Source organism: Microtus oregoni, unplaced genomic scaffold (assembly GCF_018167655.1).
Source record: "Microtus oregoni isolate MIOR12 unplaced genomic scaffold, Mior012 000019F_ref0000042, whole genome shotgun sequence".
NCBI classification, from domain to species: domain Eukaryota; kingdom Metazoa; phylum Chordata; class Mammalia; order Rodentia; family Cricetidae; genus Microtus; species Microtus oregoni.
In genome coordinates, this window is record NW_024543078.1 from 19,008,539 (window position 1) to 19,069,486 (window position 60,948).

Here is a 60,948-nt window from a genome sequence, read left to right on the forward strand (position 1 = left end):
ACAGAAGGCAGGGTTTATATAGGGATTCTTGGGGCCAAAGTTTTCTAGGGTGGAGATTTCCAGGGTGAGGATTGGTGAGATTCCAAGTCCTGAGCTTGGGTTTTACTCTGTAGGGTGGGGCCAGGCCCGGTCTTTAGGCAGTTAGCATATTCTGTGAATGGAAGATGGGAGTAGGAGGTCCTCAGGGCTGGGCCTGGCTGCTCCCTGCCTTCAGGGGCTTACAGTGGGGAGCTGCCAATATGAGCATTGGGAACCAAAGTCAGCCCCCCCCACACACACACACACAAGAGCAGTGTGTGCTCTTAACCTCTGAGCCTCCTCTTCAGTCCCTAGAGGTGGTTTTTATTTTCAGTACCAACTGAGGAAAGAGGCATTAAGGAGCCCACATTTAAAAAGAAAAGAACTGGGTTTTGTAGGATGTATGACTTCTGCCTATTCATAAACTTGGCAGAGTTCTTTGTCTGTTCATTTGATGAGTGTAGAATGGAAGTCACTGGTATTGTCTCTTTGGAGGCCAGCTTCAGCTCCCAGTCCCACCATTCCGGTTCAGCACAATAATTTTGCAAGGGACAGAACATCATAATCTGATAGTTAAAAGAAAAGACACAGTCTGTAGTAGGTTCTCTCTGGCCAGGGCTTCAGGACAGGGTCATGTTACAGTGTTCATACTCTATACAATTTGACAACTTAAAGTGTCCAGTGAAATATTTTTTATTTGATTTTTTTAAAGCAGAGCATTATATAACCCAGACTGGCCTCATTATGTAGCCAAAGATGGCTTTGAGCTCCCCACTACCACCACCACCTTACCTTTCAAGAGCAGAGATTATAGACAGGCAGCAACATGTCCAGCACACATCAATAGTTTTTTAAGACCATTGGACATCTTTTATCTAAAATGGTTGAGATCAGATACTCTGGATTTGATAATGGGATATTTTGGGGCTGAGACTCAGCTCTAAACATAAAATTCGCCTGTGTTTCATTTACAGCTTACATGCATAGCCTGAAGGTGATTTCATCCAGCATTTTTACTATGCCGGTGTTCTGACTATGACCCAGCCCATGAAGTTGGGGGTGGGGTTTTCACTTGGGACAGCATATCAGCTGTATGTGGCTTGTCACCCTGTACCCATACACGACCCATATGGGTGATGCAAGACAATGATATTCTAAAGAGACACTGTGCTCCTCCCTTTGACCGTCGGACTATTGAAATGGACCCCAAGAAGTTGGAATTTCCCTAAGAGTCCCCAGCTGGGAGTGGAAAAGGCTGAAGTTGGTGCCAGGTAGATGGGGAACTCATCTCCTAAAGAGAGACTGCGTCCAGTTCTGGCATGTTGGCCCACTGTGCAGGAGAGGCCGCAGCCCAGACAATGACGGTGGGCAAGAGGATGACTTGACTAGGATGGCTTAGTTATGAACACCTCAGACCTCACATTAGGTCCCCAAACACGGACTGATGGGGGGAGGGGTTGGTCATCACTCTCTTTGGTTTTCTTCCCAACATGGTCACATTGCCGAAAATATTTTTGTTTTTCATGATTTATTTGTTTGTTTGGTCTATTGAAGACAAGTGACGGAGCCTTATTTATTTATTTATTTATTTAGTCTACTAAAGGTAAGTGACTGAGCCCTTTCTATCTATGTATCTATCTATGTATCTATCTATGTATTTATCTATCTATCTATCTATCTGTCTATTTATTTGGTCTATTGAAGACAAGTGACTGAGCCTTATTTATTTGTTTGTTTGTTTACTTGGTCTATTGAAGACAAGTGACTGAGCTTAGCTTCTAAGGGGCTCTGCCAGGACCCAGGCTGTGACTCTAGCAAGTCAACAATACCAGAAAGAGAACATCAACAGATGAATAAGGAGATTTCATCCAAACCTAGCTTGTTAGTCAATGGATCTACTGGGGATACTTACAGGAATATGGGTGATGCAAGACTATACAACTGGGAAGTTCCACCCCCAACATGGCTGACTCATAAGCAAATACACACTGGAGAATCCCACCCCATGCTCCATCCACCATCTATTGTACCCTAGTGCTTCCTACTATCCACCAAGACCATGTGCAGCTGAGGCAGGAGGCGGTGATTGAAATCTCATGTAAGGATCTTATATCTGTCCTCCCAGGAGGAATGCTAACAGACACATTGCTGCTGCCGTATATTAGCTATTAGTCATAGTATTCTCTTGTTTTGTTGCCATGACTGTAGGCCAGGGTCTTCTGTAGAACTCTATTGCAATTCTGCTTCATGATAGTGATGGCCATGTCACACATGAAGGAAATAGTTATACCACAGCAGCATTCAAAAGATTGATTTTGGACCATTTTGGATTTTAGACATTTGGATTTGGTGTGCTCAATCTGTTCATTTAGTTTTGCAACCTTCTTCACAATCAATTTGAGAGTACTCTCAGCACCCTAAAAAGGAATGCCATACTTATATTCACCAGCAATCGATTCCTATGTGCCCCAAGCCTAAACAACTACCCACCTACTTTTTGTCTTAATTAATTTGCTACTCCAAACATATGAACATATGAGCATCTTCCATGTCATTTATATGCCTTAGCGGTCTTAATTTTCTTTCCTTAACTCCCACTACATTTATTTGTTGTGAGGGGTGCACTGCATGGGGTACACATATGACACACTGTGGTGTGGAGATCAGAGGACAATTGTGGGTGTCAGCGGGCTTTCCACGTGGATCCCAAGGAGAGAACTCATGTAGACAGGGTTGGAGTCAGATCCCAAGGAGAGAACTCATGTAGACAGGGTTGGAGTCAGATCCCAAGGAGAGAACTCATGTAGACAGGGTTGGAGTCAGATCCCAAGGACAGAGCTCAGATAGTCAGGTTTGGTGTCAGGTGCCTTTAACCACCAGGCTATCTCAGAAGGCTCTTAATTTTCCTTAATGTTCTTTCAATACTTTAAAACAAGAAAATTAATCCAGGAGTTTAAGCCCTATAATTCTTTGGCTTCTCTACATCTTACCCATCTTGAAACTTAGGTCACAGATACGGTCCTACTGGTAGTTTCTTTTGACTATTCTAAAACCATTAAGCTGGTACCCAGTTCACAGGGGTCCTAAACTTCCCAGTCTGTGGCTTTGGATGCTGAGTTATGACATGTCAAGGATACCTGAAGTATCTGACATACTTTGGCTGGTAATATGAAACAGGAAGACGAAGTGACAGAAAGAACTACAGAGCCCCCTTGAGAAATATGGTGGACTGTTCAAACATCAATTCTACCATTTTTCTAGAACAAAGACTTTCCTTTGGAGATACCTGGCCCCATCATTTAATTATTTGCTTTCATTATTAAAACAGGGACTCTGACTGGAAACTATCAGTTTGCCTTGCTAGTTATAGCAATTAGTTATAATGACTTCTAAAGATGCTACACAACAAGCTACTCTAAGGCTCATTGGCTTAAAACAACAAAAGCCATCATGTAATATCTTATGCCTTTAATGGGTCAGGAGTTCAGGAAGAGCTCAAGGGATCATTTTGGCTGAGGGTCTGTATTAATTGCTGCTCTTATCGGGAAGAGGACTTATTTTGGCCCACAATCTAAGAGTCTATAGTCCATCATGGCAGCGAAGGTGCAGTGGTGGAACAGCTGGGGTCTCTTACTTGCTACTTCCTCAAGGTATCAGGAGCAGAAAGTGGGGGAGAGCAAGACCAAGCTATAATTCTCAAGCTCTGCCTCCCCACCTCTTCCACACAGTCCCTGGCACACAAAGGCTCCAGGACTTCCTAAAGCAGCACCAGCCGTGGGCCAGAGTCCAAGCACATGAGCTTTGTGGTGAATGTTTTAGATCCATTCATCGTAGGGTTTGCCTTGCGGTCAGACATGGCGGCGCATGGAAGAGAAGTACCGGAAAAGTGGTCGCTACATGCATCTCCCCTTCTCCACACGTGAATCTTTCCCCATGGTCTTTCTACATGGGTTAGCTGTGCCTCCTCACAGCAAGGCTGAGATAGAATAGTGAAACTTCTCACACAGGCTCAAGGCTCCAATGAAGGTTCCAGATGAGGCAGAAAAGAGAGCAGGGAAATTATGGTAACGTGGGAAGGAAAAGGAGGCCCTCATCCAGGAGTCTGGTTGATGCCTCTCGCCAGCTAAGAAGCAAGACCTGCAGCACAAGTTGACATAGAGATACTATTCCTTTATATACAGATTGTCTATGTTACAATAGTAACGAACTAGGCTTAAGGCATGGATGTAGGTGACCTTGGGTCAGGCCTCATTCCCCTCACAGACATTTTTTGAGAATCTTAGCCAAGGCTTTGCTAACAGTGAAGCTACTCACTGCCCTGCCTCCCTGTGTTCTAGGCTGTCTCCTCTCAACTGCACTCCTGTCAAGTCTCACCCAGGAACCACCCTGTGATCTCCTGCAAGATAATAGTTTGCAAATATGCATCCAACTTTCTGCGTACTGAAGCAGCAAGAGCCATGTCTGCGTTCTTAAACAGTCGAGCCTTTGGGGCAGTGGCTGTGAAGGCCGGGATCTCTTAACTCCAGTGGGAAGCAGTCACGACCAGGCATGGTACATCCAGCGTATTGGCCGATTTAGAAAAAGTGAATGTAGAAATTTCTGAGGGTGGGCTTCTGTAACCTTAAAATTTTCCCTTTTTACTTCTGTTTAAAGCTATATCAAGTCATTCTAGAATAGTGCTATTTAACATATGAACTATATTGCTATACATAAAATATAGTTTTTAAATATTTAATAAAGATAATAGTTTCAAACAGGGTTACATTGTTGTGAACTGCTTAGAGATGCCCATACCACACTCTTGGTGCCTCACCTTCTTCTAGAGTGCCTTCTTTCTCTTATCCCTGATGCATAAAATTTGTATTAAAAATATCTTTTAAGCTAATCATGGTGGCACTTGCCTTTAAGCCCAGCACCTAGAAGCAGAAGCAGGTGAGTTCAGGGCCATCTAGATTCACATAGTGAGTCCCTGGCTGGCCAGTGCTACAGAGTGAGACCTGTAAATAAATTAAAATGTCTTTTCATAAATTCCAACTCTGCTTCATAATTAGATTCTCCTCAAATTATTTTCTGTGTCAAACCCAAGAATCTGACTTTACCTCAGTTGAAATCCCCAGAGATTAAAGGAACTCCTCAGGCTGGTGCAGGTGACAGTGTGTGTCCCCCATCCCTACTGCCACTGACACCAACAGACTGGGGATGGATGGCCTAGCCTGAACAGTCCATATAATAGCTTCCACCATACTCCAACTGGTCGACCAGTCAACGTTGGTCCAGCTTCAAAGAAAGAAGCCACAAGATTCTCATCATCATGGGAGAATGGTCAAGGGAGTTTTAGAAATATTTTAAAATTGCCTCTACCGCTACCTCTGCTGACTACATTGGTTGACTTGTGTAATAATTACTCCAGTAAAAGACAATCTTTCTCCTCTGTACTTCCTTATTTTCCCCCACTCCCATGATCCCCTTTAAATGTTTGAAAATTTAAGATTTCAGCTTTGGGTATTTTGTTTGGTTCTTATGTGCTCTAGAAACAATTCTTACACTAGGCCTCAATGTTTCCTGCTGTTCTGTGCCACTCCGCCTACTTCCTGTTTGGTCGACTTTTATTTCCCGTACTCTGTCAAAAGGCTTGGTCAAAGTTGTAAACTGCCATTATGACGTAGAAACTATGTTCTATATTCAAACCTGCCAGCAGTCTTGGGCAAGAACAGGAATATAGCAACCGCTCAATGTAATATAGGAAGTGAAAGTTTAAATTCTGTCCCTATCGTTGGCATTGTTTGGTTTGGCTTCGCTTTGTCTTATTTTGTTGACACTGGCTCTCATTCTGCAGCTGAGACTAGCCTGAAATATCGTGTATCCCAGGCTGGCCTTGAATTTACAGTGATTCTCCTGCTGAAATTATAAGTGTTAGATACCACTTGGTTTATCTTAAGATAGACAGAATTTGTCATGTGTAATGGATGGGACATGCCTACAATCCCAGTCCTTGGGATATGGTGACATGAGGATCAGGAGTTTAGGCCAGCCTCAGCTACAAAACAAGTATAAACCAGCTTGTGCTGAGAAAATGGGATCGTAATATTGTACACCTTTAATCCCAGCACTCAGGAGGCAAGAGTAGATAGGTCTCCAAGTTTGATGATAGCCTCATGTACAGAGGGAGTTCCAGAATAATCAGGGATACACAGGGAAACCGTCTCTGGAAAAACTAAAATGAATAAGTTTAAAGAAATGTATGTTTTAGAGACGACCATGTCCTGGGAGTTCAGGTCTTAGTAAATTACATGCTCTATGTTATTAGCTAGACCACTGAAGATCCAGCCCAAAGGTTGTTATCGGACCTCCACACACACATGCCATGACACATATATGCATGAGAAATAATAAATTAAATTTAAATGTAAAATCTTTCCTATTCCTCCCAGATTTTTTTCTGATCTGAAGTCTCAAGCCCATTGGTCTTATTTTTAACTAGTGGTCTTAAGATGGCTTCTACAGTTTGTCATATCAGACACAGTAAAGTGTCATTTTCTTATGAGGGAAAAAAAACCCAGCCTCTTAGTTTATGCTGTTATAAAAATATATGAGAAAAGGAAACCAAAGAAGAACAAGAAATTGTTTTCTCCCAGAGCTGGACACTGACCTCTACGGAGGACTGTGTGGCTGCATCACAACATGGCAGAATGCAGAACAGCAAGAGCCTGAGAGAACCTGCCCCTTAGCCTCAAGCTCTTCCCCAAGGGTTCCAGCCCCAACCAGGAGAGCTTTATCTATGGCCATGATTACCTTTAAAGTACTCAAACTGCATTATTTTCATTGCTGGAACAAAATGCCTGAAAAAAGCCACTTAAGGAATGAAGGACCAACTCTGGGCCATCATAGCAGCAAGGATATCAAGTCAGCTGATTACAGCATCTGTAGTCAGGAAGCAGAGTGAGACAAAGGTTGTTGCTCTGCTTGCTTTGGCTTTGTGGTTTTATCCAGTCTGGAATCCTGGCTTGTAGAATTCTACTCAGGGTCCATCCTCTCATTTCAATGAACCCAGTCTAGTACAGAAACTCCCTCACAGTCATGCCCTTTGCTCTGTCTCTTAGGTGACCCTAGATCCAGTCAAGTCTTAGTATTGTCACATTGGAGATTAGGTTGCCAGCACATGAACTTGGGAGACACATTTAAACCATGAAAAAGACCCTATTCCAAAGTTCCATATCAAATGTCTTCTCTTGGTGCTGGGCCAGATAGGACATCTACACCTCATCCCTTCTCCAAAGGCTCAGAGATTATCATGAAGGAGGGGACAGAATGCTGTATGACCACAGGTCAAGAGGACTGGAGCGAAACAGTGTCTTCTGAACATGGCCGGTCTCTATACTCATAAACTCACAGAGGCTGTGGTTGCCTGTAAGACCTGGGCAAAATCAGTTCAGCTAACAATCTACTTTGGGGGAGGGAGTTCATAAGTCTCCTACCCCTCACTGAGGAGCTACTGAGAGCTGAGAGCTTCTGGGGGTAGAAGAACCTATTTTCTCTAAAGGAGTGGCCCCTCATAATTTGAACATGTTCCATGTTCCAGAAGATGGCTTCACGGTCATGAGCATGTGGCCAGCATATAGTGGATTTGGTGGTATGTGTATATACATATATATGAACACACATATATACATATGTACACATATACACACACTTACGCACATATATGTGTACATGCATATTTTATGATACATATATCATATATGCATATATAATATGTGCATTATATATGTATATACACGCATATATATAATTTTTAAGGTCCTGAAGTTGAGTGGGGTGGGAATGCATCTGGGAGGACTGAATGGTGAATATGATAGAAACATGGTCTGCATGTACAAAATTCTCAGTGAATGAATAAAACTATTACATTTTATGTCTCTTCATGTTAAGACACCAGAAAGTAGAAAGATCTCCCATGCTCTTTGGTAGATAGAATTAACATAGTAAATATAGCAATCTTACCAAAAGCAATTTACAGATTCAATGCAATGCCCATCAAAATTCCAGCATTACAGACCTCAAAAGAACAGTATTCAACTTCCTATGGAAAAGCAACAAACCCAGGATAGTCAAAACAATCCTGTACAATAAAGGAACTTCTGGAGGAATCACATCCCTGACTTCAAACTCTACTACAGAGCTACAGTACTGCCTGGTATTGGCATAAAAACAGACAGGAGGAGCAATGGAACTGAATCAAAGACCCAGATATTAATCCACACACCTTCAAACCCCTGATTTTTGACAAAGAAACAAAAAAATATCAAATGGAAAAAAGGAAACATATTTAACAAATGATGCTGGCATAACTGGATATCAACAGGTAGAAGAATTAAAATAGACCCATATCAATCACCATGCACAAAACTCAAGGCCAAATGGGTCAAAGACCTCAACATAAAGCCAGCCACACTGAACCTTATAGAAAAGAAAGTGGGAAGTACACTTGAACGCATTGGCACAGGAGACCACTTCCTAAATATAACCCCAGTAGCACAGACACTGAGAGAAACAATTAATAAATGGGAACTCCTGAAACTGAAAAGCTTCTGTAAAGCAAAGGACACGGTCAACAAGACAAAACAACAGCCTACAGAATGGGAAAGATCTTCACTAACCCCACATCAGACCTCTGTCTGATCTCCAAAATATACAAAGAACTCAATAAACTGGTCATCAAAAGAACAAATAATCCAATAAAAAAAATGAAGTACAGACCTAAACAGAGAACTCGCAACAGAGGAATCTAAAATGGCTGAAAGACACTTAAGGAAATGTTCAACATCCTTAGTCATCAAAGAAATGCAAATCAAAACAACTCTGAAATTCCATCTTACACCTGTAAGAATGGCTAAGAGCAAAAACACTGATGACAACTTATGCTGGAGAGATTGTGGGGAAAAGGGAACACTTCTGCATTGCTGGTGGGAATGCAAGCTGGTACAGCCCCTTTGGATGTCAGTGTGGCGATTTCTCAGGAAATTAGAAAACAACCTTCCTCAAAACTCAGTAATACCACTTTTGGGTATATATCCGAAGGACGCTCAATTGTGCCACAACATCATGTGCTCAACTATGTTGATAGCAGCTTTGTCATAGCCAGAACCTGGAAACAACCTAAATGCCCCTCCACCGAAGAATGGATAAGGAAAATGTGGTACATTTACACAATGGAGTTCTACACAGCACAAAAAATAACATCTTGAATTTTGCAGGAAAACGGACAGAGCTAGAAAACATTATTTTGAGTGAGGTAACCCAGACACAGAAAGACAATTATCACATGTACTCACTCATAAGTGGTTTTTAAACATAAAGCAAAGAAAGCCAGCCCACAAATCACAATCCCAGAGAACTTAGACAACAATGAGGACCCTAAGAGAGACTTACATAGATCTAATCTACATGGGAAGTAGAAAAAGACAAGATCTCCTGAGTAAATTGGGAGCATGGGAACCTTGGGAGAGAGTTGAAGGGGGGAGGGGAGAAGCAGGGAGGGGAGCTCAATAAAAATCAATTAAAAAATAGGCAAAAAGTCTCTTCATGTTACATTCATTAGAATGTACTTTTTTGTTCAGTTCTAAACCATTCAACCTGTGGATCAACTGCGGTTAGCATATGGTAACCGCAGTGGGATGAATTACCCAAACAAAATCCAGGTTCTGTTAGAAAAGAGGCAGAGAAGAATGGAAAGATACACAAGAGTCTTCTTACATCTGCACTTATTTCAACAAAGAGACAACAAAGGGCTTCTCCTCTCCCAGAATCCGTGCATCACCAAATAGCCCCACAGTCGATAACATTTCTCAAAGAAGCCCAGAAGTTCTCTTTACCCTGTCTCCCCAAACAACAGTCTCTTCTCTCCTCTACTGTTACAACTCCCTTTCTTCTAGTTGCCTCCAGTCCTAAACTCTCCCAGTCCATCCTCACCATGGCTGAAGAGGTGATAGCAGAGGGTTTTCACTAGAGTCAGGTCCTGAGGAAATGGAGTTAGACGCCATGAAGACTGCCCAATTTCTCCAGCATGACTGAACTGTGTGGAGAATTCCGTGGCTACGGAAGTGTCCAAGAGCTCTGGCATTAAGAGGCATTCAAGAGACAGATGGGAAAGCAAGTGTACTAGAGGAAATGCTACAGGAAATGGAATGGTGTGTGTTGAAGGTGGCAGGCAGCAAAGCGGTCTGGAGCTACAGTGGAGGAACACACGTAAGCCACAGCCTCTAGAAACTCTGTCTGTGATGAAGTTAGAAAGACCGAGCACAAACAGTGCTGTTTGAGCCCTACATGACAACATAAACTGTTTGACAGAAGGGAAGAAACTATGTGCTAAATAAAAAAGGAAAGAAGATGCCAAGCTCCACTGTCTTGTGTCCATCCCAGCACTAAGCATCTTTGTTGGGATGATACATCCATAATCCCAGGAGAAAGTAAGACACTTAAGGCTGGGACATGATTTTTCTACATGCTTAACACCTTTGCTATATAGTAGGTACTTAATCATGAATTGACTTAACAAACATTTATTGTTTGACTTTCACTAATATATTCATAATCCCATGGCTACTTACAGAATTAATGTGACTAAGATAAAATGTATTCATTTCATCCAATAAATCTAGAGATATAAAAGTACACTTTTATCAACCACACTATTATTTCCAACAAAAGTGTACTTAGGCACAGTGGTACCCAGGAGTATTCCCAAGACTTGGGAGGACAGGGAGGAGGAGGCAGGACTGAGATTTTGAGGCCAGACTAAAAAACAATGAGACATTAGCTCAAATAAATAAATATGTTGACTATAAAAATGAAAATACTATCTGAAATATGAAAAAATAAATTTTGTTAGATGAAAGTTATACTTGACTTTAATTTTAGTTACATTAGATATCTAAATACAAGTCTTTCATTTTTAGCCAATAATTTAGAAAGCCTAATCTCCAGCTCATGATTTTCCATTCTTCCAATCTTCTCAGTCTGGTCACTCAAAATCTTTGATCTGAGAGGACATTTCAGTCTCAGAATATTTTCCGTTTCCTAGAAGAGCTACTCGGCACCCTACTTCCTTTTTAGAGCTCAGTATAAAAATCTCTGTAGCACAACATAGTAAAACATAAAATACCAAGTGGAAAAATATGTACACACAATGATTTCATGGTTATGGTTCTATATAATACGCAAGCAAAAGTTATGTTAGAATATATTTTAGATTATTACCCTTGAAAATAATCACACAGGAGTGGGAACATGGTTGACTCATTTCCTCTGCTTTCCTCTGCTTTAATGTTTGGCTGGGATCTTGTATCTCAGTTGTATCTGTGGGCCTGAGTGGAAACAGGACATTTTACACTGCCCAAATGATTGTAAGATAACAAAAAGAAAATACACTGTTGTATCCTCTTCTTTTGTTTTTTATTTTTTATTTTATATGTATGATTGCTTTGTCTGAATGTATGTATGTATGTATGTGCACCACTTGTGTGCCTGGTACCCAGGGAGGCCAGAAGAGGATGTCAGATCATCTCCCTAAGGAATCTGACCCAGATTCTTTGGAAAAGCAGCCAGTGCTCTTGACTGCTGAACCATCTCTCCAGGACCACTGCCACCAACACCACCATCCGCTCTTTTCTTTTTGAGACAGGGTCTTGTTACATAGCCTTGGCTTACCTGGATCTCCCCACATAGATCAGACTGGCTTGAATTTAGAATGATACACCTGCCTCTGCCTCAGTCATGCTGAAGCCACCAAACCGGGTTGTCTGTCCCCTCTCTTAAGAGTTAAGCCAGCAGCATTGTTTGTCATAGCCAGCACCCGGAAACAACCTAAATGTCCCTCCACCGAAGAATGGATCAGGAAAATGTGGTACATTTACACAATGGAGTTCTACACAGCAGAAAAAAATAACGACATCTTGAATTTTGCAGGAAAATGGATGGAGCTATTTTGAGTGAGGTAACCCAGACACAGAAAGACAATTATCACATGTACTCACTCATAAGTGGTTTTTAAACATAAAGCAAAGAAAGCCAGCCCACAAACCACAATCCCAGAGAACTTAGACAACAATGAGGACCCTAAGAGAGACTTACATAGATCTAATCTACATGGGAAGTAGAAAAACACAAGATCTCCTGAGTAAACTGGGAGCATGGGGACCTTGGGAGAGAGTTGAAGAGGAGGGGAGAGACAGGGAAGGGAGAAGAGAAAAATGTAGAGCTCAATAAAAATCAATAATAAAAAAAGAGAGTTACTCCAAATGGCACTACCAGTCAGTCGTCTGGGCAGGCAAATGCTCCTGTTTGGGACACTGAGATGGCTGAGTGGGTAAAACCAGTGAGCTGAGATCTACCCTGTGAGAGGAGAGACCAAACTCCCGAAAGTTGTCTTTTGACATCCTCATGCAGGCTCTAGCATGTGTACGCCCCTCACTCCCCTAAAAAACAAATTAAGAGGCCTGAAAAATGTCTTAACAGTTAAGAGTGCTTCCTGTTCTTCAGAGAACTCAGGTTGGGTGCCCAGCACCCACCCAACCACCAGCAACTCCAGTTCTAGGGGACCTAATACCCTCTTCTGGGCTCTGAAGTCACTGGCATGCATGTGGTGCACACATACACGATGAGTAAAGAAATCTTTAGAACAAATGGGACATCCCTGAAACATGTTAAGAGATAGAAGAAATAACTCTCCCTTTAATGAGACACCCATGTATATTCCCAGAAACCCCCTTGCTTGAGGTTTCCAAACCCTCAGCTTTCTGAGATCTCAGAAATTAGAACCTTTCTTTTTCCTGTAACCTGGAGGTTCCATAAAAAGGAAAAGCCATGCTTGGGTTAAAGATTTTACCATGCGAATACTGAATTTAGTAACAATGTCCAGTTAGAATGTTACAAAAGAGAGCCAAAATATCTTGGGATAATTTTAGTCTTCTTTAAAGACACATTAATTTATTTTCCACACTTGTGTCCAACTCAACATCCTTGCGACTTTAAATCTTTAAATACATCTTTAGTGGGCTCCTACCAATCCAAAAGCTAAGAGCTTCATCAGATGGACCCTGAGACTTACAGCTTCCATTCTGCAACCAACAGAGTAGATACAGATAAGCACCTAAGGCATGCGATGTGTCTGCACTGGTCAAGAGCTGGACGGAACGGAGCCAGGTGCTCAGGCTGGTGGCACATTCCACACCACAAGTTCAAGGTCAGCTTGGGCCACAGTGCACTCAAGGCTGGTTACACAGCAAGACTGTGCAGGGAGCGGGTAGAGGGAGAGAGACCAAATGATCTAGGGTTGTTTCCTACCTTCAAATTCAGTTCTCTCCTACTGGCAAGTATCAGAGACATCATTTGAATTTATTACTGCCAGTTCTGAAAAATCTAAGCAAATGACTGGATCTCGTGTTTCAGAAACTTCAGATGTTATTCCTACTACAGAAATCAAGTTAACACCCTGTACCATACTCATAAGCCGTGCTACATACACAAAACTGACTTCATCCTCTAGGACTTACCTAATATAAACATGCAGACTGAAAAGAGGGAAGTTTCTGGATGGTCTATGACTGTCTTCAGGAGTTCTCATGTACCCAAATTTCATTTCTCTGGGACTTCACTAACCTAAGGTTTCAGTTCCTTTAACACAGTTGAGTGGGGCAGCTTCCTCAGAGTTGGGTCTTACCTTGGGGACTGTCCCTTCCCTACAGTCTATGTTACACTGGTTGTAGATGCCCTCCTTGTTGGACAGGAGAGATTACAGACAAAACAGAGGGCAGATTTGGGGTGATGCCACCCTCTGAATTATAATTCTTTAAAGTGATCATACATATTTCCATTTTCCTGCTGCACCCAGAGTATTTGAGATTAGAATCCTTGGACTTCTGTTCAGTTCCTTCTCCCTAAATCTCCACATCCACTTGGTCACCAAGGTGAATAACTTCTCTTTAGAACCTTTCTTGACTATTTTCCTTCCATTTGATTTTGATTTCATCTCCTGGCTGTTCCGGGCTCACTTTGTTGCGCTGCACTGACTTCTGAGCTGGAGCTTTTCCTGCGGCCTCAGACAATGTCTCCATCCCACGCCTCCCTGGCTTAAGAACTTGTCACAGGTCTCGCTATACCCACCTTGAATGGTGGGTCTCAGTGCCATATAACTGAAGGTACGGGTCACAGACATTTGGCAACACTTAGAAAGCTTTTGAACATGCAACTACCTAAAATTAATCATGAAGACTCTGGTATGTTTCTGGAGGTTACCAGCACTGGATCATACGATCTCACTGCAGCCTTGTGCCTGGGATACACATGTGCAAGCTTCACTAACTCGGGTTGTTGTGACAACCATGTCACGCCAATGTCTGCAGCCTGAAACCACTTGCCTCAGATTTGAGATCATTGTATTTTATAAATTGTAGTATTTTAACTGTATGAATGAGATTTACATACAGAAACACATACTTTTAATATTTTCCTAATATCATCCCTCATCATCTAAGTGTCAAGTTAGTATATAGTTGGATTGTATCGTGCTGGGATGTTTGATTTTAAGAATGACTATTTAGCTAGACATGGTGGTATACACCTGTAATTACATTCTCTCTGAAAGGTGGAGGCAGGAAGGTCAGGAGTTGAAGGTTGCTTTCTGGTAAAGGTGGAGTGAGGAAGATGGAGAGTTAAAAGGTGGCTTTCTGGTACTTCACAAGTTTGGGGCCAGCCTGGACTACATGAAATTCTGCTTAAAGCACTTTTTATTTTTAATTTTGAGTTGCTAACTTGAGTTTTATTTTCTTTTATCTTTTTTTTTCTTTTTTCTTTTTACAAGACAGGGTTTCTCTGTAGCTTTGGAACCTGTCCTGGAGCTAGCTCTTGTAGGCCAGGCTGGCCTCGAACTCACAGAGATCCTGCTGCCTCTGCCTCCCAAGTGCTGGGATTAAAGGAGTGTGTCACCATCACCCGGCTTGAGTTTTATTTTTAAAAAGGTCATTAAAGTAATTTTAATCTTATTTAGGATCAGAATTTCTAACAGTTTCTGAAACGATTCTAAACATGTTTCTGCTATTTTGCACTATATATGTATGAAAATAGGATTTTCAGTATTGATAACTCTAAAAGCAAAATGTTTATCAACTTCAAAAAACACCAAAGATGCTCCACATACTGTGGTATCAAATATTCATCCAGTATTAATTAATTAATTGATTTTGAATTTTTGAGAAGAGGTCTTCTCATTTTGTTTTATTTAGGGACCTGTTCCGACACTGTAGCATAGACTGCGGAATTCACTGTGCAGCTCGCTGTAGCTCCAAACTCGAGGGGGTCTCTGTCTCAGCCTTTCAAGTATTGAGACAAAACAAAGCAGAGCTTTGTGTAGCAATGCTGTCCTCTAGATCTCCCTGTAGACAAGGACAGCCTTCGGTTCCGGCCTCCTGCCTCTACCTCCCAAATGCTGATTTGTGTAGCAATGCTGTCCTCTAGATCTCCCTGTAGACAAGGACGGCCTTCGGTTCCCAGCCTCCTGCCTCTACCTCCCAAATGCTGAGTGTGTGCTGCCATGACAAGCATCAGGTTTTAATACTTTATGTAGACATTTAAAAGCCATTGCTAGGTCAACAGTATGAAAGTTTGTTTTAATCTTTAATAAATGGTAAAATTATACGTATACCAAAAATTAGTTTATTTGTTTTAGTTTTTTGGAGACAGTGTCTCATGTAGCCTAAGCATCTTCAAACTCTTAGTAGCCACAGATGATCTTAGACTCCGGAGCCTCCTGCCTCTACCTCTACCCAAGTGGTGAGATCACAGGCTTGGGCCAATATAGCAGTTAAGAATTATTTTAGCCTAAGTTTCTTTGTCATTTGTTATAAGTAAAATGTTTGATTTATAAACCTCTTTGTATGCCTATACACAATAAGACCCTGTCTCAAAACAAAGCAGCTCTCCCCTATGAAACAAACCAAAGCACTCATCCTCATTTCCCCTTTTCCTATGCCCATGTTAGTCAATATTGCTACTTTATCAAATGTAGTAGCTGAAAAGGAGATAAGAATTTGTGTTTGGGTTGACTGCTCTGTGCAATCACTTAGGCCGCTCCCATCTTGGTTTTTAGCCACACCCTCCAGGACATTGCAGTCTCTAGGACATTGCCTCAGCAATGAGGTTGGATCTACAACATAGGATCTACAATTTAGCTTAGTGTAAGACAAAACAGAAGCATGTCTGCCATCCAAAAGCCTCTGGTGAAGAATATGAAACATATCTCTAGGGAAGAAAAGTTGGATACTTACCTGGCAGGGGAGAGGGTAGTTCCCTTCCCCCCACCATGAAGCTTAACCAGCAAATTCCAGATGTGTTGACCCACATGACTTCTCCAACTGGGGAAAACTCAACTCCGCAGTTGTTTTAGTGAGCAGCTGTATCCAAACTCTCCCCTGTTCGATAAAATTAAAAGAGAAAAGGAAAGGTGAGATACAGAATCTGGCAGAGCAACTACCTATTGTTCCAAGAAGAAATCTTGGAGAATAGAGGAGTTGAGGCTGGGTCTCACTGTGTAGCCCCATCGGAGCTCAACCCCTGGCAATCCTGCCCGGGCCTCTCCAGGGCTAGAATTACAAGCATGCACCACCCCATCTGGCTTTGAAAATTGTGATAGAATGGGGTTGCGGGCTTGTCAGCATTTTTTCTGCCCGTTCCAGGTGTCAAGTGTGTTTCTTAGGAATCTCTTCAGGTCTCATGGTAAACCCATGAAGCAGCTATTGTACTATAACCCGCTTACAAATGCACAAACAGACAGAGGTAAAATTACACCGTTAAATGACTCACAGTTAACCATCTCAACCTCACATACATTCAAAGTGAGTTTGCAAAGCCAGGGCCTTTCACGTAGGACAAAGGTAACTCAAGAGACCTTTTCCTCACAGCTTCCCTTATGTATTAAATTCTCTTATTTTGCCTGACTTCTTGTTTACCCAGCAGTTCCTTTGAAAACAACTTGGACCCAGAAAGGAGTCCTCAGGACTAGAACATGGACTACATATTCTGCTCACAAACAGAGCTTCTGATCACACACAGTGCCCTCAGCTCTCAACTGATACAGGAGATTATCTAGTTCCGATACCAGGACGCCTGGAAAGTACGACCTGCCATTTCCTCTCCACTCTTTCACCAGTTCGGACTCTCTGATAGACAGCAATGAACCTGGTGCTCCCAGGTACCTCTAAGTCCTTTCCCTAACCCCATCTAACCTGACCCTTTCCACTTGTTCTTCATTACCGCTGTTACCAGCTGTGTTTTAAACCTTACATGCCTTCCATAGTGGTAAAAATTAACAGACAGTATTGCTACAATTTTCATTGCTCATAAATGTTTGTGTTTGTTTATAATAGATCGCAATGAAGTTTTATTGTCAATACTGATGCTGCAATTTTTATGGCTTTAAAACATAAAAACACTAAATAATATTTCTAAACACAGAGATTCTTAGAAGATGGTCTCTGAAGATTATATAGAGTGCCAGATTGATTATCATGCATGCCTCTGGTCTAAATCAGAGCTTCTCAAGGTGACTTCCAAAGAACAAAATTCCTAAGACGGCGAGAAATAAGCTGTAGATTCTGGGGCTGTACCCTAGCTACTGATTCTGGATTTCTGAGAATGGGGCCAAGGAACCTGCATATACAGTAACTTCCCAGAGTGATACTAATGACTACCAAAATTATAAAGCAGCTTCAAACCATCGTGGGTGTTTGGGAAATCTGTGACCACGCCGCTGGCCATCACAGGGCTGTCCTTCCATCATTCAGAGCTGGGGTACTGTCGGCTGCTAGGTGCTTTGCAAGGGGTCGTCCAGTGCAAGAGGCACTGTGGGACTCTCCCGACTTTCCTGTCTCTCGCCATTCCCATTCATGAAAGTGGGTGGGGGGAGACTTTTATAACAAATACAAGCCTGGGACACAGCTCCCTTTACACACAAAGCAGCATATTTTTGTATGCATGCTTAATATAGATACTGAATTTCCCAGGAACGCAAACACTTCATAAATTGAGGGAGTATTTCAGAAAGATCTTAAGGTGTGAAAACTGCAAGTGTAAAATAACGTACTAGCGTCTTGCTGCCATTGCATCAAGGCTGGCCTTACTTGTTATTTATTTGTGTTGAGATAGGACATGGCAATGTAGTCTTAAACTCACGGCGATACTGCTGCCTCGGCCTCTGGAGTGACAGAATTACTGATGTCACCCACCGTGCCTGCCTCAATGTTACTTTTTTAAAATTAACTTCTGTTTATTCCTCCTTCATAGTGCTATTAGAGCATTAATTACCTTGACTTATTTAAAAGTATATATTTAAGATAGATTGTGATTTCAAATGCATATGTTATTAAACAATGGGCACTGGCCTGATAAGGTGGAGGAGAAATATTTTTGAACTAATGAACATGCCTTAAACATAAAATAGGCCGGGCGGTGGTGGCGCACGCCTTTAATCCCAGCACTCAGGAGGCAGAGGCAGGTGGATCTCTGTGAGTTCAAGGCCAGCCTGGTCTACAGAGCTAGTTCCAGGACAGGCTCCAAAACCACAGAGAAACCCTGTCTTGAAAAACCAAAACAAAAAACAACAACAAAAAAACCCATATAAAATAATTCTTTCAACAGGGTCTCACCATGTAGCCTTGGCTAGTCTGGGACTCACTCTGTAGAATAGGCTGGTCTCAGACTCACAGTGTACTGCCTGCCTCTGCCTATGAAGTACTAAGATTAAAGGGATGAACAAACCACCAGGCGTGCATGCACACATACACACACATACACACACACACACACACACACACACCCCTAATAATTCTTACTAACACAGCAGTGAAAAAATTATAATTCAATAAACTAACGAATCTAAGCAGCAAATGGGTGTCTTCTGAGTCTATGACTCCAGATAAGAAATTATAACAAGTAAAATTGTTCCGTAAGATTTTTGTTGAAAAAACAAACGACATAGCTGCCATCAATTGAAGAGATGCTGTCATAACCAAGTTTCAGAATACAATAAATTATAGACTGCCACGGGCTTTGCACCACAGTGCAGATGCTGCGGAAAACAAACGAGCGTTCGTGGAGGGGTTCCATCAGGAAGTGATCATTCGGAAAGCATAGACATGGCCTGTCTCTAGGAAGACGTGCTCTAGGCGGCGGGAAAAGAGCAAAAGCATACAAACAAGAAACCGCCTTGTTTATACATCTCAGGGGCACAGAGCAGATCAGAAAGGTAGAAAGTACAAGAAAGGAGGCCAAGGAAGGAGGCAGTAGCCAGATTATGGAGGAGACTGGGAGCCACGTGCTTGGACCCAAGGATGGTTTTAATCATGAATGTGACTGTGGTCTGATGTGCATTCATACAAGCGACTCGGGCAGCAACGGATTTGGATGGAGTTTTAAAGAGGACAGACAGAAGTAGAAGTACTAGAATATTCCAGTCGTTCAGATGAGTCATAACCCAGACTTCCTAATGACAGTGGCAGCCAGAGGGAAGATGAGGGCTACTGGCATAGCTCAGGGCAGGCTTAGCAAGCTTAGCATGTTTCCAGGTGTGTCTAACCTGAAGTCCGAGGGCCACATGTGCCCCAGGATAACTATGGTCTACCGAACACAAAATCATGAACCCTTAAAATAGTATGAGGTTTTTTGTTTGTTTGTTTGCAAGCTTTTTTTCCTTTGAAACTTAGCTATGCTGGTCTCAAGTGTGAACTTTGTAGGTGACAATGTATCGTAACAATGTCAAAAGGCTGAACATTCCTCCAGGCCATAAGAGTAATCCCTAGCAATGGAAGGAAAAAAAAAAAGATTAATCGCAATAGGATATATGGTGAATGAATGTTGTTGGGTAGGCTGGTGGTGACAGGTGAGTCAAACATGGCTCCCAGCCTGGAGAGGCGTCTCAGTGAGTTAAGTGCTTGCTGAACGAGCGTGAGGGGTGGAGTTCAGACCCCCAAGAGCTCACATAAAGGTCAGATGTGGTGGTGCCAGTCTGCAATTGCAGTGCTCCGGAGTGACTTCGCCCTGTGCTTTCAGCCAGAGTAAAGATACGGACCCCAAACAAAGGTAAGACACCAGTCTTTCACCCCCTTCTAAAGCAGTGGTTCTCACCGCGTGGGTTGCAACTCCTTGGGTCACATACAAAATATTTACACTGTGATTCATAACAGTAGCAAAATTACAGTTATGAAGTAGCAATGAAAATAATGTTATGGTTGAGGGTCACCACAATGTGAGAACCTGCATTAAAGGGTCACTGCATTGGGAAGGGTGAGAACCACTGGTCTAAATCCTTGTAGAACCAAGTGAGAAATCAATGCTATTTAGCAAAGGCAACTCCTAGTTCCTTCCTCCTTACAGCAGAGGTCTGCTCACTACAGCACCACCTGCTGTGCTCTAAAGCACTGCACATCATCACCAACTGTTGATGAGGCTACTTGTTTGTTTCCCTGGCCACACAGACCCAAAATAATTACACAGAAACTATATTATTTAAGACATTGCTTGGCCAATAGCTTAAGTGTATTGCTAGTTAGCTCTTATATCTTCAATTAACCCATTCCTATTAATCTGTGTATCGCCACAAGGTCGTGGCTTACTGGGCAAAGTTCCGGCATCTGTCTTCTCCAGCAGCAGCTACATGGCATCTCACTGACTCTGCCTACTTTCTCCCAGCATTCAGTTTAGTTTTCCTGCCTAGCTCTTTTCTGCCCCATCACAGGCCAAAGCAGCTTCTTTATTCATTAATCAATAAAAGCAACACATCTACAAAAGGACTTCCACACCAATCAAAACTCCTTCTCTGCCTCGTTCATCTTTACACTGCATGATAAATGTCACCTGGGGAAGAAGACTTGCAAGTCAGAGGTTGACAGCACTTACCGAGATCTACTTTCTGTTGATTTGTCTCTCCCCGTCCCCTTGTGCTACTGGCCTCCAACTCATAACCATGCTCCTGCTTCACTCCCCTAAACGTTAAGATTTTAGCCATGAGCCAATATTGGTTCTTAGTTTCCTTTACCAATTTCTGTTTCCTAAATTCTCTGGAAACTATGAAAGCGTGTACTGTCCTAGTGTGCAGTAATAGGAAGGCAGACTGTGCCCACAGAAATCTTCCATTTGCGATCCTCTTCTCTTCCCTGGTAAGGCAGCCTTAAAGGTGCTATGTATTTGTTATGGGCACACATGTCAGAAACATGGACAGTCACGTTTGTTCTCTCTATAATGTCACAATGTATTAAGTAAAAATAAATTCACAGCCTATATCAGCTGTGCTGGCTACAGTTTCCAAAGTAGTCTCCAGCTGCCTGTTAGAGACCAGATTCTTTTATTTTAACCTCAGTTATTAGCATTAACTTTCAGGTCAGGTCACATAATATATACATGTCTGTGTGTGTATGCATGCATATCTGTAACAGGTTAAACAATATCTAAGAAAGGGTAAAAGAGGCTACGGAGTTCAAAGGCTTTCCTGAAGTCAGAGACAGAAAGCATACACAGGCACAAGAAGAGTCTGCAGATAGGGAAAGAAGTCTGACAACCTCCAGGTATCCTGCTATCCAGGTGCAGAAATGTCAAATGCTAGGACATTCCCAGGACATTTCCAGGGTCAGGTTGACGAGAGCTGAGTGTCACCTGCAGGAGACTCTGCTTAAGCTGGAGACTGGGACAGAGGCAAAAGGAGTCCTAGATACAGAAAGTATCCTAGAAGAGGATGATGGCAAGTAACTGGGTGACAGCGTGCCTATCACATCTTAGTCTTGAGGTACCCCTTCTTTTATAGTCCCATGTAAAGGGGTTTATCATGTAGCATGATTGCTAAAGTTCATATGTGGGGTGCTTCTGATTACCATTTGATATATTTAACTCTTGGTTTGTGTCTCCAGGTGTGCTGGCAGATAATGGTTGTTTACTTGTATAAGCAAGACAGTAGACTCATTCTTTCTTGGCACATATACTCAAAACGGAGTAACTCAGGTCATGGTTGTTACTTAGTAAATGGATTAACTCAAAACACCACAGTGTGGTGGTTTGAATAATAATGGCCCCAACAGTCTCATATGCTTTACCTTGGCTCAAAGTTGGTGAAACTATTTGGGAAGGATTAGGAGGTGTGTCATTGGGGTGGGCTTTGATGTTTCAAATGCCCACACTAGGCCCAGTTGGCTCTTCCTCTCTCTCTGCCTCATGGTTGTTGTCTCAAGATGTAAGCTCTCAGCTACAGCTCCGGTTCCATGCCTCCCATGCTCCCCACCTTGATGGCCACAAACTCTAGCCCTCTGGAACCATGAGCCCTCAAACTAAATACTTCCTTTTATAAATTACCGTGGTCATTCATGCATTTTGTCACTGTTACAGAAAAGTATCTGTGGTAGGTAGGGACAGCCTGAAAGGTGATATTCCACATCACAGAATAAGTCAGAGCAGGCCCTGCCTGTTCTTAATATTGCTACTACAATATGGAAGGCACCAAGGGTAGTTCTGGGGACAGCCACTCAGTTCACAGCGGACTTTGTCCTAACCTGTGGAAACTGAAGCTAGGGAGAGCCCTGAGCATAATACACATCCACACCCTGGACCAGATAGTTCTCCATTGCTGTTTTCTTCAACATCTTCCAAATGTCTATACCTACCACATCCACTAGTCTCTCTCCTCAAACGGCTTCAGTTCAGCTTTATGATCCCCAGGTTTTTAAGCACAGTTCTCAAGTCACAAGTGAACCTCCGTTTTTTAAATTTATTTGACTGAGACAGGGTCTCCTAATATGACATAGGCTAACCTTGAACTTCAGATCCTCTGGCATCAGCCTGCCCAGTCCCGGGATTACTGGAAAGCGCTATTCCACCCAGTTTGGTGCTGTGGAATAATCCTTTTGTACACTGTAAAGATTTGTCACTTGAATTGGTTTAATATAACACTGATTGGCCAGTAGCCAGGCAGGAAGTGCAGACAGGGTGACCCAAACTAATGAGAAGGGCAGAGTCAGGAGTCACCAGCCAGACACAGAGGGAGCAGGAGATGAACATGCCATGCTAAAAAAGGTACCGCCACATGGCAGAGCGTAAATAAGGAATATGGGTTGACTTAAAATCCAAGTGCTAGTTAGTAATAAGCCTCAGGTATTGAGCAAGCATTTAAAAGTATATAAGCCTCTGAATGTTTATTTAAGAGAGGCTGTGGGACACAGAAACTTCTGCTTACAGTTTAATTAAAATCTATTTGCCAAAATCTAGTTCATTAAAAAATCCTGAGCTGTTTCAATTTTTCCAGCTGGCCCCAACATCAAATGTCTTCCCTCCTCCCTGTCCCCATCCTCTGCACAAACACTAGAACAAATCAAGGTCTCATTTCCATCACTTAACTGCTCCACCTTTGCCCCAGGTAACATATGCTAACAGTGTAACATATCAGCCAGAGGAAAATCTCCAGAAGTACACACACATCAATTGCATGGTTACAATTTTCCAATACCAATCATTGACTGGGTTCAAATATCACTTCCACAGAGTATCCCTTCTAGAGAACCCAGACAATTTCTATTACTCCAGCCACCTTATTTTCTTTATAAAGTAACAAAAGTAGTTATGTATGTTATATTTCGAGACATAGCCCAGGTTGGCTTTGTGAATTCATTCTATAGCGGAGTACGGCCTTGAATGGCTACTATTCCTACTGCCACCTCCTGTGTGCTGGGATTACAGACGTGTGACTCTCAGTGCTAAAACTATCACTTGCGGTTCTGTTCTTCATAAACCCCATTAAGTAGCAGACTTTTCTGTTGTAGAGTAACATCTCCTGCCCAGCACAAGGCCTAAAAATCCCCGTGAAAATTTAAGCCCCTCTTGGCTTCAAGATGTAGCTTCCTATTTACTTTTTCTTTGGATATAAAGACAATTAAACAAGTAGAAAATATATTGTATGGATCTGACTACATTAAAGGCTGAATGTGTGTGGGTAGGGGAGGGATGTGGGTGTGGCGCGCGCCGCAGAGACATGTTTTGTGGCTTATCCTAGCTTCAAAGTTGATTCTCCAATCTTGGCTTCCAGAGTGCTGGACATAGTTTAACCCTACTAATTGCTCTTGTTGCCGTTGTTTTATCTGTGTGGTTTGCCTATGATTGTGTTTAACCAAAGAAAACAACTGCTATTTATACCTTTCGTGAAGACACTTTTGACCTGACAGATTTTAATTATTTCCATAAGAGTGTCCTTCACGTTGGGGTACTTGTTCAAAAGGACGTTTTGGCTTGGGGTGTGTGTGTGTGTGTGTGTGTGTGTGTGTGTGTGTGACAGGATGGCATATATTTTAATTATCTAATAAACATTTTTGGGCATCCTTCGAAGTCCGCACGTTCGGGCACAGGAGGAGGTCAAAGGACAACTTTGGGAAGTTGGTTTTCTTCCTTCCAAGGATCGAACTCAGGTTGTCAGGCTTGGTAGCAAGTACAGTTACCCCTAAGCCATTTTGCCAGCGTTCAGGATGCCATTTCTTTATCACCCCTCCATACTTGTTTAAGTCAGTAAGTGGCTGGAGAATGCAGGAGGCGGAGCCAGAGAATCCTGGGTTATTTTTGTTGTCAATCCACCTCTCTCAGCGTTTCGAGTGTTGGGAGTGCTTTAAACTGGCCTGGGTTTTTTTGTTTGTTTGTTTGTTTGTTTTTTTAACTTAAACCGTGCTTTTCCTTCCTAGCACTCTTAAGTCCCGACCAGCTACTTCTCCACACCTCCATCGACTCGTGTACACGATGAAGATGATAATACATCACAGACCAAGAGAACAGGTGCCCAAGAGCAACTGAGGCACAGCAAGATTCCGCCCGACCTGTCAAAGCACCAGCTCGGTCCCGGCTTTAGGTCGTGGGTATCTCGGTCAAATCTCTAAACTCGGTGTTCACGTACACGGACTGGGGCAGTAGCCCCACCGCGCTGCCCCGCGGGGCTGAGAACGTTTGGGACGTAAAAGACGTAACGTAGCTGTAGAGGGAAATTCAGACTGCGGGGGTCCCCTATGCAAATCCGCGCCTTCCAGCCGAACACGGGCGCCAGCGCTTCCGCACTTCCCCTCCAGGGCACCCGGCCGCGCCGGCCGCGCGCTCAGGCGCGGGGGCGGAGATTTGCATGTGCGAAATCGGGAAGAGGGGGGAACCACCGCTCGAAAACCCCGGGCGGACCTCGGGTGGCCGAGAAGCTAGCCCGCCGCTCCGCCCCGCCCGCCCCCGTCCGCGCGACGTCACGGACACGCCCCCTCGGTCCCCGGGCTTTAAGCCGCGCTCTGAAGGCCACCGGAGGAGGGGGATTTCTCAGGGGCCGGCGGCTTCTCACGCGCGGAGACGTCACCGCGCGCCCCCGGAGCTTCTCGCGCGAGCGCGCAGGCCGCCCGGGGCAGCTCCGCCGGGGACGGGGGGAGCGCGCGCCCGGCGCGAGGCCACGCCCCCTCCCCCGCCCCGAGTAGGCGGTGGCGCGAGTGACGCAAGCAGCGGGAAATCCCCTTTCCGCCAGGCGGTCCGCCCCGCCCCCTGCCCCTGCCGCGGCATCCTGGCAGGGCGACGCCAGGACACGGGTGACCCGAGCGCGAAGATTCTGGGGTGGGAAGGTGTGAGCCGCAAACCCAGAGGGGCCGGGAAAGAAGAGGAAGCCCGGGGGTGGTCAGAGGACTGGGGTCCCGGCTGCAGTGGCTGCTCGGCCTCCTGACTGACTAGCCGGCTGGCGGGCTGACGGGCTGACGGGCTGACTCACGGGCGGACAGACGGGCTGACGGACGGACCGACTTGCATCCACTGGCCGGACGCGGGGAGCTGCGGCGGGCGGCGCGCGGAGCCGAGCCATGGCCTCGGGTGAGTACCGGGGCGAGCAGCGGGGCGAGCACCCGCGGGTCCCGGGAAGGAGCTGTCTGGCGGAGGCTCGGTTTGGGGTTGGGACATTCTGCCTTTCAAGTCGTCTCCTCTGGCAGATTGTCAGCAGTTTAAAAAGTTACCTGCTTCGGGGCTTTGCGTGCGAAATCAAAGCGGCGCACTGTAATCTGATCTCCTGGTAACAGCCAGAACCGGCGAAATCCCAGCGACGTGGTTTTTAGGATTCGAGGGGTAAGCACGGTAAAGGAGGGCACAGGAATCTCGCCTTTAAAGACCGGCACTGAGACGCCGCCGTTTTACTTTTTCTGAAAAAGAGGAACCTCCGGACCTCAGGCGAGCTTTCTTTTTTAAGTCTAGTCGTGCCGGTAGCTAATCGCTCTCGGGCTGACAGTTGTACAGAATGTGGCGTGGCTGTAAAAGTCCTCGGTGGCGTTTTAACTCGTTCCAAGTGAAAACACTAGATTTTAACCCCCTCCGGGCTGAAGGGGTTCCTTGTCTAATTTTCCGTGCCCACCCCCTCTACTTCCAACCACGAATGTTCCAAAATGTTCCAAAAACGAACATTTTGTTAGCAACAAGACGGCGAGACGAGTTTTCGACTGTGCTTTAAAATAACTGGTTCGAGTGGAAATGTGATCGCTTAATGTAAAGGGGAACACGTTTGTAAGGAACGGTGGACAGGACAAGGGAGGGAGCCCAGTATGACAGCCTGCTGTGGGCAAAGCCAGCGAGTGCGTCCAGCCCACCCTGGTTGTGGTGGTCGCTTTCCTGGTCGGTGGAACTAAAGCCACCCCTTTATTCCAGCGGGATGCTGACCCTAATCTTCCCAGTGGGTCACTGAGGAGAAGGCGGCGGACGTCTAGCCTAGAAGAGGAAGTAGAAAGCTAAATGAACTCTTAAGAGTTGAGCAGAACAATGCCATAACTCCTGCTGTAGGCCCTAAAGGAAACCGGGTTGTTTCACATGACGCTTGATTTCAGTTTGTCTGTGGTTTTCATGAGAAAACAAGTGTAGTTTAAAATATTTCAACTTTCTCTTTACTCATTTAAACGAACCCAGACTTTCAGGTAAAGTCGTAAATTTAACTCGTGTTCAGATTAAAAAGTACATAGAAGGCTTCAAATATTTAATTAACTCATTGTGATCAGAGAGTCCGTATGAAAGTTGGAGAGTGGCAGGCTTTGTTAAATAGAGCAGGTTTTGCCCTGCCTACTTAACAGGATTTTATTAATATAGTACACGAATGTAATACTTGAAATTTTCTCAAGAGAAAAAAATCATTTATTACATAAAGTACTGTAAGACAGCTACGATTTTTAAATGTGATACTATTAAAACTTGTCTAAGGAAACATATTTTGTGCTGTTAGAGAAATGATCCCCAAACTTAAAGGCAGAATTTTTTAAAGAAATGGCAAGGATTTGAAAGTTGTGTTTGGGTTGTAGCTCTTGATGGTGGTCTTGCTAAGCTTCTGTGAAGACCTGGGTTCGATCCTCAGGACTGTCAGGGAAAAAAAAATCAACAAAAAGTAAATAAATCTGTAAGTTGTAGTGTTGCTATCTTCTTACTTTTGCACTAAATGAGACTATTTAAAATAAATTGTGCAATTTAAATGTACTTCACTTATTTGAAATGTCTAGGGAAAACGTAGTTCAAAGGAGTCTGGGTACACTATCAGTTATATAAACATACAGAGTAAAATTGTGAAATGCTTTCAAAATCCCCATTCCGTTTGGAATAGTAAGTTAAAAGCAACAACATTTGCTCAATTTATCACTAATCTAGAGTCTTTTTGTAATATGGTATTGAAACCTTGAGAAGTGTTCTTACCGATTACCAAGCATTTAAGACCATTTGTGCATTTGTCTCCGGATGTCATATGTAAATAGGTCTGTGTAATTGAATAGGCGGTGCCTATAATGTAAAAGTGTCATAGATCACAATCTCATAAGCAAAATTATATAAATGCCACAAGTAGACGGGATTTTGTTTGATGATTCTAATTATTGTTCTGGTAAATTAGCAAATTATGACTTCCTAGCTAGCCATTAGGCTGTTTTGCATTGCCCTTTTAAAACCGTCATTCTAGCCTTTTGTTGTGATTAATTATAGCAGGCAAAATTATTATTCTTGTGATTCTATTCTATTTATTCTTAGATGCTTTATGCCCATATTTAAAATTTCTCATTATTTCATAAAAAGAACAAAAACAAAGTGGGGGGCACAGTTACTTTGTGTGGCACGTACGGTGGTTACTAATGATTAATACATTCATCTTTAGTGAAATGTGCTTTAAACTTTAGAAAGTTTGGTTTAGTCACCCTTTTAGTATGACTGCGGTATCACATAACAGGAAGTACAGAAAGAAAGTATTTTTGTGATCGTACTAGTCACCAGCTTTTTGTATGTGAATTTCAAGATAACCTTTTTTTTTTTTCTAATAGAAGTGAATGTAACTGAGACAGCTTACACTCTAATAGTAGAGCTGGAAGTCAGGAGTGGTTAGCTAGAACAAATGCCTGCCTTTCACAAATACAGTTATTTCAGAAATAAAACACATGAAAAAGAGATAAAGCTGTTATCAAAATTAGTGATGTATATTAAGAGACTGGGTGGAGAAAATGATAAGGGGGCACAGTCATAATTAGGAACACGGGATATCTGTGTGGTCTCTTTCTCAAATACAATTTAAGGGACTCAATAATTTTGATCTCAGTCTTCTCCCATCTGTGTCCTCTACATAATTGTGTTTATGAGCACATGATCTGAGTATTGCAAAGGAGGATATATTTACCCAAAAGTAATTATTCATTTGAAATTTGTATTTAACTGAATCGCTTGTATTTTTAAGTCTGAAATCTTAATAGAGATGACTTGGTACTGCCATGTATTTTTTTTTTTTTATTCTAGGAAAGACTTTCTTTTCAGCAGGTAAAAAAAACTTTAGAACTGTTTTGTTTTTTTCTTCTGTACCCGCAGCAGTGAAATCTTACTGCAAAAACTTCACTTTGATTTGCCTTGTGGTGCATACGTTAGTCGAATACACCTGTTGAATTCTTCCTCAGTTGGTTATATTAAATTTTATACATACACAACACACACACACACACACACGGGGAGAGAGAGAGAGAGAGAGAGAGAGAGAGAGAGAGAGAGATGTTGGTTTTGTTTTTCAGATATCCTGTAACTCAGGATAGCTATGTAGCTATGGCAACTTTAAACTCTTGATTCTCCTGCCTCAGCCTCCTGAATGCTAGGATTTCAGGTGTGAGTGACCAGGTCTGTCTTGAACTAGCTTTGATAGACCTGTCTGGAGGAAAAATGAGAACTCTTGGTTTTTTTCCAGAATTAATAGCGGTGCTGTTTGGGAGTGTGGGGTCCCTAGCTGTTTCCTCCTATTTCTGTGGGAGAGCAGCGCTCTGGTCAGCTCTTCCCAACTCTGGTTAGAATGGCCGTCGTTTGTGTCCTGGATTGTAAATAATAAGGTGCTGAAAGTTGTTCAGAATAAGACTTTGTTGAAAAGAAGCAATCTAAAGCTATCTTTAGCGTGTCTTCTTGGTTGCAGTTGAATGAGCTTTTCTTGTTTGGTGGAAGAGAAAAAGGAGTGGCAACTAGCCTTATTTGTTTTGCCTGCTTTATCCATGATCCTGTCTGAATGTGGATCTGAACTCTGGGTTTCTTCTCTGAATAACTTGCATTGTTGTTGTCACTTCTTTGTGTTGTAGGGCGCTTGGTCTTCAGAGCATTTAGACTAATTTGGAAGACTTTTTTCAGAAATCTGGGCTTTCCTCTTGAAGGGCTACATTTCTCTTCAGATCTCTCTGAAGCTAGGGGATGACTTATGGTTTGGAAAAGCTACCTAGGTGGTTACTGAAGTACAGCCCAGGACAAACTTTGCTCCAGGGACTGACTACTTTGAATCTAAATATTTGCCTTCTGTTCTTAAGATAGCTATATTGATTTTAGATGAAAGATTATAGCCATATCTGTTTATGCTTAAATGCTTTTTTCTTTTCACATAAGTGAAATAAGTGATATTATTCAAAAGCTTGGTTGTAATTACATCTCAGTCAGTTTGATGACTGTTGGCTTTTGTTTGTTCTTTCAACAAGAAAATCTCATGAAACATTTTCACTCTTTATCATTCTTTTCATATCCCTTTTGTGGTCACAGACTCAGAAGACATCCATTTGGTAGTCAGATTTGTTAGTTTCTTGGATTACGATTTCTTCACTGATATATTTTTTAAAATTGTTAGTGTGTCTATATGTGTGTATGACAGGGCATAGTGCTACATTCCTTTAATCCTGCATTTGGGAGGTAGAGGCAGGCAGATCTCTGAATTCAAGGCCAATTTGGTCTATTAAGTGAGTTCCAAGCCAGTTAGACCATGAAGTGAGACTATCTCAAAAGATAAATAAACAAAAATAGAACAGTAATCTTTTTCTCACAATTTTATATTATTTTGAAATTTAGTTTTATCACCTCTAAAATGAGATAACATCAGTTCTCTTTATGAAGATTAAAGTCAACAGGATCAGTGAGAAATACCTATGTATATATTTTCACTAGTATATGTAATTAACTTATTCTCATTGTGCACTTAATTCTGGCTTCTAATTCTAACAATAATATTTCAATAATAAAATTATTTAATAATAATTAATAATATAATTGTTAATATTCTAACAATAATAATATACCTATTTTATATATAATTCTGAAGGCTGATCTATTTCTAATGTGTCAGTGTAATTTCTTTTTAATTTTAAAATCTCATACTTGAATTAGTAAATAGAAATTAGTACATTAGTAAAAGGAAACATATAGTAAAAAGAAAAGTAAATAGGCTCAAAGAGCATTCCTTTTGCCTAAGTGTCCTTGAAATCTTAATTATATTGCAAGCATTTTAGCTGTACTTTAAAAGTTGTTCTAGCCATTTTTAGAATTTACAATGTAATTAAAAATATAGGGTTCAGTCCTCACTTTACACTGTCCTGGTTTTAAAAAATTAAATTGTTTAGAAACAATTTTGAAAACATTTCTGTGCTTTTAAAAACTGTAGTGACTTTCAGTAATCTTAGTTGAGAGTATTTATTTTCCCTAAGGTTCCCTGATCTATAATATTCCGTTCTTCCATTTTTCATCTTCAAGAGGAATGGCATTGAAAAACAGTACTGAGGAAGGACGTGATTGGCTCATTGCACTGCTACACAGTACAGACAGTGTCATCGCTAGGAGGGACTTAAAAGTCATAGATACAGTTAGATGAAAATATGAACAGACATGAGGAAGCATGAGGGTGTAGTCATTCTCGTGCCTACAAAGCACTACTTTTTTCAGTTATGGAAGAATCTAATAAGGAGGAACTGATTCATCCGTGATACAGTCCTTTAGTTTTTGAATAACTGACACCAAGGAACTTTGGAATTTTAATCTCCCAACAGACGTTAATGTAAGGCATTAATGAGTAATGCAATTTCTGCCATTCTGTAACTTGAAGTAAAGCATGTAGCTTTATTTCAATAACAAAGCTAGGTGTGGTGACAGAAATCTATAATACTGGTACTTGGAAGGTATAGCATCTAGAAGATCAGAAGTGCAAGGAAAGCCTCACGCTACACATTGAGTTACTTGAGATCCTGTCCCAAAAAAGGGAAGATATAGCTCAGTTGGTAGAGTGACTGCCCAGTATTTTAGAGTCCTGGTTATACAAAGCCCTGTGATAGTGGAGCCTGTAATTTATTTCAACACTTGTTCAAGGCCAGTTTAGGCTACAAAACAATTTAGAGACCTGCCCTAAGATGAGACCCTGGCTCAGAAAATAAAGAACACAGTAGTTAACCTCGCCTAACCTAATGTTCTTTGGAATAATTGCTGTAAACAAAAATACTATGATTGTTAGCTTACAGCAGTTTCTCAATTGTGAGGTCACCTATCAGGCATCCTGCATATCAGATATTAAATTTACATTACGGTTCATAATTGTAGCAAAATTACAGTTATGAAGTAGCAATGAAATAATTTTATGGTCTGGGGATCACCATAACATGAGGAACTGTATTAAAAGATCACAGCAGTAAGTGGTGGAGGCGCACGCCTTTAATCTCAGTTCTTGGGAGGCAGAGACAGGTGGAGCTCTGTAAATTCAAGGCCAGCATAGTCTGTGAGTTCCAGGACAGGCTCCAAAGCTGTACAGAGAAACCCTGTCTCTAAAAAACAAAACAAAACAAACAAAATGATCGCAGCATTTGGAAGGTTGAGAACTACTATTTACAGGAAGGGAAAGTTATTTCCAACTGGGGGACTGTATATAAATTAGACTATTAACTTCTGAAACTTGGCTTTTAAGTGAGGCTTGTTATCAATGAAGAGGTTTTTTTTGTTGTTGTTTCCTTGGTTTTTGGTTTTTTGAGACAGGGTTTCTCTGTGTCACTCTGGCTGTCCTGGAATTCACTCTGTAGACCTGGCTGGCCTCAAACTCTGAGATCCACCTGCATCTGTGCTGGGATTAAAGGAGTGCACCACCACCACCCAGCTCAGTGAAGAGTTTCTACAAGAGGAAAAATAAGTATAAATGCATGATATCACATGACAATATTTAGGCAGTTCTTACTACTTCAAGATAATCTTTTCAACAACTAATTTTATGTTCCTTTGTATTTCATAACTTGTGCAACTTGTTTTCGATGACCCTACCATGTTTTTATATTTCTTCAAACAAGTTAACGGGTACTGTTGATTATGTAATTCTGTATCAATTTCCCACCAAGACACCTCTTAAAAAGTAGTGAGCTGGGCTGGGCGATGGTGGCGCACGCCTTTAATCCCAGCACTCGGGAGGCAGAGGCAGGCGGATCTCTGTGAGTTCGAGGCCAGCCTGGTTTACAAGAGCTAGTTCCAGGACAGGAACCAAAGCTACGGAGAAACCCTGTCTCGAAAAATAAAAAAAAAAAAAAAGTAGTGAGCTGGGATTTATTTGACCTTCTAGTTCAACCACATAAATTCTTTAAGATGCCATTGAAAAAATAATATTGAATTTAACATAACTGAAGAGAAATGTACATTCTCCAGTAGTCCTACAAGAAGCCAAGGTATGAAATATTTTAAATTGAGAGATAAATTGTTTAAATATACAATGATGTACAAATTGTGAAATAGTCAATATTCATTTGCTTATATTTTCAGTAACTATTATAAACTTGGTTGAATTACAAACAAGTTTCCTCTCTTTCTCTCGCTCATGTTCATATGCATAGGGGTGTGTGTGTGTTCAGGTGTGTGTGTGTACATCAGAGACTAATCGTGGTGTTAGTTAACCTCGGTTCTCCAGGAGTTGTTCACCTTGTTCTTTGAGACAGGGTGTTCACTGGTACCTTGTACCTAACCATTAGGCTAGGTTGACTAACCAGTGAACCCCAAGGTTCCTCCTGTCTTCTCCTCTCCCAGACTGGGCTTACAGGTATATGCTACCATGCCTGACTTTTTATGTGGATGCTGAGGATTCGATTATGGTCTTGTCCTTGAATGACAAACACTTTTCTGACTGAGCTGTCTCCCCATCCCCTAGTCACCAGCGATTGATTTGTCTTTGATGTTTAGGTTCCAAACTACTGTCAGGTTTTATTTTTTAAATAATCTTTTATTCTTATAATAGCCTGTTTCAGACATACCCACATTGTTGCTCATATGACAGTACTCCACACTTACCTATGTTTTCATTTTAATTATCTGTAATATTATCGTTTATTTGTAATTAACTGTAGTAAAAAATATTAAAAGGAAAATTCCATACATAAATAAAAACTTTTAAGTAACTCATTATAGTAGTTAGTCATAATTGCTATGTTTTATTGTTTCTAATCTCTCATATGTATGTATATATAGGAGAAAATCATGTGTGTGTGTATATGTATATGTAAGTGGTCTTTAAACTGATTATTTTCTCTCTTTTCTTCAGTCTATCCACTACCATCAGAATTCTTATTCTACAATACTAAACTGATCTTGTGATTTCCCTGAATAAAAGCATTGATTCCTTTCCACATATAGAATGAAATCCAGTTCTTGGACTTTCCATTCTCTCTAAGAGTGGAATTGTACTCCACTTCTGTTGGTGATTAATACACCTTGTATAGACAATTACTTCCCTTTTCTAGAATGTCTTTTTACTTTTGTTTTGTTACATTTTTCCCTCTTAAACTGCTAGATTCCTCTTTTGTTCTTATTATAATTTTCTGCAGAATTTTGTTAGTACTTCCCCCCTTTTGTACACTAACTGTGATGTTTGCCTCACAGCTGAATATGAGATCCTTTAGGGTAGCAGTTGTGATGTGGTAAGAAAGCATCGGAAGCAACAGTAGTACCATTTATTGGCTACCTCTTGGAGGTGTGATACTTGGAAAGAATTTAGCACATATTTTACAGAGTATGTTAATAACAAGATATAATTAACACAGGGTCTTGCCAGACTCTTGCTGGACCTTTGTTTTGTTTGGGGAATAGCACTCAGGAGACAGAGCAGGAGGATCACTGCAAGTTCATGGTCAGTTGGGTCTACATAATAAATTCTAGAAGGAAAAGAATGGTGGTATAGACCTTGTTCCATACTATATTTTAAAGACCTATTGTTTCACTGTTTCTCAGGATTGTTTGCATTCTAATAGGATAAGCCTTAGTGATTTGTGATTTGGGGAATTCATAATTTAAAATAAAAACATATTAGTACCTACACTAACTTGTAGACACAGTAGTCTTTTTTGACCTTTTATTTCCATTACTTCGCTAATAAAAAAAGATGAAGATGCTTATATTTTTAGGTTTTATTGATATACAATTAATTAGTTATAAGGTAATAATTATATATAAACTTTTATTTTTTTTAAATAAGATCTCTTTATGACCAAGACTGTTGTTATGCTTGACTATTATCCTCTATTTAAACCTAAACTTCATGTTAGGACCCCAAAAATGGACTTTGTGGGGAGTCACTGGATCTTTTTGTCCACCCTGACTGGCCGGAAACTCACTATATAGATCAGACTGGTCTTGAACTTACAGAGATCAGCCTTTCTTTGCTTTTGAAACTGCAAAGATTAAAAGCCTGTCCTACCACTCTTGGAAATTAAATAAATAAATGTGTGTGTGTGTGTGTGTGTGTGTACATCTTAATCAACACAAAATAAACATAAACATGTCCACCATCCTCCAGGCCTTCTCATCTCCTGGTTTTAAACAAATAGTGATCACCTTTATTTCATTCTAGATTGACTTACATATTCTAGAGTTTCATATAATTGGATCATATGGTATGTGCTTGTTTTAGATTGCTTCTTCCACTCAACACACTTACTTGATAGTTGTGTGTATCAGTATTTTATCCTGAGGGTGCATATTTTTAATTATATTTGTTATGAAAAGTAATTTTTTTTACCCACATTATAGGTTACATTTTGGAGGAGGTTCAGGTGGAACTGATGTGAAAATTTAGTTGAGCCTATGTAAAATCACTTCTGAGACTTGTTTTAGTATATTATGTACAGATTCTTTGGTATTCCAGACTTGTGTGCACAAAAATTTAAGTGCATTTTAATTTTCAATGAGTGTCCTTTCATGTACTTAGAGTCTAATTCAAAATAAAGCAGGTAAGTACATTTTACTCAATCTTGGAGTATACTGTACTCTGGAATACTATCTCCTTCACCTTTCTTGGGAAGTTGGGTGAAAACCCTTCTAATTTGGCCTCATATGGGTAGTAACTCTAAAGTGGTTGCCTCAAACTTAATACTGCCGTTAGTTACAGGTATCAAGCCGTAAGGCACTAATCAATTGTGTGTTAATACTACTAGGAGCTCAGTTTGTGGAGGGAAAAGATTTCCTCCTCACATCATCTTTGATGACTACATTTGAAACTTTTTATTTAATGTTGGGAAGAAAAAAGATCTTTGCTTTGTTGTATTGTTTTTTTTTTTAAACCCAAGTCATTAAAAAATCCATTATATTGCTATTATAATCTCACTCATTGCTATGTCCCTTTTAAAACTTTCAGGTGCATATAATCCATATGTAGAAATAATTGAGCAGCCAAGACAAAGGGGAATGCGCTTTAGATACAAGTGTGAAGGGCGCTCAGCAGGCAGCATTCCTGGGGAGCACAGCACGGACAACAACCGGACGTATCCGTCTATCCAGGTAACAGGCCCTTCCTCAGCAGCTTACTTCCAGTGGATCGTATTTCACTGTGACAATTGAATTAAACACTCAGTTTCTTTTTTGGTTATGGTTTTGTTTCGAGACAGGGTTTCTCTGTGCAGTCCTAGCTGTCCTGGAGCTCACTCTGTAGACCAGGCTGTCCACCGGCTTCTGCCTCCCCAGGGCTGGGATTAAAGGGCTGCACCACCACCGCCCAATGGAAGGCTCAGTTTCTTAACAGTTACCTCCTTGGTCTTTTACTCCCATTCCATTTTTGTTTGTTTGTACTTGATTTGCATTAACTAGGCGTGTAGGGAGATCTCTTAGATGTGCACACTCTTTCCTGCTGTAGTTCGTGTATTAATGTAACTGCAGTGATTCCCGGTGCTTACTATATTCAGACACCTTTGGATCTGATCCCTCCTGTAAGCATGAAGCTTTTAGTAAGGAAAAGGCATTCTCTATATATGGTGGTGAGGGGGAATTATAGTATATGCTAAACATGGATTTGGAAACTAATTTTTTTTCAATCTTTTAGTTTCAGAGCTATTAATAAGGAAAACTTTTCCCCTCTTTTTTCCTTACCTTTATAGCACATCTCCAGTACTCTTGAGTTATCATCTAAATTATCACTTTTTTCTCTGTATATTTAAAGTGTGTATGTATATAAATGTAGGCACTCGTGCCTCAGTGCCCATGTGGACGTCAGGACAGGCTTGGGTAGGTTTGTGCTTTTCTTCCACGTTTATGAGGCAGGGCATCTCTGTTGTTTTCTCACTCAATATATCCTGTGTCGTCCTGCTTCTGCTTCCCATCTCCTGACAGCAGAGTTGGTATCACAGGTGCTCAAGCTCCTGGTCTCTATCTTTTTTTGATAGACAGTACTGAGGATTGAACCTAGAATGCTAGGCAAGTGTTCTACCACTGAGATAGATTCCTAGCCTGTGAAAGTAGTTTTTGACTGAAAATGAATTTGGCAAATGTACCATATTTATAAGGTATGTTTATATGTCTTATTTATAAATTATATTTACTTGCCTTTTAATTTTTATAATTTATTTGCTCATGTTTGATGTTTTGAAACAAAATTTCACTAGACTAGGCTTGCCCTCTTGCCTCTGCTTCCTTCACACTGGGAATATAGGCATGCACAATCATGCCTAGGTGCTTTTTATCACTTAAATTCCAATTAAAAAGCTTAGTAGTGAGTTGATGGGGTAGCACATGCCTCTAATCCAAGCATTTGGGAGGCAAAGACAAGTAGATCTTTAGTTTGAGGACTGCCCAGACTGTATAAGAAGTTCCAAGCCAATGTGGACTGTTTTTGTTTGTTTGTTTTTTGTTTTGTTAAGACAGGGTTTCTCTGTATCTTTGGATCCTGTCCTAGAACTTGTAGACCAGGCTGGCCTTGAACTCACAGAGATCCACCTGCTTCCGCTTCCTGAGAGCTGGGATTGAAGGCACGCACCACCACCACCTGGCTCCAATGTGGACTTTTTAAACAAGACCTTGTCTCAACAAATAAATAAAAACAAAGTTAGTAACTAGTCAGGGGCAGTATCACCCACTGTGGGGAGGCTGTGGTAGGAGGATTACTTGGGTCCAGAGACTAGTGTGGATAAAAGTAAGACATTATCTCAAAATTGAATTTGAAAAATGGTTCTTAATCTTTCATGATTAGATCTAAAATCACTTCTTTGCAACTAGCTTATTTACAGTTTATTTTATTGAACCTAAGGAGAATTACAAAGTTAAAACAATAAGTCCATTGTCAAGTTATGTATTGATTTCCAAATTTCTCTTCTTTTTGTTTTAACTGATACGTAGATGCTGGAATTAAACATATTAATGGACTGTCATGTAATGTCTGATACATGTATACATCATGTAATTCTTAAATCAGGTTAAACATACTTAACTCCTCAAACATTTATCATCCTTGTGGAAACATTCCAAGTCCTCTTAGTTTAGTTAAATACACAGTATTTCTGTACATAGTCACCATATTGTATAATAGTGTGCCTAGAGTTTTTTTGTCCCATCTATGGTACAAATTAAATTTTAAAAAGATTTTATTGTTATATGTATATGTGCCTGATACAGATACTGGGATCTGAGCTCTGGTCCTATGGAAGACCAGGAAGTGCTCTTCCTTTTGAGCTATCACTTCAGCCCTATGACTTCATGCTTTTAAATGACTTTTTTTTTTTTTGGCAACAGTATGGGTTTGGGTTATCTAAGTTCTTTTAAGTATTCAAATGGAAGAGATGTAGTAAAAAGTTAACTTAAAAATTCTATTCTTCCAATCTTGTGAGTCATTTCAGCTCCTCTTTTTAAAAAAATGTTCCTAAATTTTATTTATGAATTCATACAAACATTGCAGACAGTGTGTCTTGACCCTCACTCCCCACTCCTCTTCGTTCTAGTTAACCTGGAAGTAGCGCAGGCATTTCAGAGTTATTTCTGCTGTTAGCAATGATGCGTAGCCATACAAGACCAGTCCTGGAGAGTGGTCTTCTTCAGAGATTTTTTTTTTATGAGATATTTCAAGTATCGTTTGGAAGAAGACACCTTGGAGGAGACAGTGATCTCACTCCTGCTCCTTTTGATGGTCACAACCCCTCCATCAAGATTTCCAGCTTTTCCTCTGGCCTCGAATCGCAACATTCACGATGCTGTCTTCTGTAGGGTGGGTGCAGTCAAGGGCGAATTTCAAAACCTGCTCCCCCCCCCCCCCCTTTGCCACAAGCTCTTTTTCATGGTCCATCTGTCCTCAGAGTACCATGTTTTTGTTGTTTGTTTTTTAATTCTTGAACATTTTTAGACTCTCTCCCTCTGCCCCCCCCCCCCTCTGCACACGCACACACGTGTAAAGGTCAGAGGACAGCCTTCAGGGCAGTGCTCTCATGTACTGTGTGAGATCCAGAGATTGCACTTCTTAATGGCAAATGCTTTTACCTATAGCACCATCTGACCAGCCCTTAGTTCTTCTTAAATCATATTACTTTATGCATCAAAATTATGTGTATGATTTGTGTCTTTTCTGCTCCAACAGGTTCTAAACACTTTACAGCTTGAATTTTTTCTCCATCAGCCTATTTTGTAGTTTCAGCAATTGTGAGTGGATATGATCAGTATACACTGTATAAGTAAATGTATGAAACTTTCAAAGAAAAAATATAAAACAGACAGGCACAGTGGTATATGTCTTTAATCTCAGAATTTGGGAGGCAAAGGCAGGTGGGTCATATTTCTTTGCTATTATTTTCAGTGTGGCTTAAATATGTTTTTCAAGGCATATTTATGGTATGACAGTGTAACCAAAAGCAAAGCACTGAAAAGCTAACTTCTAAGCATTTCCTTGTGCTCTGTGACCCACTCCTCCAAAAAAAAAAAAAAATCAACTTTCCAGGCTGTGTTGGTGCACACCAGCACTTGGTAGGCAGAGGCAGGCGAATCTCTGAGTTTGAGGCCAGCCTGGTCTACAGAGTGAGTTGCAGGACAGCCAGGGCTACACAGAGAAACCCTGTTTGAAAAAACCCTGTTTCTTGAAAACAAATGAGAGAGAGACAGAGAGGAAAAGGTATCAACTTATTTGATTTATTTAGGATTTTGGATTTTGACACAGATCTCATATAGCTCAAGTGGGCCTCAAACTCATCATGTAGCTGAGGAGACCTTGAACTTCTGAAAATTGTTGTCTCTTCCTGTTGACTGTGGTTAATGTGGTTCTGGGAATCAAACCCAGGGCCTTGTGCACGCTAGGCAAGCATTCTACCAACTGAGCTACATCCCCAATACAGTTTACCTGTTTTATGTTTGGTTTTTCAAGACAGAGTTTCTCTTTGTAGCCTTGGCTGTCCTGGAAGTCACTCTGTAGACCAGATTGACCCTGAACTCACAGAGATCAGCCTGCCTCTGCCTCCCGAGTTCTGGGATTAACGGTATACACCACAATGACCAGCATGCTTACTGGTTTTGGTTTGGTTTTTCGAGACAAGGTTTCTCTGTAGCTATGGAACCTGTCCTGGAACTAGCTCTTGTAGACCAGGGTGGCCTTGAACTCACAGAGATACACCGGCTTCTGCCTCCCAAGTGCTGGGACTAAAGGTGTGTGCCACCACCACCTGGCCTGGTTTTAAAAGGGAAAAGAAGTAACCAGATGATAAAACTAGATGAAATTAGGGCAGAAAGAACATTTCAGGAGAGTTGAAAGATGGTTTTCCATGCTGGTATTCTCTGAAAACTTTAATCTCAAGTAAGCTGCTGAATATTTGAACTTTATTCAGTGCTGACTTCATTATATACTTGAATTTAGTGGATCATCTTTTTATATTTGTTTGCTTTTAAAACAGGGTATTGTTGCTTGTAGCTCTAGCTGGCACTGAATTTGTGCCAGTCCTCTTTCAGCCTTCCAAATGCTGGGGTTACTGGCATATGCCACAGTATACCATCTGGCAGCTCTGTTCTTAACAAGATATACTTACGGATTGTACAATTAATTTCCCCTTTCAGATTATGAACTATTATGGAAAAGGAAAAGTGAGAATTACGTTGGTAACAAAGAATGACCCATATAAACCTCATCCTCATGATTTAGTTGGAAAAGACTGCAGAGATGGCTACTATGAAGCAGAATTTGGACCAGAACGCAGACCTCTGTTGTAAGTATGCCGTCACAGAAATCTTTGCAGTAGGACAAGAGTAGCATTAGTTTTTAGCAAAATTAATTTCATATTTAATTTACTATAGCTTACATTTAAATTTTTAATTTTATTTTTCATCTGTAGGGGTACATGCATGGGCCATGGGGTGCATGTGGAGGTCTGAGTTGGTTCAGCTTGTGAAGCTGGTTCTTTCCTCTGCCATGAGAACTCTGAGGAGTGAACTTAGGTCACCAGGTGTAGTTGCAGATGCCTTTACCCCCTGAGCCATCTCACCAACCCGATATTTAAGTTTTTGTTTTTACCATTGGCATTAGAATTGTCCTTTCAATCGGCAGAGCTACTTCCTTGAGAGTTGGAGGTTTAGACAGCTCATGTAACCCAGGCTGGACTCAAACTTGCTATGTAGAGTGAGTTTGAACTTATCTTCCTGCCTCCAGCTCCCAAATCCTGGGTTTGCAGGTAACACCACCATGTCTGGCTCAGCTGGAGTACTTATTTTAAAAATTTGTATGTTCTTCTTAGTGTTTCAAGATAGGGTTTATATAGGCCAGGTGGCCTTCCAGAGGACCCGGACACTGAGAGTCCAGGGTGAGGTTAGCCATAAAGTACTACATCAGTTTGTGCAGACTGAGCTCAAGACAGACTGCTGCCGTGGTTAGGCTAGCAGTCTGACAACCGAGCTGTACGTCTGCCACTCCTTATCTCATCAGTTTGGGCTGTTTGGAGACAGAATCTCACTGTGTAGCTCAGCCTAGCTTCCAGCTTGTGGTGATCCTCCTGCCTCAACCTCCAGAGTACTGGTTATAAGTAAGCATGTGTTACCATATTTGGATAGATGTTCGTCTTTATAATGATTGAAAGTAAAGAAAGCTTTTTATGTTGTGATATATTTCTACATTCTGCATAATCTATGAAAATTTTGAGGCCAACCTGGAAGGCATTGTTTCAAAAAAAGTTCCTCATTAATAGTAATAACAAAAAACACAAAAAGCCCAACTAATGCACATTTGACAAGCAATACTACTGCCTATATTACTTGAACTTCCACCCAGCGTTTTAAACTTTCAACTGTTTGTGTCTTGAAATACTCTTTCTGATTTCTGTAAGACAAACTTGTTTTAATTTGCAGTTTCCTAGCTGTCCTTCCATATGGCCTCTGTGTTTTCATCTCTGTCACACTCTAGTGCCTCTAATTTATTCTTTCTGGTATTTCAAGACAGGGCTTCTCAGTGTAGCCCTAGCTGTCCTTGAACTCAGAGATCTGCCTGCCTCTGCCTCTGCCCCTGGAACTAATGGATTGCACCTCTAATCTTACATTGCAGTCATGAGAGTATTCTTTAGTTGTCCTGCGTACAGTGCCCTTTCATAGGGCCTCCTTATGATCTGTTCCTTTTGTCTTCCTAGTGTAGTCCATACTATCCCTTCCCACAGGAAGCCTGCCTGCCCACCTGAATTGATCCTATTATATACTCCTTCCCATAGAGTATGTTTACTTTCATAAAACTTGTTATGATTCAGTTGAGTGGTTTTTGCATATGATTATTTAGTAGTTCAGCAGACTTGAGCTAGCGGGTTTTTTTTTTTTTCTGTAAATGGCTGGTCGTATCATAGACTTTACAAACCTTTCAGACTGTATGTCTGTCCTACTCCACCCCGCTATTTCAGGAAAGCAGTCACAAATGATACATGAGTGTATGGGCATGTTTGAGTTTCAATACAAACTTCACTTGCAAAAACAGCACTATGCTGAATTGGCCCATGAATTAGAGTTTGTCAATCCCCCATTCCCAACACTAAGGTTCCCTGAAGGGAGAAATTGTACATCTCCATTCCTTTTTAGAGTTTTAATGCACAGTTGAAACTCCAAAATATGTTGAGTGACTATGAAGGGATACATGGGAGAATGAACCAAATACCCTAATGATTCTTGGTTTCCTTAACACGGAAGTGTTTTGCCTTGTTCCCTTCTTTTCTCTTTCTGCTAGTGTTGGGGTTGATTCCAGAGTGTCATGAGCTAAACAAGGACTACACTATTGAGTTAATGCCTAGCTCTTGGAGTTTTGAAACCCCCCATTACCTTTAATATTCTGTGCATTAGCAGTGTGATTTATTCAGATGAGACAAAAGCAAGTAGTATATATTAGGGTGAAGAATTCTTTAAAACCCTTTATTAGAGAAAAAACTAAAAAACACAATAAGAATCTCTCAAAGATTCTTTTTGAGAAGGAATTATTTAGTTACAGGATTTCAAGAAAGGATTGAGAATTCATAGCTTATTTATTTTTGTTATTGGAGGTGGAGGAAGGAAATGTCAGAGTTATTTTAGGTGCTGGTAAAGTCACAGGTGTGTGAGTGCCGAGCATGAAGCATGAACACAAAGGCGGCACGGATGTGGAGTAGAGTGAGCCAGGTAGCTGCAAGAGCCAAGTGAAATGGGAAGAAAAGGCGGCGTTCTTATCATTGAGTTTTGCTTCCTTATTCACACCCACCCATCTCGAATGATGTCATGGTTTTTCCATGTGGGAACAAGTATGACTGGGTGGTGGCAGGGGAGTTCCCCCCACCATCATCTGTATTACACATATGCAAATGAATAATATTTGTAGCTATTGAGAAGTTTTCCATAAGTGACCTTCTGAATGTGTTAAATAGTGTTAGCATTAAACCTCTCTAATTAAAAAAAAACATTTCACTCCTATAACGTGGCATAAAGTGTATTCTGTAATCTACGACAGAACTTGAGGTCAGCCTGGAGTACACAGCAAGACACTCCAGCTGCTCACTGTGATTTGATGTAGCGATGAGCTAGAGAGACAGCATAAACGAACAGAGGAATCAGACATAAGAAGGCTAGCCAGGTCCCCATCAAAGTGAGAGCTGTACATAAGGGGGCACAGTTGCCTCTCTGCCCAAGTGCTGTCAAGACTCCAAAATGTTCACAAAGCCAGGAATACTGATGTTCTTCTCTAGTTACTTGACTTTTAAGTTCCATAATATATACAGATTTCTTTAAATTCAGTAACCAATCCTATAAGATCTTTAATAAATATAGGTTATAGGAGCAAATCATGCCTTCATATTTCAGGGTCTGGCTGTCTTTGCACCTCTTGATACACAAATTTTAGTGAATTGATCATGAATTTGTTTGGAATGTGAAATTTTGCTTTTCGGTGTTCTTTTTTTTTAATGTTTATCTACCTTGGTACATTTGACTAGGCATATTGGTAAAATATAATTATAAAATAGTATATTTGAAAGTGAAATAGTACTATGTATACTTTTTTGCTTTGGTCTTTTGCGACAGCGTTTCCCACGGTCTAGGCTAACCCTCAAACTCTTAGGTAGCTGAGGATGATCCGCGTGCCTCCATTTCCCCAGCGCTGTGATTAAAGGCAAATGTTGCCATGCACACTGTTTGTATATTAGCAGTTCTCTTAGACAGTTCTACTTTTTGTTACTCTTGTAACTTTATTATCAAAATCAGAAACAGGATCCATGTCCTAGTAGCTGGATTTGACCGGAAGGTGACTTCTCAATGTTGACTGTGTTTGACTTCTGTCATATTTTTAACCGTGATGTGATTTTGAAAGTTTCATTTTTTGTTCTTAGTTTTCAGAATTTGGGTATTCGGTGTGTAAAGAAAAAAGAAGTGAAAGACGCTATTATTTTAAGAATAAGTGCAGGAATCAATCCTTTCAATGGTAAGTATTTTGTTACAATTTCTACTATTTGAATATCGATGGACTGTGATTTCTCTTTACATTGTAATTCTACTTGTTGACCTGTATTTGTACCTAAGGAATCAAGTGTATTTAAGTAGACAGTGTCTTTGTTTTGTTTTGTTTTGTTTTGTTTTTTTAAGGAGGCCTCCCCTTCCCCTTTCTTATTGTTTATTTTGACATAAGTTCTCCCTTTGTAGCTCAGATGGGTCTATTACTACATATTGCAGAGTGACCTTGAACTCCCAGCAATCCTCCCTCCCTCATCAGCCTTCCAAGTGCTTGGATTATAAATTTGAGCCACCGTGCCTGGCCAAAACAAAAAGAAAAACTAAAACCTGCTGCAGGTGTTTTTGATTCTCTGAATATGCTTATTCCTTGTGCCACTCCTGCAAGGAGCAGCACTCGCTTCTCTTTCTGAGTGCTGAATAGGCTATCCATGCTCTCCTCCCTCCCCCCACAGTTGTTTCCCAATAGGAATCTCTTAAGGCCTTGCTGACTTGAAATGCTGTTTCACTGAGGCTGGCCTTGTCCCTGCCTCTGCCTCTGCCTCCCAAGTTCTGCCATTACAGACCTGCAGCAACATACCTGGCCACTCAAAATATTTTTTAGACTTCTTTAGATTTTTATTTATTTATTTATTTTATTATTATTATTATTTTTTTTTTTGGTTTTTTCGAGACAGGGTTTCTCTGTGGTTTTGGAGCCTGTCCTGGAGCTAGCTCTTGTAGACCAGGCTGGTCTCGAACTCACAGAGATCCGCCTGCCTCTGCCTCCCGAGTGCTGGGATTAAAGGCGTGCGCCACCACCGCCCGGATTTAGATTTTTAAGTATGAATGTTTTGCCTACCTGTATGTATATGTACCATGTGTGTGCCTGGTACCCTTGAAGGTCAGAAGAGGGCACTGGATCCTCTGGAACTTGAGTTGAATCAAACCCAGGTCCTCTGCAACAAGTACTCTTAAACACTAAGGTGTTTCTCTAAACCTTCAAAATATTTTTGTGATATGTTTTTGTATTGGCAAAATATATCTTGCTATTTATTTAGCACATTTTATTGGCAATAGCACTTACTAGCCATTTTATTTTTTAAGTTATTGTTCGGGGACAAGGGCTTATCACTTAACACATGCCTGTCCAAGAATGGCTTGAATTTTTTGATCCTCCTGCCTCCACCTCCCAGTATTGGGACCATCATCACACTTGGCTTATGCATTGTTGGGGATGACTCAAGGTTTCTTTGAGTGCTAAACAAGCCCTCTGCCAACTGAGCTGCTTCATCGACCCTAAGCATTTATTCTTTATGACACTATTTGGGTATGGCATCTAGTACCTTGTAGCGTTCTGTATTGTTCAATAGATAAATGTTTGCTGAAGTGGATGCAGTTATCCTTACTTTAAAAAGTCTTCATTCTAAAGTCCTGTGTAGCTACGTACATAGTTTTGTTGGTCTAGGCATGGTAGAGCACACATGTATTTCAAGCTGCTTGAGACTGCATCCTCAAACTATGTAACTGAGAAGAACCTTGTATTCTGTCTGAGCCTTTAGTCACTCATTAACTGAAGACGTGTAATAAATACCTATTATCTGTAAGCTCTTATCTTCGATGTTCAATGAAACATAAAGATGTAGCACACCATTCTGAGCTCATAGCACTTTGCCTAGTAGGGTAGCAACAGCACGTGGGAGTGGTGGTCATGGGAGATGAGAACCCAAGGCAGAGCTAGTGCTGCACTGATTCAGAGAGAAGGGTGTTTCTTCTCGTCCAGAACGAGACTTAGACTTTGTAGGACAGTAGTTCAGGAATGGAGATATGGCTCTAGAAGTGAGTGCTTCCTGCCTAAGCACAAAGACCTGAGTGTAATCCTAGTGCCCATTTGAAAACCGTCAACACTAAGAAGGTGACTACAGGGGGATGTCTGGGGCTGGAGGGTCAGTGAAAGACCTCATCTCAAAACATAAAGTGAAGACAACCAAGTAAGACACCTGGTCTTGCTCTCTGTCCCCTGTAAAGAAGATCTCGTCTTTACACACACACAAAGTAGTTCTTAGCTGGGTTTTCAGCCTTTACTCTGGATCCATATCACTTATGACTCCTGGTTGGCAGTCGTTTTTAGCCATGCTGTGCCAGAGATGAGAAACATGGTTTAAAACCATGTTAGTTTTATATAACTGTTCTGCATTCTAGAAATAGTGTTTTGATGCCCCTTTTTTTCTTACGTACAGAAGAAGGGTGCAGTGGTATGGGGTTAAGGACAGCCTCAGATGTTGTTCTGAAACAGGGCTTCTCACTGGCTTAGAGCTCAGCAGTCTGCCAGAGCTCGCTGTCTGCCTTCCCATATAAGCCTTGTTAAAGCCTGGCCTTTCTACATGGGCTTAGGAGTAGAAGTCAGGACCTTGTGCTTGCAAGGTGGGCACCTCACCAACAGAACTGTCTCTCTCAGCCCCACTCTGACTTTCTAGTGAGGCAGCCATGTTTTTATAGACTCACATATTAGGCTTGAGAATGCAGATACTGGAATAAATTTCAATGTCAGGTTTGACAGTATGAAACAGTGAGACCTTGTTTCAGTAAACAAAAAGAAGCCAGTTGTGGTGGTCCATCTGCCTGCCTCTGCCTCCCAAGTGCTGAGATTAAAGGCATGGGCCCCCTTTTCTGGCAGCATATATGGCTACCCATAAATTTTAAGAAATAAATTTTTATTGGTTGTTCCCTATAAGACTGTGGAATTTGGCTAATTGTTTTTCGCATTTAGTATTTTAATTTTAGTACTAATGTACTTTCTGAGTAAAATTTTCATGTATTTTAACAAAATTCATGCTTTTAAAATATGGTATATATTAGTAACAACTTATTGCTATAGAGTTGAAATATTATTTCAAAGGAAGCAATATTTTGTTTTAGAAATAGGTTTCTTTTCAAAAATCAATGTAAACAAACTGTTCTTGTACTGTTTTCTATGACAAGTTGTTATATCTTTTCAGAACTATAAAAATGTCCTGTTGTACGTTTTGTTTGTTTTTAAGCAAATCTGACTTACACATAAAATGTCTTAAGTAAGCCTACACCATCTGGTACCTTCCACACATCTCAGCTCTAACGTGTTGGTGTACAGTTAGTATGACCCTTTGCTTCAAATTCCCTCCCCACCATTTAGCCATGAAACTTTGGGAAATTATCTCCTCTCTTTAAAATCAGTGTCTTTCCTGTAAAAACAGGGATGACCATGATTCTTGCTAGATTTAGAAGGTAATTGCAGACTGGGCCAATGACCATGGTTAACAAAGAATGCCTATTTCCTGTTGCCTACAACTTGCCTCCAGAATTAAGACTTTTGATTTATGCTGTCAGTTTGTGATTCTACCCGTAAGGTGCAGGCATAGTCCCTAGCGTAGTTCCTCCCTGAACAGGGCTATATGTATCACGTACTGTTAGACAGTAATGGTGTGGTATGAAAGCCATTCTTGAGTGTGTGGGCCATCCTAGTTCTGTGCTCTTAGGGTTACTGGATGTTGTGGGCAGAGAGAAAGACAAGAGGATTTTGTATGTGTAACTATTCTGCATTCTAAAGCTTCTGTTGTACTGTTCAGTCCCTGAACAGCAGCTGCTGGACATCGAGGACTGTGACCTCAATGTGGTGAGACTGTGTTTTCAAGTCTTCCTTTCTGATGAACATGGCAACGTGACCACTGCTCTTCCGCCCATTGTTTCTAACCCGATTTATGACAACCGTAAGTGCTTTCATTTACTTATGTCTGTAATCTTAGCTTGTTTTATTTCCTTAATTGTTAAAACTTTAAAGTATTTTCTTAATTACAAAAGGAGTATGTTAGGTGGGTATGGTAGCTCGTGTCTGTAATTTTAGCAATCAGAAGGCTGAGACAGGAAGATAAAATTTGAAGGCTTTATGGGCTATACAGTGAGACCTTGTTTCAATAAAGAAAAAGAAGCCAGGTGTGGTGATCCATCTGTCTGCCTCTGCTTCCCAAGTGCTGGGATTAAAGGCATGAGCCACATTTTCTGGCAACATATATGGTTACCTATTAATTTTAAGAAATCATTACCCAGTTAAAGGGTATTTGGCTAATTTCCTTCTTGTCTGCTTGTGAACAAATTATACTGAAATAAATATATTTATGTGTGCATTTTAAAGACATATATATACATATCTATCATCTGTCATATCTATGTGTGTATGTTCATGTGTATGTGGAGTTCAGAAGAAAATTTGCAGGACTTCTCTGCTTCCACCCTGGAATCAAACTCAAGTTGTCAGGCTTGGCAGCACCACCATTACCCACTTAACTATCTCTTTGGTTTATGAATATTCATATATTATGCAAATATTTCTGGCATTTGTTTTCAGAAGTATAAATTTTGACAAGACTGTATCAGAGGATATCGAAGTTTATTTGAAAAAAAATATAGAACTCCTCCAAAATATTTTGTACACTCACCAGTGGTGTATGCTACACCTATTTTGCATGTAGAATACTGGTCCATAGAGTATAGAAGTAGATTATTCATATCAGAGATCCTTGGGTGTCTTGAAGGACTACTATAATAATATTGGGCAGAAAAATGAAAATTGCATTGCCCTACGGGTGTAGCTAATGATGTAAAAAGACTAGTCATGGTGTGCCCTTATCAAAAATTGGGAGGCAGAGTCAGGAGAATTGCTCAGATTCAAAGCTCAGCTAGCCTAGTGTACATAGCTTCAAAAAAACAAGAGACTGTATCTCAAAGGAGGTGGAAATCCAGGACTAGCAAGCACCTAAGATTGTCCTACGACCTCCACACATGTGCCATGGCACACGCTTACCTGTGCTCACACACGTCTACACCCAGACATACTTCAACAACACACATAAAAATATTCAGTTTCCTTTATCTATGTATTAAGATTTGTATCTATTCTCTAAATTATTTTCCTCTAATTTTTCCCCTTACAACGTAATAAATATACTTCTACTAGCTAGTTTTATGCCAACTTGACACAAGCTAGAGCCATCGGAGAGCCTCTATTGAGAAATTGTCTTCATAAAATCTGGCTGTAGGCAGGCATGTTGGGAGTTTTCTTAATTAGTGACTCATGGAGGAGGGCCCATTCTATTGTGGGTGGAGCCAATCCGAGGCTGGTAGTTTTAGGTTCTGTAAGAAAACAGGCTGAGCAAGCCAGTAGGCAGCACCCCTCTATGACCTTTTGTAGCATAAATAATAAAAACACAGTGACAGATATTGGGGTTCAACTCGAAGGTCAGAAAAGCAGCTAAGACACTAGAGAGCTCTTACCACTATGAAATCTTCAGACTGAAAGAGAGTGAGTTCCTGTCTCACCCTACCTTATATTCCTCTCTAGTGCTGGAAGTAAAGGTGTGCACCACCACCAAGCAGGCTCTATGGCTAACTAGTTTGGCTGCTTGGATTAAAGGTGTGTGCCATCACTGCCGGGCCTGTACGGCTGACTAGTGCGACTGTTTTGCATTCTGGTCTTCAGGCAAGCTTTATTTATTAAAAGACAAATGAAATATCACTACATTTCCCTTTTCTTGTCTAAAGTAAAAAGAAGACTATAACTAATACAAGGAAACTATATATAGTAAGTGCAGTAACTATATACAATATATACAGGCAGTAAATACACCTTACAATGTCTTGTCCATTTGCATTTGACAAATTCAGAGAAAATACTCCATGTCTACCTTATCTTGGTGAGTCCAAAGTCCTGCACCTAATTTACTTTCTATCATAACTTGCTTTCTGCATCTGGTAAACAAAGAAAACTATAATTATCTAGTCTTCAGCTCCCTCATAAAACCAAGAAGGAAATAATATTAATCGAGTAAGCAGAAAGTGTGAGCAAGTGACTTCCAAAAAAATGTGAGAAATGACAGAAACAGTTAGCTGCCTGGACAGTCACCCAAAGTTCCTCTGCAATATTGGGGTAAAATCTTCAGCCTACATACAGGCCTATTATATCCGACAGACTTTTCTGTGAAGCACAATATTCTAAATGGTTGTCCCTTCTTGTCTTGACAATGTCTGGCAGTCACTTTCTTTTGTGTCCTGCTTGTCCAATTAGGACAGCATGCAGTCAGCAGTCAAAGCAGGAACATTTTCTTGCCCAGGTACTTACTTTTGCCACAAAGTAAACTCCATGTGGAGTTTCTTTGATGTCCATTATCTTCTCTGAAGTAGAATGGTGATGCAGGAGCAGACATGTCTCATTGTCATAAAAAAGAACCTATGTTATTAAAACATCTTAAATGCCATAGTCGGTAGATCTCTGAAATGTTTGAAGATGACCTGTCTGTCTAAAATACATCTTCATTTAACCTTGAAAATATACCTGATATGACTACAAGTTCCATTATAATAGGTGATTAACTATTAACCTGCATTTCCTTATTATCCTAAACAGTTGATAATAATAATTTTCAAGGATTATAAATTTTCATTACATTTTTAAATGAGACTTATAGGTACAATAGCTTGAACAAGAGTAGGAAATGTATGTACAATATGTTCTAACAAAATTAACCTCAAATTTGTATCAATATACAAAATGTGTATACAATATACAAAAATCCAATCCAAGGTAAAACATTTAAAACTAGTAGTTGCTTTTTAAAAGTAGATTCAATAATCTATCTTTTTTTCTTATCATATCTATAACCTCCCTTTTTCTTTTCAGACTTTTTATTGTATCTATATCCCCTTTTTTCTTTTCAGAGTAGATTTAATAATCTACCCTTTTATCCTGTCAAATCTATAGCCCCCTTTTTTCTGTTCAAAACAAGAACTCTGAATCTAACCTCCTTTGTTCAACTTTTCTCCTGACCGTAACCAATAAGTACCCTCCCATAAATTATGAAAAATATCCATAACCCATTAAACAACCAAAAACCGCCCACACCATCTCTATGAAATGTGAGCATCGTATTCTTAAATTTACTTCCTGCTGTCTGGGGGGTGGGGGAGGCAATAATATCTTTAGGAGATCCTGAAAAGAAAATTTTGGGTGAATTCTCAAGTCTTGGGAGAGGTAGTTGTATCATTTGTTGTCCAATTTCATTGTTGTCCAATGGGAAAGTGCAGGACTTGTCTCAAGTCCTGGCTAGAGTAGTCTTTTAGGCTGGATTATCTCAGCTAGCCACCTTGAAACTGTTCAGAGCAGTTTGTAGTCAAAACCAATCTTTAGGTGGTGTTTTTCAGCTTAGTGGTGTTATCATAGTCCCGGAGGAATCATCATTGAGAGGGTCCATCCTCCTTATGGAGACTCCAAAGGTTACTGTTAGGCATTGCTCATTGTTCACTGTAGAAAACTAATAGAGACTTGAACCTGAAATCATCTACAGAAAGGCAGATGAAACCTTTATCCATAATTAGTTAGTACTCTGAATGACCATTAATGTCATGAAAAAAACGTTTAGATTAATCTTACAGATTTTGTACCTTAAGAAAAGCTGTTAATGAGTTATTATAAACCGAAGAATTATGAGATTAGTAGCAATATAATAGTCCTTAAATATTTGTTTTTCTGCTGTCTCATATTAAGTGACTCTATTGACATGAGACAGAGATTTTGGATTTCACTTTAATAAGCCTGCTTGGATTTAGAGAAGGAGAGAACCACACTCTAGATCCAAAGCCAGCTTTCATCTTTGATAGGACTGAGACTACAAAAAAACCATTTGCATTATACATCTGTAGAGAACAGCAAAAACAAATGTTTAGGAAGATCTATGAAATTTTATTCTGTTGGAAATGTGACATACCAATAGGCCAGTTTACTCTTTTTCTTTGAACCTTTTTTCTGTATGATTTGCCCTTTTTCTTCTGATGTCGCATTTGTCCAGTGGTCTTCAGATTTAAATTTTGTATTCAGTTTATATATTAAAAAACCAATTCTAAGATAATATCTTTCCTTTGCATTAAAATTCCTGTAGGGGAATGTTTGGAGGGTAATATGACCAGAATGTAGTTAAGATTTGGATCTACATGATCCACCTGTGATTTCTGTAATTTCTCTTCAATCAAAGGCAATTCTCTCTGAGCTTCAGTTGATAATTCCCTGGGACTATTTAAGATAGTTCTTGCCACCAGCTAAGGTTTTGTTTTAATTAATTAGGTCATCAGGACCTATACCAATAGTGTGCTGTAGATGAGAAATGTCTTCTAGCAATCTTTGGAAGTCATTAAGTGTCTGCAACCAATCACTCTTAATTTGCACCTTTTAGGGTCTAATTTGTTGTAAACCTATTTTATAACCTAAATAATCAAAAGAATCTCCTCTTTGTATTTTTTCAGGATCAATTTGTAATCCCCAACAGTGCAAAATTTTCTTTACTTCTTCAAACATTCTTTCTAAAGTATCTCCTTTTGAATCAGATAGCAAAATGTCATCCATATAATGGTAAACTATAGATTCAGGAAATTGCTTACCAATGACTGACTTACAAAATATTGTCATAGGCTGGGGCTATTTACTATCACCCATGGGAGAATCTTCCATTGGTATCTTTTAACTGGCTGAGAATTATTATAAGTAGGCAATGTAAAGGCAAATTTTTCTCTGTCCTTTTCTTGTAAAGGTATAGTGAAGAAACAACCTTTTAAATCAATATCTATAAGAGGCCATCCTTTAGGTAATAGAGAAGACAATGGAATTCCAGACTGTAAAGAACCTATTAGGTGAATCACCTTAATTAACAGCTCTTAGATCTGTCACCATTCTCCGTTTTCCACATATCTTTTTAACAACAAATACAGGACAATTCCAAGGACTGGTTGGTTCTTTAATATGCTGAGCATCTGGTTGCTCCTGTACCAGCTGTTTTAAAGCCTGCAATTTCTCTATTGTAAAAGGCCATTGCTTACCCATACAGGTTTGTCTGTCAACCATTTTAAAGGTAGGGCTCTTGGTGCCTTTGAAATATCAGCAGCTGTTGTGACCTGTTATGTACAACCTGAATGGTCAGTGACTGTTCTTTATAATATCTTGTAACATTTTTCCCAGGAACATAGACATTAATTTATGGTTTGTTTCTAAGATTTGTGGAATGTTAATCTGAGTATTCCATTACTGTAACAAATCATGTCCTCACAAATTTATTGCTATGTTAGCCACATATGGTTTTAATATTGTTCTTTGTCCTTCTGACCCTATACATTTGACCCATATCATGTTCTGCTTTACCTGAGATAAAGTTATGATCCCTAAAAACTGAACATTTACATCCTGAAGAGGCCAGTCTGAATGCCAAGATTCTGATGAAATTGTTACATCTTTATCTGTGTCTTCCAGACCTTCAGTGACAATGCCTTTTATTTGTATTTTTAATTTTGGTCTCTGTTCCTTCATATAAGTTTGTCAAAATACTTTATGGTTTCTCCTCAATTTTTTGTTCTTTCTTCTATACATGTTGTATTATCCAGAGCAGTATGATTTCTTATAATATGCATTAGGTTCATTATTTGCTCTGGGAAGAAGTTTCCTCTATGACGGTAGGGAACAACTGAACCAGATTTGGCATAGGAGCCTGTGAGAGGCCCCTCAGGGAGTTTCCTGATGGCTAAGGATTACCTTGACTATTCCTTGTTGACGTGTATTCATTAGTCTGATGCCTGCCTTTTCCACACCTCTGCATAATCCAGAAGGGAGGGGCATTCTGAATGGATTATTCTTAGGAAAAAAAATTAGTTCTAGGAATGCATTTTGTACAGTCCATTTTAAGGTGACCTTGTTTGCCACAACTATAGCATTTGACATTTTGAGTTTTCCTCAAACCTCTGGAAATCACCTTTCCTATCCATGCACCATCATGGTCATGACATTCAATATTAACTGTATCTAGACTTCATTTATCCAAAGGTGCAGACCTTGCCTTTAATGGCCTAATTATCCTTTTGTATAGAGCATTGGCATTTTCAAAAGCCATAGATTCAATTATTATTTGTCTAGCTTCTCAATTTGGTTTCATTCTATTTAGTGCTGAAGTCAATCTTTTTAAGAAATCCCTAAAGGCTTCCTTGGGCCCTGTATAACTTTAGTAAATGACTCAATTTTCTTTCCTATTTCTCCAATTCTGTCCCAAGCATTCAAAGCTGCTGGGTGGTATAAATCCAGGGTGTGGTCATCATATACAGCTTGCCTTTCAAAAGTAGCATCATCTCCTTCTCCAACAATTTGATCTTAGGAGAATTCCCTACCTCTGGCTTTACTGCATTGTTCAATAATCTTAGCTTCTTCTCTGAACCTGATACTCCATTGTAATTGTGGACCAGGCTCTCAAACACCTGTAACTAAGTCTATCCAGTCTTTAGGGTAATTCTATTATGAACTGACCACAAGTTTAACATTGGCTTCACAAAAGGTGTGCCATATGAGACTATTGCTTCCTTTAATCTCCTTAAATCTAACAATATCACAGGAGTCCAGTTAACTGTAACAGAGCCTCTGCCATCTGGCAATTCCTGTAAGGTTACTGGATATATCAAAGTTGGTTGTCTGAAAACCTTAGGCTTTTCCTCTGTATTCTTATAATGCAAAGCTGAAGTTGGTTCCTCTGTCTGGATTTGAATACCTCTTTGATCTGTTTCATTAGGTTTTTCTCAGGCCTGTATCTTATCATTCAGATTAACAAACTTTTTTAGTGATAAGACAAAAATCATAAATCTGATAATGTTTATAATTGACGTTACATAAATCTCATCTAAAATAGATATTCTCTCATTTAATCATTTCATTTTAAAACTGTCCAGCATAGCCAGGCGGTGGTGGCACATGCCTTTAATCCCAGCACTTGGGAGGCAGAGGTAGGTGGATCTCTGTGAGTTTGAGACCAGCCTGGTCTACAAGAGCTAGTTCCAGAACAGGCTCCAAAGCTACAGAGAAACCCTGTCTCAAAAAACAAACAAACAAACAAAAAGAATTCCCAATTGTCTTACCAAATCTACCCACGATATGGAAGATGTGAGGGTTATTGCTGCTACGTAGAACAGTGAAAGCCTGACTGGATTTCAAGGCAGCTGCTAAGTTTGGCAGCAGCCCGAGAAGGGGGTTTAGGGAGAGCCTGCCACCCACAGTGGAGAGAGAGAGAGATGCAGATAGGGGAGAAAGGGAGAGAAAGAAGGAGAGGGAAAGAGAGAGAGAGCGCAGTGCCCACAGGCTAAAAGAAACACAGTTGATTGTTCTGAAAAAGTGTGTGTGGCCGGGGCTGTCTGAATATAGAACCAGCCGATTTGGGGCAGGTGAGTCCTGTAGTGTTTGGAGCCCAGGTGCTTCTGGAGTTTGGGGTGCAGCTGGAGACTGTCACAGAGGAAAATCTCCAACTTGCTCAGAGGCTTGGGGAAAAAAAGAAAAGAAAGCCTAGCCATGTGGGACTGGAGCCCCACATGCAGCTCCAGCCTGTGACAGTGGTTAAAAAATCACAGGCAGACAGCTTTTTCATGAATTTATACCTTAAATTTTGGGCGCCAAATGTAGCATGAATAATAAAAATCCAAATACAGATATTGCGGTTCAACCTGAAGATCAGAAAAGCAAAGCAGCCAACCACTAGAGGAGAGCTCTTACCTCTATGAAATCTTCAGACTGAAGAGACTGAAGAGAACGAGTTTCTGTCTCATCCCACCTTATATTCCTCTCTAGTGCTGGGATTAAAGGTGTGTGTCACCACCACCAGGCCTCTATGACTAACTAATGTGTGCCACCGCTGCCTGTCCTGTATGACTGACTAGTGCGGCTGTTTTGTGTTCTGGTCTTCAGGCAAGCTTTATTTATTAAAAGACAAATAAAATATCACTACAGCCTTTGCATCAACTCCTGCCTCCAGGTTCTTGCCCTGTATGAGTTTCTACCCTCTCTGCTTTTGATGATGAACTGTTCTATGGAAATGTGAGTGAAATAATCCCTCTCCTCCCCAAGCTGCTTCTGGTCATGGTGTTTCATCATAGCAGTAGTAATGTTAATTAAGACAATACTGAGACATTTTTAAAATTTTTTTCATGTTTAGGTGCCCCAAATACTGCTGAATTAAGGATTTGTCGTGTAAACAAGAACTGTGGAAGTGTCAGGGGAGGAGACGAAATATTTCTACTTTGCGACAAAGTTCAGAAAGGTATTTGCTAATTTTGTTTCTTTGAATTAGTAATATATTTTTAATTAATATATGTATTTTACCTTGTTCCCCCATTGTTACTAATCTTTGGCACCTTATTCACTAGATGACATAGAAGTTCGTTTTGTGTTGAATGACTGGGAAGCTAAAGGGATTTTTTCACAAGCTGATGTACACCGCCAAGTAGCTATTGTTTTCAAGACTCCTCCATATTGCAAAGCCATATTGGAGCCTGTGACTGTGAAGATGCAGCTGCGGAGACCTTCCGACCAGGAAGTTAGTGAATCTATGGATTTCAGATACCTGCCAGATGAAAAAGGTATGAGGGTAGTCATGTACATACACACAGAGAGAGAGAGAGAGAGAGAGAGAGAGAGAGAGAGAGTGTGTGTGTATTGGAAACAGAGTCTCATGTACTCCATGATGTCTATGAACTTGCTGTGTAGCTAAGGCCGAATGATCCTCCTGCCTGCACCTCCTGACTGTTGGGATTGCAGACATGGGACACTGTGCTCCCCACTCCACCTTGTTAAATGTGGTGCTAGGGGTAGAACTCAGCGTTTTATGCACACTAACAAGTGCTGAACCAGCCCAGTTGCATTCTCAGCTAAGAACAGATCATCTTCTTAAGCTGATCATGCTGGTAATATTGTAAAATAAACACGTGAGTGCAGTTTGTTTGTTTGTTTGTTTTGTTTCTCAAGATAGGGTTTCTCTGTGTAGCAGTCCTGGCTGTCCTGGAACTCACTCTGTAGACCAGGCTGGCCTCAAACTCACTGAGATCTGCCTGCCTCTGCCTCCCATGTGTAGGGATTAAAGGCGTGCGCCACCACCACCTGGCTTTTGAATGCAGTTTTATATCTTTGTATTTTTTTCTTTTCCTAAACGTTTTCAGGATTGTGTCTTTGTCTTTGTTTTTTTTTTCTTGCTTTTTACATTTTTTGGAGGGTTTCAATAATTTGAGAGTTCTTGAACTGTTGGATCATATTTTCTCTCAATGTTTATTTTTGGATTCACTTTTTGTACTTACTGTGCCCTTTTATATTTGGAAAGTTTTTTAATGCTATCTGTTTTGGTTTATGTATTCCCAGACCTTCTTTCATTAGTTCATGTTGACTTATATGTTTTTAGGGTGAAAAATGAGTAGTTTAAGCTGCTTATAAGAAAAGTGTCCCTGACAGCTGATATAGGATCTATTGTACTGTATGTATTGTATGTCTTTACAGGTCTACATGACTCACATGCACTCAGAGCACTGCCATGTGCTCTCAGTGCGCCTACTTAATGGTGAAGGGGATAGAACCCATGATGATTTACTGCTTTTTTCTGCTTTCTTTTTTAATCAGATGCATATGGCAATAAATCAAAGAAACAAAAAACAACTCTACTTTTTCAGAAACTGATGCAAGATTGTGGTAAGAATATCTTTGATTGGTTTATATTTAAACTAATTTCTTTGCTTTACTGGTTTTTAAATTTTTTTAATTATAAACTTTTTTCAAGTTACATTTAATAATAGAAAATTTTTATCATAGCAGCTAACTTTCCTGAGAGAATAAGAACTGTCCCCTCAGGGTCAATTGGAGATGGAAGATTCATCAAAAAAGGTATTTTATCCCTATTAAATGTTGTTTTTCCACATTTTAGGAAAAAATGCTTTTTAAATATTTTTATTTTCTACAGATTTTCTCATGCTTTCAATATTTCATTGAGCTGCTCTGTGCCTCTGGAGGTTGTGTTGGAAACTGATTCTATTTTGGGGATTTTTTTGTGCAAGCAATTACATTTTGTTGATACACTGGTATCTTAGTCCCTGTTGTACTGCTGGGAAGAGACACCATGACCACGGCAGCTCTTACAAAGGAAAACATTTCATTAGGGCTGGCTTACAGTTTCAGAGCTTTAGTTCAGTCTCTTCATGACGGCATGCAAGCAGACATGGTGCTGGAGAAGGAGCTGAGAGTTCTACATCCATATCCACAGGCAGCAGAAGCCCCAGTGTGTCATACTGGGCATAGCTTGAGCATATGAGACTTCAAAGCCCACCTCCACAATGACACACTTCCTCCAACAAGGCCACACCTCCTAATAGTGCCTTTCCCTGTGGGCCAAGTATTCAAACATGAGTCTATAGGGCTCATTCGTATTCAAACCACCACAGCTGGTAAAATTGCTAATTGCACTGTGTCCTGGGAGAAATGATGTGGATATGGCGCTAAGCTCCTTTGGTTGCAGTGTCTCTCACTGCCTTTTTAATTGGTGCTGCAGCAGACCTCAGGCATGCGAGCACTTGCTGGCAGGCCCAGTCCACTCCAGACCTAGACTCCCTTTTTCCTTCTGCATCAACAGATTCGAGTAGTTCCAACAGAGGTTGCTCACCCAACATACCTTAAAACCATCTGGCCTTTGATGGAAGATATTTTATGAGCCCCTGACAAATTTTCCATCTTCTTTCCTTAAATTGGTACTTTATCCTGGTTTATATAATACTTTTGTAATATGTCAATAAATACAGTTTTTATGATAGGGAATTTTGTAGTACCATAGGGTCATATCTTAGTAAGTCTTAAAAACTCTATTTTTTAGTTTTTCCCAATGAATGTCTTCTCCATCTCTCCATTTTCTCCTAAAAGTAGAGACTATATCCAATATTTACCTGCCATGTTTTAAAGATGTACCTATATGGCTCAAAAAGTTGGATTTTTATATTTAACTTGAAGAAAATTACATATACCAACATTTTTAAAAATCATTTTTCATCTATTTATAAAACAATTACACGTTACTAAATTTAGTTTTGAAATCATGTAATAATTTTTGCGCTTTTTTTTTATTTGAAATGTATCAGTTCCCTGGAAAAATTTTAGTGGGTTTTTATAATTTCAATTCAAAAATAATGCTTTAGGTTAATTAGTTCACCTTAATTTATAAAATACATTTTCTTCTACAGAACCCAACTTGTTTCCTCATGGTACCGTTTTACCAGAAATGCCCAGGTCTTCAGGAGTGTCAAGTCAAGCCGAACCCTACTATTCTTCATCTGTGCCCATCTCAAGTGGACTGACACATCACCCACCAGCCATGGCCTCAGTGGTCTCTCCACCTACAAGCTGGTCACCAGTGACCCACCCCACCTCACGCTCAGTCAGTACAAATACATTGAGTAGCTTCTCAGCAGCAACAGTGCCCTCTAACTCACCAGGCGCCCTTGGGTTCCTAGAAGTGCCTGGTATCGAGTTAAGTGCTCCTAATGCTTGCCTCTATACCGATGGCCTAGCTAGAATGGAAACACCATCCATGTCACCGGCTGACTTATATAGCATTTCTGATGTCAACATGCTGGCTAATAACCCTGGGAATGTGATGACAGCCAGCAATGATAACGTGGGGGACACTGATCATCCAAGACTTGTGAGCGTCAATCTTGAAAACCCTTCATGTAACTCAAGGTTAGACCAAAGAGACCCGAGACAACTACACCAGATGCCTTCTGCCAGTTTATCAGCCAGCACCAGATCTAATTCTGTCTTTGTTTCACAGCCAGATGCATTCAATAGGTCAAACTTCAATTGTGTCGAAAACAGCCTGATAAATGAGCCTGGACCGTCGAATGATGCAAATAGTCACAATTTTGCTCAGAACAGTCAATATTCAAGTATTGACACTCTGCAGAGTGAGCAGTTGAGTGATTCTTTTGCATATACTTTTTTTTAAATATGTTTCAGGACTTAAATCTAGGGAGCTATAAAGTTTAAGGTATATAGACTACAAAGAGAAGGTTCAGAAGTAGAAACTGTAGAGGGCTCTATGATTTTACTTTGAAAGATGCTGAAATTGGATTGCTTGGTGTGACGTGTTCTTTCATATGTCCTCAAGACAAGCTATATGTCTTTCGTAATGTATTAATGTATTAGTTAAATGAATTGATATTTGCTTTTAAGCAGATTTAAGGTAAAACGTGTAATGGCTATGCCATTGGGAAATAAACTCATTATTATTGTTGAGGCCCATAGACTAAAGTGACCCCTAAGGGGTTTTCTGGGGTTTCTTGGTATTTTTAGGGGTGTGTGTGTGTGTGTGTGTGTGTGTGTATGTGTGTGTGTGTGTGGTGTGTGACAGAGACAGAGACGGGGGCGGGGGGATCGCTGAAGTGAGATTTCAAGGTATGGAGGGTTTTTGTTTTCTATTTTTATATTATTTAGACTCATACCACTAAGGCTACTTAGGAAATTAGCTTTGGGCTGGAGAGATGGCTTAGCAGTTAAGAGCACTGACTGTTCTAAAGGTTCTGAGTTCAATCCCAGCAACCACATGG

At 40.6% G+C, this 60,948-nt stretch overlaps 1 protein-coding gene and 1 pseudogene across 3 annotated transcripts; one reads left to right on the forward strand and one right to left on the reverse strand.

The window, feature by feature from the left end:
• Window positions 1-25,706: 25,706 nt before the first annotated feature.
• Window positions 25,707-60,637, forward strand: Rel (REL proto-oncogene, NF-kB subunit). 3 transcript variants are annotated; one of them, XM_041668699.1, is made up of 10 exons: window positions 25,707-25,914; window positions 35,981-36,123; window positions 40,639-40,787; window positions 44,400-44,491; window positions 48,102-48,242; window positions 56,529-56,633; window positions 56,740-56,952; window positions 57,980-58,048; window positions 58,169-58,240; window positions 59,584-60,637. In XM_041668699.1, the coding sequence occupies exons 1-10, from the start codon at window positions 25,905-25,907 to the stop codon at window positions 60,345-60,347; spliced, it is 1,758 nt and encodes a 585-aa protein (XP_041524633.1). In that variant the 5' UTR covers window positions 25,707-25,904; the 3' UTR covers window positions 60,348-60,637. The 3 variants fall into 3 exon arrangements, with proteins under 3 accessions (XP_041524633.1, XP_041524634.1, XP_041524635.1); XM_041668700.1 differs by having other exon boundaries at window positions 58,172-58,240; XM_041668701.1 differs by lacking the exon at window positions 25,707-25,914 and adding an exon at window positions 26,105-26,163.
• LOC121459541 lies at window positions 38,471-38,890 on the reverse strand (annotated as a pseudogene).
• Window positions 60,638-60,948: the final 311 nt, after the last annotated feature.

Coding starts and splice junctions, on each gene's coding strand:
- Rel (XM_041668699.1), top strand. Junction 48,243..56,528: donor TAACCCGATTTATGACAACC/GTAAGTGCTTTC, acceptor TTTCATGTTTAG/GTGCCCCAAATACTGCTGAA. Junction 56,953..57,979: donor ATACCTGCCAGATGAAAAAG/GTATGAGGGTAG, acceptor TTTTTTAATCAG/ATGCATATGGCAATAAATCA.